Source organism: Brienomyrus brachyistius, chromosome 17 (assembly GCF_023856365.1).
Source record: "Brienomyrus brachyistius isolate T26 chromosome 17, BBRACH_0.4, whole genome shotgun sequence".
NCBI lineage: Eukaryota > Metazoa > Chordata > Actinopteri > Osteoglossiformes > Mormyridae > Brienomyrus > Brienomyrus brachyistius.
The window spans coordinates 5,705,426-5,777,514 of NC_064549.1; the positions used below are offsets into that span (position 1 = coordinate 5,705,426).

Sequence of the window (72,089 nt, forward strand, 5' to 3'; positions counted from 1 at the left end):
TCTAACTTCTGCTGGTGCAGAACTTGCAGTAGATTCCTAAGTAATTCCGACACGACGTTCTTATGCCAGAACGTCACAGGCGGTGGTACTGAGAATGCAAGGTGCCCGTTCCACACGGAGCGTGTGCCATTGTGTCCTCCCGTTGCTGTGTTACAGAGTTATGTGCGGACGCCAACAGCCCAGCTGAGGAGTACATCCTTGGTCCTGTGGCGATGTGGTAAAGCCACGTCAATGCGTCCCACATGTTCGCTGGTGCTGTGGTCAAAAGCGTACCATTCCTCGCATGCCTTCGCGATGACTCTGCGGATGTTCTGTCTCCGTTTGTGGATGAAGGAGGGCCAGATTAAAGGTGATCCTCGGAGAAGCATTTCTCCTTTGCTTGGTCTTCATCAGAGCCAATCCGGACACTTTGCTGGCTATCTGGCATTACCAGGATATGCAGAAAACATTCCGGCATAAGCCTTATGCACCAGTAAATTGACAGTAAAGAAAACCTCCCCCAAAGAACGGCTACCTTTGCTATTAGTGGGGGCTCTGGTATTCGGAACGTCACAGTGAATTACGGTATAGAAACCCCCGGCTCAGATCCGATTGCTTCTCCACTTAAGGCTCCGAGAGACTGAAATAAATGCGAAATACACTGATCTTCTGCTTGTGAAAAGAACAGGAATCGTTTCTGGGCTCCGAACTGCCCGGCAGATCCCAGAAAAATGAATGTTTTTGAAAGCATAAAATTTATGGAGACCAGGAGTACAGGATTCATTTCACACTCGGGAATCTCGCGCCGAGTCCGGCATCTCATTCAAAATTGCCCTTGAATTTCTGTCTTTGGATGTAGTTTTTACTCCCGTTATGCTGGACGCCTCATGTCATATCGCAGAATTTCAGATGGTCTTCCTGTGTCAATGCCGCCGTGCGAACGTGCTCTGTTCATTAATCCTTGGGATGCTGCTGAGAACGGAAAGCTAAAAATTGGGAGAGGAATTGCTATCCTATTGCGGCTCCAGTTACATGCTAACATTTACATTCTTGCACTAAACAGACCATAATAGTCGGGGGTGATAGGTATCTGCGCCTACATCTTGGTTGTGCATAGGCTGCGTGCTCCACCGTGAATCTCTGCCACTGACAGACGGACGCCTCGCTTTGCCCGAGAGGAAGCCCAGCCCTCTCCCACCGGTTCACCCAGTGGGCAAATGGCAGCTGGCAAAGGGACATAAAAATATAATAAGACCCATGGGAGGCGGAGGAGACAGGCTTCCCGTTCTCCTGGGAGGCCTTTAATAGGGGCGCAGAGCTGTGAGGGAGACCCACGTTTCCAGGGTGGGTGGAAATGAGGGACCGCCCGCAGAGAGCTACTCCGCCACCGGGGGCAGACATTTTGTTAGCGATGGCTGCCGTGCTTGGCCCCGCTATTCGCCGGGTCGGCATGTGGGCCTGAGCTAGGTGGCTGTTCATGCTGACGCCACCCCGCCAGAGGTGCCCACAGACATTGCCACATTTGCCGGGCTGGTTAATGTGGAAAGAGCAAAGGTGTGATGAGACCAGTGAGAGCGGCTCTCACTCACCCCATCTGCTCCTCATTGCCGAAATCCTCTTCGCACCATTTTCTCGTTCCGCGAGGAATAACGGCGCGGCTCGTTGCGAGAGGCCTGCCTCTTCCCTGGTGTCCTGCTGCGTACTGGCATTTCAGGAAGATGTCCGCTCCTTTGAAACGTGTGATGTGATGTGCAGCCAGGACAGCATGTGAATGTGCCGGGATTTCAGGAGGAAGGCGGCCCCGTAGGCGATCGTGTGTGTGGGAATTCTTCCTCCGATAGACTATCTTTGGTCTGGAATCTGCAGAAACACTTGCTTCGCTGCTGTCAGGAGGTAGCTGCTGACCCCCCTCCCGAACACCTCCACGCCTCGGAATAGACTCAGAGACAGGCTAGGGGTGGGGCATCGTGGACCTGCATGCATGTGTCATTGTCCGAATAGTCCCCTTGGGGGGGCCTTCGACAATCCCCGTAATTGGTGCTGGAAAAAAGCAAAGGGGATCTTTAGAGGCTGGCTGAGCGATTCTTGCAGGATCTAAAGGTGTCTCTACACCACAGTCATGCTAGCAAGACGGGGCTAAGAGACCTGCCTTTATGGGCCAGAGTGTGTTTATATAATCAGAGGTGCAGCTTCCCTTGTATATTATACCTCATTATTGCAATGAGTGTTTTTTAATCCGGTCCCTGAGGATCCACTGACAATCCACATTTTTGCTCCCTGCTGGGAGGGAGCAAAAACGTGGACTCTTTGAGGGTCCCTGAGGACCGGACTGGGAATCACTGCACTGAGTGAGTGTTCCCAGACTCTATTAAACAAACATGATTCTCATCCTGTGTACAGGTCTTGCAAGTTAGCTGTGTGGGAATGTGGCATATCATTGGAGGATAGGGGGCCTGTGCCCGCCCCCCCTTCAATCCACCTGCCAATGAGCCTGCTCTGTCGCATGGACCGTATTCCTGTCTGGTCGCAGATCCTATACCGCGTGCCCCATCTTCAGCTGGTGTGAGGCCATGACCTCGGCACACGGGGCGGGGTGGTGATGCTGGTGATGCTGGCTGCCCCAGGGGGACCTGTAGGAGCACGTGGGTGAACTGCAAATCGCATTAAGTGGAAAATGCGATTTAATATGTGTGATTTATGAAAGTCAAAGGTCCGGCTCGGCAGAGCGGCGATGCTCCCCACTGAAAATGCAATTAGTGTGGATTAGTATGGATTATCTCCCTTCATCTCCTGCCCATTTGCGGACAGGTACCCGGAGGTCAGAGGAGAAGGAAGGGAGTGGGAGCTGCCGTCTGAGGCTGCGGGCCCCTTGGGGCCCCTGTGTGAGTGCAGGGGCCGTGGGAGGCTTGAGAGTTACTCCATCTCATATTCGTCCCAAGAAGTTGGAGGTGTGGAGTCCAAAAAAAAGAGGATCTTGCTGGGTGCGGGGAGGGGGGTGGCTTTCTGTAAGCACCTTGGTTACGTAATTCCTGCTGTGTGCTGGCAGAAGGATAGTTAAATGTCTGTGGGACGACACACACATACACTTAAGTGAAGGAGTTACAGTAGGATTTGGCCTGACCATCGCGTGGGGACGATGCTGCAATCTACCTGATTTCTTGCCAATTCCTCATTCTGTATTTGTATCTTATTTTGGAGATCTTTGGGGTGTCTCCCCCCCACCCCCCAGGCCCATAACCCACTGTGAATAATATTTGACAGTTTTAGTTTCAGCAGGAAGACCATGGTGTTATTGATTACTCTGCATTTTTCTTTTTTTTCTCAGTGTAGAGCTTAAATCCCAGCTCAGGGGTGCCTTTCGATCCTGCAGCCAGGCATGCGACTGTTTTTTTGTCCTTTTGCGGTTCAGTGATCCAGAGCATGGGTGTCTCTTCCTGCTGGGCTCTAGGTCGAGCAGAGGGGTGCGTGGCAGGTTTGCAGCATGCGGCTTCAGAGCAGGGCCATCGCGGGTTTTCTCGGGTTTAAGCCTTCCTGAACGGCGAGGAGGTGAAGAACGAATGGAAGGGATGTGAGGGGTGGCAGTCGGGCATCCCCGCCTTGTGGGGTGGGAGGTAAGAGGCCATTGCTCAGCACCTCATCAGCTGTCGTGAAGGAAGCTGTTCCGAGGAGCTGCCCTTTTGTGGGCAGTGCGGATGCTGTGATTTCATGCCGGGTCAGTCGTAAAGATGCACGCAACCCTGGAGAGGGTATGCCCACATACAGCGCCCCCGCTTGCTCGACGGGATCTGAAATCCGAGGTGATTCCGTGGAGGCCGTTTGCGGGAGGAGTAGTCATCCTTTTTTTCAGACTGTATCGTGAAGAGTGCAAATCCCTTGCTAAACCCTTCATTTTGTCATTTCTTTGGTTGATTTTAAAGAACTTCTGAATCTAACGTGGAGGAGTGAATTCGACTGGGATCGCAGTGGGATGAAAAGGTCTCTCTAAGAGTTGATTTACCACTTAAAAGCACTTATTATGCGGGCCGCTCTGTGAAACTTTCATATTACACTTGCGTAAGCAGAGAAAGCGGCGTGCTACCTGCGTGCTACCTGCGTGCCACCTGCGTTCTACCTGCGTGCTACCTGTGTGCGGGCTGTGTGCCACCTGCGTGCTACCTGTGTGCGGGCTGCGTGCAACCTGTGTGCGTTCTACGTGCTACCTGCGTGCAACCTGTGTGCGTTCTACGTGCCACCTGCGTGCTACCTGTGTGCGGGCTGCGTGCAACCTGTGTGCGTTCTACGTGCTACCTGCGTGCAACCTGTGTGCGTTCTACGTGCTACCTGCGTGCAACCTGTGTGCGTTCTACCTGCTACCTGCGTGTGACCTGTGTGCGGGCCACGTGCTACCCGCATGCGACCTGTGTGTGGGCTACGTGCTACCTGCGTGCGACCTGTGTGGAGGCTGCATGCGACCTGTGTGTGGGCTGTATGTTAAACAGTGTAGCCTCTGTTTTCCATTTCGTTCTCACACTCGGCCTGTTTGTTTCATTTGCCTTCGCGTGTCTCCACGTACGATCCCGTGGCTATTATGGTGTCGGAAAGAGTGCCCAAGCACCCACGGTTTTGCCTGCGAGCCGCCCATTAATTAGGCTTGCCACCACAGTCCTGTAAAATTCCTGGACACCCACTCATTGACCAAAAATGACCACTCCAAAGGTTAGTTTGGATTTGTTTGATTGGGAAATTATGATGCTAAATGGCAGTGAAATCTCCAATATAATGTAATGTATGTGATGTAATGTTAGCCTGCTGTGGGGTTGGGCAGCTAGTTGACCTTGGACCCCGAGGAGGGGTCCAAGGTCAGTTTGAGAGTCTTTAGTTCCTCTCCTCCATTGCTTAATTTCTTTCTTTATTCCCTGTTTTTGAAGTATTCTGTGTAAATGATGCAGGAATGTAAAGTGCCTTGGTGTGATTCTGTTGTGAAATGCGTGGTATTTCATTACCTAAACAGACACAGTATAATCCCTTTTTATTAATGGCCTATAGCTCTGCCTGAATATGTGGATGTTATTCATGCATATATACGATTCAGGGACATTCAGTGTCACAAACAAAAAAAAATCTGGTGGCAACCAGCACACTCACACTTTCACTTTTGTGTCTCATGAGACACACGGCGTCTTTGACAGGGACGGGAACATTTCTCTGGGGGCCTGATGCTGACACGCCGTGGCCGGACGCACCATCTGATCTCTTTTTGGAGCCAACAGAGAAATAAGAGAGAATAAAAAAATAATGTCGTATCTATGATCTGCTAATCAGCATCAGCAGGTTGTAGGGAAAATTTATAAATTTGATTTCCGGTGAATCTTGTTGATCGAGCGGCCAGATTTAATACGTTCCTGCAGGCTATGAAGATAAATATGCATTTACTGTATATGTACTGGGTATATGGGCAGCCTGGTGGTGCAGTGGTTAGCAGTGTTGCCTCACAACACTGGGACCAAGGTTCCAGTCTGCACAGCATTCCATGTTTGTGGAGTTTGCACGTTCTTGCTGTGGCATTGTGGGATTTCTTCTGGGTACTCCAGCCCCCCACCCCCACAGTACAAAAACATGGTGAGGTTAATTGGAATGAATGGTGTGTGTGTGCGCCCTGCAATGGACCGTTCCCTACCTTACGTCTGTAGCCTCTTTACCCCACATAAGGCAAGCAGGTACAGGAAATGGGTGGATGTCTACTGTGTGTGTGTGTGTGTGTGTGTGTGTGTATATATATATATATATTTTGCCTGGATCTGGCCCGGCGCTTCCAAAGCAAACTTGCATAGGATTGTGGGAATTAGAAGAATCGCTTCCGGAGAAGTCAGAGACAGCCTCATATTATCATGGGACCGTGATGCGGGATTATTTTATGCTCCTGCTTATTTGTATGTTGCACCCTAGTTGAACAGACCATTCATGTGGTACGGCGCTCGTCGAAATTCACGGGGCTTGGGAATGTTTACAAACATGAGTTTCTTTTTAATCATCCGTGTAAATCTGCATATTTAGGGCCGTCTGAGTTGGCGCTCCGCCGAACGTGAAAAGCCGCCGAGGTGGTGAATAGGTGCCTTGAGTGCCGCCATTCACCTGAGAGCAGAGGGCTCTCGTGGAAATGCACGTCAACGCGGCGCCAACGGAGGCCTTGCCAGACACCCCGCTAAGGAGCCCTCAATTACCCCATGTGGCACGAGCACCCTGGAGGGCATCCAGGAGGATAACCAGTGGAGGAGAACCTGCGAGCCCCATTTTCTCCAAGACATTAAAGCCAGTAGCCATTTTGTCCACGTTCAGCAGGGGTGATCGCCGAGGTCTCTGGCTCACACCCGGCGATCAGTGGTGTCGTGACAGTGCTGAAATCGTTCAGCAGCTCACAGCTTCTTCTGACGTCTGCAAGACAATGAATGTGTTGAGCTGACAGGATAGGAATCTCTTGACTAAAAGCTGCTACGTTCTGACAGGGCGATTTTTGCTTCATGACTGGCTGTTAGTCTCCCTTGGCCTGCCTCAGTGACCCCGTATACATTCCATCTTTTGTTCTAGATGGTCTTCGGCGCCGAATCCAGACATCCGTCTCTCCAGCTAAGCAGGGTGCCCTTCTGTTCATCTGTAACTATCATCCCTTACTTTTCTTTTCCAACTTCGGCCGCTGTGTTATTATGTTATATTTGTGTTGTCAAAAAAACCCTTTTCGTAAGAGTCGAGTTCAAGCGGAGGGCCCTGAAGTGTTTCCCCGACAGACGGCACGGCGGAAAAGCAGGATTTCATGGCCTGTTCTCACATAGCTAATGCTTGGTAAGGGCACTTTTTTGTGGATTCCTTCCAGTCGCAAAACAGTCAAATGCCCAGATTCGTGCAGGACTGTGTGTGGCCGTGTTGGTAAACAGAGATGGATGGCAGATGCTGGCCCGTAGCCAGAAAAATATTTTGTGGGGTCTGGGAACCATCTATAATTTTTGCTGAGGGGGTGTTGGTCCCCCTCAGTAGATTTCTTTGGGGGGGGGAGTCCCTGGTGATGATTCATCGATCTGAGGGGATCCTTCCATGGATAAAATTTGGAGGGCTTCCCAAAATCAGAACTACCTGACCCTGTGCATGATTGGTAATAAAAAGTAGTGGCCATAGTGATGTATTTTGACGTATGTTGCAAAGTGCATGTGTACGTAAAGAGCCCAAGTGTGCAGGGATGTCTATAAATCAATGGGACACACTTGATATCTGAATAGGCAGACAAGACACACGGTGGACAACTATGTGGTCATTTATGTTGGTTGCGTTTGGGGTTTTCCTTCATTGCAGCCTAGGTTATGCAAACATTTGTTTGTGCACCAACATTGAAACTTCTTTGGAGCCGTGCTGGGCTCTGATTAGTCGGCAGATTTCCTGGTATTTGATGTCAACATTGGTGTTCAGTGATGTGGTACGTTGTGATATATATATACTTAGTCAAAGACCACTTCTGTGTAGTATTTGCCAAAGTGTGGATAAAGTGCACAACAAGCGCACTGCACTTGGCGTATTTGAGGAATGGGACGGCCTTGGATACTTGTGCTAAGTGCCTGCATGCCAGGTGTGGTAGTGTGTAAGTGGGGCAAATGGACAGAGCCAGTATTCCCACAAACTACAACTCCGACAGAAAAAGAGTTACCTGAGGTATTCAAGCATCAGCCTGTGGGGAGAAATTAAATGAATGGATTTGCACTATAGGAAACTGTGTTGAATTATTTATATATATTAGGAGAAAATGTCATGCTGACAAGGGGCATACTAAGAGGATCCCTGGGGGTCTAAATATACCACGGTGAAACTGCTTCTGTAATTTGTCTCATTCTGTAAATACTATCATTCACACGCTTTCTTCGATTGTAAACCAATTACGTGCAGAATTAACATGCACTTGTAAATTGTACCTGTTTCATGTTTCATCATTTTCTTTGTTTCTGGTTTTCAGAACAGACACGTTTGAAACACTGCAATGACTGTAGGAGTATCTCAAAAGTCATGATCCCATCCATCCATCCATCCATCCATCCATCCATCCATCCTCCTTTGGACTACTTATCCAGAACAAAATCACATGCACTTTCTAAACACAATGCATATATAATTTTAAGAGACCTATTACGTGATGCAGTGTCTTTAACCTGTGGAGAGCACAGAAGTCGGCCCCCCCACCCCGGAAGGTAGTGTCCGATTCTTTATCTTGCGAGATAAGATTCTTCAGCACCACCACGTGGACAATTTCAAGGCCTCCAGGTAAGCAGCTCCACACATTTGGACTAGGCTGCTGTGATCAGTTCAGTCTGTCTTTCAGTGTCCTTCAGGTTCCCTTGATCGACTTGTGTGGTCAGACCTCATGGTGTGACCTTCTCCACCACCTCCTGGGCTCCTCATGGAGATTTTCCTCCCACCATTCAGGTATCAAGGTTGATGGTCATGGTTTCCAAGGCTGGTGGTTGATGGTTTCCAATGTGTCAGAACACAAAAGAAACCAATTAACAAGTGGAATAGCAGACAGGTATATTTGATGGTGAGGTGCTCGTAGCTGCGTGCTCTGCGCTCTCACCTGACCAGTGAAATGTGGTACATCCCATAGTCTGAGGCTGGCATGAAGTCTTTCATCCTCCCTCAGCACATCCTTTGATCTGCCACATAGGTTAGTCGGGGCCTCACGGAGATCAGAGCTGTGCAAATGCCAGTCTGAAGGTAATCCCCTGAGCGGCCTGGCTCTGTGAGCCCAGCTTCCCACTCGTCTGGGTCTGCATGACGACGATGAAGATCTGGGCACAGTGCTGACCTTGTTAACACCACTTTACATTCAGAAACGTTTAACCCTGTTATTGACCTACCAAGAAGGGTGTCAGCAGCAGGTTTGGGCAATTCTAGGATTTTAAGGTAGGGGGCATAAGAAAGGCCATAATTCATACGGGGGGTGGGGCGGACTTTATCGTTAGCCATTGATTTGTTTTTAATTGGTGAGTGACAGGGGAGTGGCACTCTTGGGGCTAATCAAGTTTCAGCCGTGCTCCTGTGGCCCCGCCCCTGGATACCTCCTCTGGGTTTGGGACCTGAGAATCTAGAAGATAAAACTAATTTTAGGGAAAATTTACCCTGTAGGACTGGACTGGCCTGATTGTGATAGTCAGTAAGGCCAGAGAGACAGCAGAAGAGCAAAGAAAGAATCCTGGCCAGTGTGCATGTGACTGTGACTGTGTCTGAACAGAGCACGTGACTGTGACTGTGTTTGAATAGTGCATGTGACTGTGATTGAACAGAGCACGTGACTGTGACTGTGTTTGAACAGCGCTCGTGACTGTGACTGTGTTTGAACAGCGCTCATGACTGTGACTGTGTTTGAATAGCACATGTGACTGTGACTGTGTTTGAACAGTGCACATGACTGTGATTGAACAGAGCACGTGACTGTGACTGTTTGAACAGCGTTCGTGACTGTGACTGAACAGCGCAGGTGACTGTGACTGTGTTTGAACAGCGCATGTGACTGTGACTGTGTTTGAACAGCGCATGCCTTTTGGTTAGCAGGAAGGCTGCCTGTGTCGGTGTCCACTGCTGAGTCATACCTGTCTATACGGAGCATGTTCGACTTCCTGTTTCCTGCCTGTGCTGTTACCTGTCAGAACTTCTTCAGGAGGCCCGCAGACATGATATCTCACTCCTCCTTCCCATCATCCTGCTCTTCAGAAGCTTACTTCCATCCCAGCTTAGTGCTCCTACTCCTGCTAAATCCGCCACTGCAGCTGATGCGGCTTATCTGATTTTTCTGTTTTAATTAGCGTATTCGTTTCAGCCGATGTGTCCTTTCCTGTGCCCCCAATAGAGCAGACGAACATCTCAGCTACTAGCTGTTCTGGGTAACCTGACCGCTGACCTGCAGCTTGGAAGCCTGTTTTTATGCAACTGCTAATTAGTGATCCATGTTCCACTTTTACAGAGATCCAGAGAAGCCTCTCAGGGAGGGAGAGCGAGAAAGAGAGAGAGAGAGCGAGAACATGATGAAGAACAAGAGAGGGAGCGAGCAACAGAGTGAGAGAGCAAGAGTGAGCGAGAGATTGAGAGACAGATAGAGCAAGAGTGAGAGAAAGAGAACGAGAGCAAGCGAGAGTGAGAGAAAGAGTGAGAGAGCAAAGAGAGTGAGAGAAAGAGTGAGAGCAAAGAGAGTGAGAGAAAGAGAGAGATTTCTAACTTTCTGTTCACTGCTAGTAAATAGTGATAATATTTAATTTATGTATGCTGTTGACCTCCTGTTTGTTTACCTGAGCATGCCAGGAAATCGGCCTGTGTAAGTGCTCACTCGCGAGCACGTTCACGCCACTCCTGTTCCCTTTGTTTGTTTGATCTGGAAATTCACATCGAAACTAGAACAGGATAATAAAAATGCAGAGCAGAGGACAAAATTTTTTGTTGTTCTTTTTAAACATTTTTAATGAGGCATTTGCACATAGTAACTCACAGAACGTTAAAAACATCGACATTTAATCCATGTCACGTTAGAATGTCTCTATGCGTAAATTATAAAATATTCTTATATCACACGCATGTATTACAGGCCATGGCGGGCAGCACATGGCTCTACGGGCCCTCCAGCGAGGCCCCTAACCCCCAGGTCTGTGGACAACGCTGCAGGCGGCTGCCCTTCGCAGCCAAGCCTGTTCACACCTCTGTGTGTATCTGTGTGTCATGGAGAGCAGGACGGGGCAGGAAAAAAGACAATTTCCCCATGGGGATCAATAAAGTATCATCATGTCATGTTCATTTATATGGATTACAACATAAGCGCAGGCACCTGCCTCAATACACATAAGGGCTGTTGTGCTTTATACCTTGTTTATACCTTGTTTATACAGTGCTCTTTGCTGCCCTTACCAGATGCCATACTGAATGCAGGGTGGGTGCACACACACACACACACACACACACACTGCAGTACCCACAGGAAACCTATATGTCACAGGGAGAGGATGCAAACTCTGCATTAGAGTGGATTTGAACCCCTGACCCTGGAGGTAGGCGGCCACCTATTTGACTTCCCATTTGTTTAATTGGACTGTGAAACAACAGCCGAGGCACATTTACATAGAACTCTCCATCTTCCTCCACCCAAGTCTCCTTCTTCCCCCACCCGAGTGTCCATCTTACCCCATCCAAGTCTCTGCCTCCCTCTTTGCCATCTGATCCTCCACTGAAAACAGCTACTGGTAGAGTCAGGGGAAAAAAAAAAATTACGAACTCAAGTAATGGCCTCATATTTACACAATTACGGCCATTGTTATGTCGTTTGGCAGGAAACACAGTAGTTAAGACCCAACTTTTAGTCAAGGAATGTCTGCATTAATCCTTTATTTATTTATTTGTTGTTTTTAAACCCAATTTACATTCTGTCAAATAGCAGATGAGCTAAAATTATTTGTTTTGAGGGCCTTGGCACAGATAAGTGTTACAAAATGAAAGTGACATTCCCCCCCCCGCCTGTCTCATTTGTAGGTCATTATATTTCCGAGCCGTTGGCAAGCAAATTAGAATCCAGCGCAGATTCATTTTACTTCCAAGATAGAGGGGCTTTAGCAAACAAGGCTGCTTTTCAGCGCGCGGTTACATGCAAATGAGAGTGACACTCCAGTTCTGGCAGAAGCGTCCCGCGCCGGGCCGCCGGCCGCCCAGAGAATGCATTTTTATTAATCGCGTTTAACAGCATAAAGAATCAACACGTGAATAATTCATGAGGCCCCCTCGTTGACAAAAGCTTTCCGCCGTCACGGCGGGAGACGGAACGTGCTCATGCGCGGCGCGGCGGAGATGAACCGTGCCGACCCGCCGCGGCGCCGAGCGGACAGAAGTGCGCCGTGGGATGATATAACAGGTAAAGCGGGCGGAGGGACATCAGGTGTATGTGGCTAGAAGAGAGGAAGACAGGAGTCAATTAGGTCTGCCTCACACCTGTGATGGGGCCAGTCTCATTTCAACTTAACTAAAGAGCAAATGGAAAGAGCGTCAGGCCAATACTGCCGCGTGCCTCCGCCAGATGGGACAGGTCTAAAATAGCAACCAGGCAAAGGTGAAGAAAATTGCAAATCAGCGTATGACACTATGGAAATGTTTTCTGTAAAAAGCAGAAAGGCGAGCGGCTACGGCACTGCAGTGACGTTGATAAATTGTTATTGTGGCAGTCAAGAAGAGTGACGAGTGGGACGCAGTCAAACACAGCGTCAGATTAAAGTGGGACCCGTACAGGCAGCCGGGCCTGATGGATTTTCCATAATTCATATCGTATCATGGATTCACGTTGTCACAAGAAGCAAACAAAGGACGGCTGGTGGCTGTGCGCCCCACTGCTATAGCAGGCACTGCAGAGCAGGCTGGATGCGCCGACGTCCACGGATCTTAATGTGAGCTGCTTTGGTAAAAATCACTGTAATCTGTGGTGGCCAATTTAATGCATACGCACAGCAAATTAATCTTAATAATATGTATATTTATGCCTGAATACCCTGCAAAATGGGCACACTTATATTGTGGCATTTCGGGAGCTTTGCTTCAGAGGTTCTCGTGAACTTTGTTCCCTTCCGGAATACTCCCATTCTCATAATTGCGTATTTCACTGGATATGCAGTTTTAGAAATGACTGTGATTTTTGTAATTGGTATAATGGGTTTCTTAACAGTTCTTTATACCGCAGATGGAGAGTGAACCCAAATCCTTTTAACCACGATGAGTGCTTTGGACAACGCATTCCGCTCTGTGGCCTTGGTCATATTTCCAAACCCCGGTCTGTAGGTAGGTAATTAGCAAACCAGTATGACATAGTAAACATGTCACTGCACACAGGCTTACAGTTATGCTTCAGCATACAACAGATTGTTACGGGTTGGTCACTGTGTGGTCTAAGATCGGTTTACAGATTTGTTTATCCAGAGCTTCTATGAGTGTATACATTGTAATTAAGGAGACAGGCAGCATTTTAAAAAGGGACTGTGATATACAGTAGATTTTTCAAGAACAAAAAAATTTGAACGAGCAGATTATAGTTGTTTAAGCGGAAAGGCAGCCTTCAGATTGCAACGCAGTTACATGTATGCAGTAGTGAGTAATGATGATTAGCAGCACACAGTACAAATGTACATTTATTGTCTCTTAATCTATGGTGACACTGCAATTCAGCATGTATTTTTCTGTCTAAGACCATGGATGGCTTCCACTAATTAGCATTAGCATTGTAAATAGCCCCCTTGCTGCGTTATTATAAAGGTTTGTTGTGTTCCTGGTTGTTGTTTGTGCCCTTAGATGAGTCATGTGTGACTCCTGTCCAGTTCTCGCGTGTCTCTAGCTATCGTATAACTACCCACCGTGTGTCTACCTTACCGTCTGGCGTCTGTTTGGTGTGTCGGTTTAGTGAATGGTGTCTATGTTAGTCCTTTTAAGCTCTATAATAAAGGAGTTTTGTGTAAAACCGTCTCGGTTGGTCTAGTCTCTGCTGCAGCGATGCCTGGGTCCGCCAAGCGCTATAATACCATTAAACTAACTAGATATTTTTGTAGGGCATAGTTTCTGTTTTAAGGGCGATGCCGTGACTCAGAGGCGAGCACCCTCGCCTCACATCTCCAGGACTGCCGTTCAGTTCCTGCCCCCTGCTCTGTGCGTGTGGGATCTCTGTGTTATTTCCCTGTTTGTGCGAGTCACCTCTCACAGTCCAGGAGAGGAGGGATCAGCTGGTGTCTCTAATGTGTGCAGGCCTGTCTCTCAGGAGGGGCGGGGCCCAGGGCGAGCCAACGTATTTGGGGCCCCAGCTGAGGTCGACATAGACCGACATAGAGTGGGAATCACTGTGCCTGCTACTATGATACAGATGCAGCTATAACCAAGAATAATAACTCATCGATCACCGACAGTATGAACTATCTGGACTTCCTAGCGGCTAATGGTAACGTGGCCAGGCAAGTTGTTAGCCTAAACTGTGTGATCACATGTCCAACGCAGGGTTTAGGAAAACAGTATTTCCAGTGTATATTTGGCCAGAATCACATATTCAGGTGAAACATGGCTGAATACAAGCAATGAAATCGAAATAAAATTATGTAATGAGTTGTTACTGTTTAGCCTATGATTATCTGGGGGAATTTCCCTTTTGGGCGGGGCCCCTAGGGTGCGGGGTCCTGGGGCCTGCGGGCCTCTGGTTGTGTGCCCTGTGTCACACTGGAATCCTGCCCAAGGTGTCCACTGCCTAATACCCTGTGCTATGTGGGAAAACTCCATGCTGACTGTGACCCTGCCTTACAGAATCGGTTATGGACGGATATTTCCCGTTTCATGGCAGGAGATTTAACTGCAAATGAACATGTAACGGAATAGCGAGGCGCTTGTTGTGAGATGCACCCGTCGCCAGGCAGCACAGAGGGCAGCCATTCGATCTTTAAAGTTTTCTGCCGAAGCTGTGCAACTTTGCAAGTAAAATGTCCACACTGATTAGCGAATGGCTTTGCTCTGACCTCTCTGCTGGTTCATCAGAGAAGTCCCAGCGGGCTTCCCCAGTGGCTGGCTGTGTTTATCATCCTCCTCTCTTCGCATGCAGTGCTGTGACCTACTGCTCGGCACCTCCAGTGATGCACTCTGCAGTCAGAATGCCCACCCCAAATTTTCCAAGTTCATTTCGCAAACGATTTCCTCCCGCTGTCAGACAGGCACAAAATATGAGAATAGCCTCCTTGAATGAACTGTAACTTTGTCGCTGAATGGGGACTACAGCAAAGTCACAGGAAAAGCAGCTTCTGACACACTTTGAAATGTAAACCAGTAGGTGGATTTTTACTGATGCGACTCCGGGAAACATTACCCCCTCACTGTCACCCTCCCTCCCGAGCCGTGCCTGATGTGCGACATGCAGCATCGGCATGTAGACTGCGTCCGTCAAATGCAGTGAGGGGTCGCACACCTGATCGGGGAGGTGGGGGGGTGGGCCATTCACGGTGACACTGAGCCATGTAAGTTATCGTTTCTGAACTACTGGATTGCAACCCATTTCCAGTGCATTATGGATTGGCGCTCTTACGGTCGCCTCTCTCCCTTCTTGGTTGACAACTTATAGCCGCTGCCATGCCCCCCACGCCACACTACCCCCCTCAACCTTTGTGGGTCACGACCAAAGATAAATGTGGGTCCTCAGGTGAAGCCGTTTGAGAAACTCTGATGGAGGTGATCAGTATCGCATTTAGGCAGAATGTTTTGATACAGCATCAATATGCTGGTTCTGATTGGTTGCTGTAACTCAATGAGTGGGACCTTGCTCTACAAAAGCAAAGGTCGTGGGTTAAAATCCAGAGAAGACATGTGAATTGTAACCCTTCCCTGTACTGTAAGTTTCTTTGCATAAGGACGTAGGATAAATTAATAAAACGTCCCAGTTTGTCAGGTACGGTGAATGTCTGGGAATCCGTCATGCAGGTCCTTCTAGCTGGCCAATACAGACGTGCTGGAGTGTGCTGGGTCCTGCCAAAGCGTTGCTCCATTCATTCTTACAGCTGTCGTACAGCCATTTATGGCAGATTTATGGTTGCAATTATTGCACTGTAAATGACCAATGCAGCCTGGAACGCAATCCATCAACGCAGAAGAACAATGAATCCCGCTCCTCGCAAGACTCTCACCTCCTTGTAGTGGATCATAAAATATCCATTATTCTGTTTCACGTCATCTTGTAAAACTACAGGAGAATTGCCATTATGATTTTTATATTGTTATTGCTTTTGACCAGCCTATTTATTGTCTCTAACTGCCAGCTTTGAATATAAACACCATCCAGGTGCTTAGGAGCGTGTATTATGGGATTACCCAGGGCACTACTTTACAGTAATGGGAAGGTCTGTAGACATTTGAGGCTGAAATCTCACAATGCATGCTGGCGTTTTCCACAACCCCCCCCCCCCCCCCCCCCCACACACACACACACACACACACACACACACACATACACACATACCACATTCCAGCTGATGGTGTGGAGCACTGAGACTCCAAGCCAGGTGTCCACAGTCTCCGTGTTCATCTGCTGTTTCGGGGTGATGAAGACCATTCCCTGTACACTATATATCCCTGTTAAATATTTACCGTGCTGTTTCTAAACTGATCGATACTCCGTTCTGCTTGGCTTGCCATGTGCGCCCAGTCGCATGGTGCACGTTGCTCGTCCGAACAACAGAGGATCCACATTCGCTTCTCTCTGAGCTTAACGGCGGAATCGCACGCAATCGTTCCCCTGCCAGTTTCTCCACGAGCTGGAGATGGAAAATGAAATAACTTGCACCTGTACCCTGCCCCCCTCCCCCTGCCCTTCCCCATCCCTAGCTGAGGTGGGTGAAAGCTCGCTCTGGGCCTATGAGTAGATCAGAACAGCGAAGCGACGACCCACCTACACAAACATCCGGTGCTGAACCTCAAGAAGACTGGCACCACGCCATACATCCGACCTTCCTACACAGCTCTTCCACATCTTCTCAGCTCTGCTCAGCTCTTGGCTTCCTTCATACAGCACCAACTGACACTTCTATCTTTCTATTTCTCTATCTATACCGCTTCTGGGTTCCTGCATTCTGCACCCTTTGGAAAATTTTGGGACAATTTCACTTTGTCAGTGATTCCCAGTCTCTCTTTGCATTCCGTACCTTCATCAGGTTCTGATTCTTGGCCGCCCTGAGGGCTCACAGAGCCCTTCTCTGGGCTCCGACCCTATATTATATTGCTTGTTTCTCCCGCCCCAGTGCCCATCCCCAGGTCTCACTCGAGGAAGCAGAACTGAAGATGTATCTCATAAAGTTTTTAACGATCGTGAGCTTCTGATGGATGGTCGGCGGTCCCTCGACAAAGAGAGCTTTCCAGAGGTGATTGCACGGGGTGCGATTCTCAACCATGCAGAAAGTGAGTGGCACTCCTCACAGATTATAAGGCCCGGGGTTCAGCGAACAAGAGGCTGTGATTTACAGAAGCCATCTGGATCTCGGAGGGGCAGAGATGGGTGATTAAGTCCCAGGAGCCATGTGTGCTTTTTGGGGGGATTGAGGCCGGAACTCGTGTGACGCTTCCCAGAGGGAAGTAGCTGGAAGGATGCTGGCCAGGTGTGATGGCTCAAAGGGGAGATGTTCCACCAGGGTCCTCCTCCTGCCAGAGGAGGGGTTTTGACTCCTCACTGGCATCCCCTCTCCCTCGTTTCCCCAGTAGCCTTTTAAGCTTCTGGCTTCATTTTCTGTGTGAATGCTTGGGTGGTTTATCCGCCCGCCTGCAGACACGTTTCGCGCAGTGCCTCGCAAGCTGTCCTTCGCCCGCACACACGCCCACGCACGTCGATACGTGACCCCAGTGACACCTGCACTTGGATGACTTCACGCCTCGGATTTCTGCAACAGTTTCTGTCAGTTTTTATGTTCCGCGTGCACACACACACACACACACACACACACACATATACACGGACACACACAGACATCTGTATATCTGGTTCACATTTTTCCAGCCGATTTTCTCAACCGTTTATTAGGCTTCCTGTTATACGGAGGTGGGGGGGGGGCACATCTCATAGCTCTGGAGCTCTGAACTGTGAATAATTTGCTGGTTATTTCCAGCGTTCAAGGAACTCACCGCACAAGAGAAAGACACCAGAAAAGTATCAAAGGAGGTTTTAAAATAATCCCTTTCATGTGAGCGAGATACAGCTGTTGATTATGCGGCCATTGTTAACAGATGACATCAGGCACTTGATGCTGCATATAAAATATGGGCAGCTCGCTACTGCGCCGGGATGCTAATGAAGTCATAGGAGATGTAAATGGCAGCGTGTTCGAGCTTCTGCACTGAATTACCCATACTGCCCTGCTATAACCTGCTGCCCGTTCACTGGGCTAGAGCACGCTTGCAGAGCTGGGCAGGGGGCCGTAACGTGAGCAGATGCGGGGGGGTCTCCTGCTGGGGAAAGAGTCGCTGTGGTGAAGTGTTCTCGATTACACGGGGACCGGGACACAGGCAGATTGCCAGGAGGGGGGACTGTTGGATTAAATTAATTTTTTTTTGCGCTGTCCAGGGCTCACTGTCCAAAACAACCCCAAAAACATTCATCTTGTGTTGCTCTTGCGGAAAATGCAGGGCAAGAATTACTGTCTAAATCTAATGTTTCCAGCCAGAGGATTTCAGGGGACGTACATGGCCGTGCAAGCACTGCAGCTCAGCCAGCCGGGGGCGGGTGCACTAGGACCCTGGGGAATGCTCGAGTTAGAGTGCCTCCTGCTGAGTCAAAGGCAGCCAGCTGAACCTCGCCGGCTCTCTGCATTATGCATGCGGAGCGGTCGAGTATCACGTCGCGTTTACCCCTGTTGCCTCAGCCAGGTGCCTGTGTGATGCACGTGTGGTGTCGGGTTTCTGAAGGGTGCTTCTTACTTTGCCATGTTTCGCTGAAAGGGTGGGGGGTAAGGAAGGTGTGGGAGGGGCCTAATGAGGCCTAATGCAGCCCACAGATCTTCAGCCTGTGTTTAATTATAGAAGGCGTCATGTGAAAAATGTTGGCATATAATTTTACATCGCTGACATATTACTCTTATATCAACCCAAGTATCAACCTTGATCGAAGACCCCATTAAAAACCTATTGTTGACTAAAAAGTGCATGATGAGAGACATAAAGGCAGCCTGACCCTTTTAAAAAGGGGTGATCTGAGGTCTGTCTTACAGGGTTTTCTGAAATGCCAGTGGACGCGTGAGTGGAAAACAAAAGCGGCAGCCATTAGCGTTAGCATTAATGTTAGCGCGTGCCGAGACGTGGCTTACGTCGGAAACGTTGGCCAGGAGCAGCCGTCATGGTGAGAGACTCTCCCGGATCCTCTGAAGAATTCCCAGGGACTCGTCCTGTTAGAAAGACTCCATCCAGAGTCGGCGGGTGAAGGTGGAGGGACGGCCGTCTTCAGGCTGCTTAGCGTGTGGTTCATCTTGCTCGCTTAACACAGGTTGGTTTATGGGATTGGTTTGTGGGGTCTTTTCTGGGGGGCAAAAGCGACAAAGTTTTTTGTGAAATCAAACCATCACTTGACAGGAGGCTATTTGATCTTGGGTCTGTACCCCCCCCCCCATTGTTTATGACCCACCCTCCCCTAACGCTGGAGTCGCTAATCGGGAGAATTCCTGTTTGGCTACTTTGATTGTGAGTTGACGATGAAGGCCAGAAGAGGCAATACTCCCCCTCCCACCAGTCTGCCCTCCCCGTACGATCCTACTCAGTGGCGTAACATTCCTGGGCTGAGACCCTGGCTGTCCCTAATCCAGGTGGAGCCACTCACCTGCAGTCTGTTCGGCTCCTGGCGCAGTTTTCGCCTGCCGAGTATCGGTCAAACTGAGAAGACACCGGAAGCCCAAGCCGTGAGCAAATCACCGCTTTGTGCTTAGCAACATGACACGCACAAAATCCCTGACTGTCCTGCTCCGGGCAAATCTGGCACCGGTGCCTTCAGCAGGGGGTGACCCCGGCCGTCAATCTGTGAATTTTGCCTAGGGCCGCGGTGTCAGTAAGATGGATCTTGGCCCCGGTTCCTTGGTAGCTGCTCTGTGGCCTGTTATCTTCCAGAGCACAGAGGGCCACCTCCACACAGCTCAGGCACGGTAATATCTCCATGTCTACCATGCCGGCTCTTTTTTACTAAGAAATTCCTGGTTGAGGAATAAATCATGACGCAAATGCTTATTATGCCTAGTAATGTAATATACAGCTTAACGGGATAAGGGTAACTGGTGAACACCATAAAGCCTGTAAATATTCAGGAGATAGTATTATCAACTCTGCACCCATACATTAAAATGCCGAGATAGGCAAGATGAATTAAATAGGAGACAATCCATATTACCCATGCAGTCTGTAAATGGTAGAATGGTAATGTCCATTTTCATCATGCTGACATTTTGGTCAGAAGCATAATCTATGTATTTTGCTGGAAAAAAATTAAATACCAACAGCATTTAACTGCTTGTTACTAATGTATAAATGTTTTACGGCTGACTACAGCCTTAAAAACCTACAGCAGAAACCCTTCATTGGCATTACTGGATGATTTTTTAGCACAATTAATTCTTTCACTGCCAGTGGCTGATAATCAGTATGACAACATGAATGTCTGTCTAATTACTGCCATAAAACGTCCCATTTTTAGAGTCCAAGATTAATGCAAACAAATATTCTAAGTGCAAATGAACCTCAAGGGCTTTGGTGATCAGCTGATATACAGATTCATGTCTGATTGTGTACTATACTGAACTTAATTAAATTTCTTTAGACAAATGTTTTTATTGTTGTATAATTTAAAAGATATCCCACCTTCAACAGTTCCTTTATTTACTGTTCAATGGCAGCCTGAAGGATTATTCTATTAGAATAACCCCATCCTAATATTGATTTGTTCTTAGTTTGAAATCATTATAAAGTACACTAAAAAAACATTGTCGTTTTCAGTCTAAACTAACAACTTATTATTTGATTTCAATTTATAATGCTGGGCTGAGCGGACAGATCAGATATCCAGGCTCAATTTTCAGTTGTTTTGAATATTAAGCACCCAAAAGTGATCCAGTTAATGCTTTATTATCACCTGAAATTAGTATTTTAGCAGTTAGGTAAACAGAGCACCTTAATGAACATTAGGCTGAAGGTTCTAGTTCATTCATGCACAAATATAATAAAAGTATAATTAAAATATATTAGGGAGATGTAGGAAAACAGTGGTAACTTAGTCCAGAGGCACCTTTTTCTCAGTTCTCGACATTCTTAATACTGTATTAAAATGATCCTCAACTAATAGATCTGTGTGATTCATGTTTAGTGAGATTCGATTGTGAAATTCATTTAATCAAGAGTTGACACCCAAGTAACAAGCTGCTGTCTAGTCAGCACGGTGTGGACCTTTCTATCAAAAAACTCAACACAGGGCCCTGTGAATCTGTGCTGTGTCTGAGTCTGTAATGGATGAATCCTCGGCAAAGCCTGTGAGCATGTTGATGTATCTGGTGAGAATTTATGGATGCTGTTTCCCTAAGTCAGTGCTGTGCAATCCATTTGTTTAAAGAAAGTTCTAGAAAGGTCATAGCTATATATCTGCTTGACATAAGCACACTCACGCTTTTTCATGGGAAAACACTAACCTGACTCTGCTGAATGTATTGTCAGTGTCATATCAAAAGTGTGTCAGGTTAATATTCTTACTAAATACTAAACTGTAAAACTATTATTTTCAATATGTAACTGTTTTCAGACGTAATGCCCAAAGAATATTCTTACAGGAAAAATGGTTTTAAAAATTCGCTCATATCTTTGCAGCATAAGGTTATAGTGGCGACTATCTACAGCAGAAACACCAAAGATACCGAGGCTCTGGATAAAATATCACGTCGACAGGGTATGTGAGCTGTATGAGAAGAGGAAACACCTCTGAGCAACGCCAAACACAAAGGTTGCACTTCATCATTTTGTAAACCAACAGCGAGGTGACGGAGCAGCTGATCTCTGGCGGTCATTGACATTTCGGAGAGTGCCAGGTACACGGAGAAGGATCGGCTGAGAGCTAATCGCTATTCTCGCTAAGAAGTGTGTGTGAGAAGTTGTGCATCAAACAACGTATAAAACTTGGTTACTAAAGTCCGGATGGATATGATGTCATCATTATTCTCTTCTAATTATCGAAGGAAGTATTCAATAAGAAAGAAAATGCTGATGATGACTAGAAGGTAACGCATCCCATGTATCCTTGGAGTTATCGCCGTTTAGTCACACGGGTTCCTGTGAGAATTTCCTTACTTCTTCGTGCACTCATGATCATTAATTCCCCACGACTTGGAGTAGGAGGTGTATACTTGGGAAGCAGGGGGGCTTGTAGGGGGAACAGTGTGGTATGACCACATGTCCGCTGGTGACCTCTATATCCGCCTCAAAGCACATCAATTGGTAGCATGGACGTGCTGCCGCAGCCTTTGGTCAGGAAGGTCTCTCAGAATTTAGCTTAAACTGCCACTGTGGATATATTCTCAAACACTGAGTGCAGGGCAATTGCTCACGTCACCCTGTGATCCATTTAGTAGCTCCGTAACATCCTGATTGGTGTTAGGAGCATCTGTTAAGCCAGTGGGCATCACTATCAACTCCTATTGGCCTTGAGGCAACCAGAGCAGATGATGGATGCCTGTCCATGTCTAATTTGTATTTCTCCTCAAATTCCATTTTCTTCCATAAAACAGTGATGGATTTTGTTAGTCTATTCAAAAATAGACAAAGCAATATATTTTTGAAGATAAGGGCCACAGGACCGACTGGGAAAAATTGGAAACTTTATCAGTTTCTCGTAGTATTTGTTGGAAGTCTGATGGATACTCAGAGCCATTATCTCAAGGCTTGTATGTTAGCAGAGTGTGCTGTGTAGGCTATTATTGGCTTTTGTTGGGTACACATGGACTGGGATAACAATATGATTTATGAACTGCTGGAAATAAAATATCTATAGTGCCATTTAGGCGAGACTGATAAATTAGGAAATCCAAGAAGTACACGGCCTGGAAATTAAAGTCATTAGGTAAAGATGCTAAGGTGGGGAGGGCTGAGGGGGTGGGACACTGATGTTCTTAAATTATTCGCTCTATTGGCTTTGTGACGCAAATCCCTCTGAGAACCGGATATAAAGTACCAGACAAAAGTTTGGATAGGCCAAGTTTCCTACAAAGGAGAGAGAAGGAATGCCACATCACATGATTTGGCGACCTGATCTAAACCACCTGATGATAAATAAACAGCAGCCTCACACAGCTACCTAACCACCCTCATTAATAGGTGCATATGAGTTAATTTGTTCAATCATTAGCAACTTCCTAAAGTTCTTCCCACCCACATTCAGACCTCCGTTGTCTCTGATCTTCTGCAAACCCCTAGAGCCCAATTAACAGCCGAGAAGGAGCAGGAAGTGAAGGTGCTTCCTGGATTCAGTTGATGGAGACACACAAGCATAAGTGTCCTCGGAGCAGCTCTTTGTCTCCCAGGCAGGGCGGACGTGCTGTCCTGCCTTTATTGTCACGCTGCTCCTTCCAGACGGTGAACGTTTTTGATACTTTCCCAGCTTGTTTTGCTTTGTTTTTTCATGTCCTCTAGGTTTTAGTGTTGAATTAATAAATATCTACCAGCAGATACTTACACCCTCAGGATGTATAAGAGCAGGTAACTATGGAGTCAACTTGCCTGAAGAACCCCTTTATATTGGTGAAGATGATACTAGGCATACCGTCATTGCTTCAGACTTATGCATGTTTGCACTGTTCCCAGCCATGAAATATTGATGCAAACTCCCTTCTCGCTAATAACGGATCACTGTAAACAACAAGGACTGTGACACGAATGTGGTGCCAGAGTGACAGGTCACAGAACGCGTCAAGAGGCAGCAGGTATCAGATGGTGACAGAATTCTGTTCAGCTGTCCTCGGGAATATGTGTAAAAAGTGTCAAGGTGCAGGTGCCGTCGATGGGGATTCCCCTACATACGGGTGACGTGGTGCCCGTGACCAGGCAGCCGGGAGAAGGTGGCATTCCTCGGTTCTTGTTTTTGGCCATCGCGTCACCTCGAGTGGCAGTGTGGGAGGTGCTCCAGGTAATGTCAGACTGCGCCTGCTCCACAAAACTACCCCAACGTAAGCCCCATGGACCAATATAGAGCCATTGACAGAAGCCAAGCTGTGCTGAACACGCTGCCTCCAGCAGAGGCACCTGATTGGTAATGTGTGTTCTCGCCGCCTGTCAGACCATAATCCTCCCTGTGAAGTCCAGTCTTTGCTGTTCCCACAGACTTCTCCTATACTTCAGCGTAGCACTTCATTAGGGACAGCAACATGGATCAATTGTTCTTGATGAGAACGGCTGATATTTCATTTACATTCCTTTCAGCATAATTAATGTATGTAATTAAGATTTCCATTATAAGGCAGCAGATGTTGTTGGTGGCTTACTGATAATGGACTTAGCTCTGGCGGTGTTGATTAAACTTGGTCAGTTAGCCAGTCGGCTGGTAAGCCTCGCACTTACGGTTGGCTCGTGTGGGTGTGTCGTTGCCTTTTGACAGTGAGATCTCCGTTTGGGGCTGGACCGGGCTCCTCCATTCTCAGCCTTATCAGGGAATCGATACACAACAACAGCAACAACAGAAGCAGCAATAGATGCAATGTACCCTGGAATAAAGGACTTCATCCGCAGCGATGTTGCTTTAGCTGGTCTGTTGTAGCAATTCCTTTATTATTCCTGTGAATTTCAGGTTATTTGCCAAGATATATAGGAAAGTTAATGGGTCTGTAATGGATCCCCCACTGGGCGATTTGCGTGGGTGGAGGTCCCAGTTTTCTATTTCCACTCTTGTTTTTTTTTTTTTATTACTGTCCAAACTATTATTAATCGATCCTTTACTTCAGAAAAAAAACACTGCATTTGTCTTTTCAATTGCACTGCAATATATTTCCGGGAAAGCCTATGGGATTTAAAAATAATGACCTAATCTTTTAATTTGCTGTCACTCGATTGAATCGAATTTAAGCACGCAGATGACCCGTTAGTCCCATGAACTGTTTCACTGGCATTTTGTTTGAGTATATAAAGGAAAATAAAGGCAGCCCAAGGGGTAGGAAAGGTAAAGCTAAGGCATTACAGTGTAGCGAAATTATGTCACAGAAATGCAAGTTGAATGTACGTATTTCAATGACCTTTCGTAATTAAATGCTGAGAAACTTTTAATAGCTTTACGTTGCAGACGACATTTTCCTCTCTCCGTCCTGACATTAAGAATACAAAGGCTCCTCCAGGCCCAGAATTGAACTCAGTAAGATCATCAAGGCTCTGCCTCCTTGCCGTGCTATTCCCATTTTCCCAGAATCCTCCTCACTTGCGTGTTACTGTTCATTCTTAGGCATCCCCACTTAATGCAATTAACAATCTTTACAAATTGTGAGTCTGTAGTTTGTGATGTAGATGGATCACAGGCTCCAGGAGTGATCCTGGGAGAAGATTTATGGGGGCTAATTGGTCAGTGACTCCTAAGCAGACACTGAATAATGCCAAACAACTGGAAAACACGGATCTGTGCGAATTTGACATCCCAATTATCCATTTGCTGTAGGATTGAAAGCAAGCAGCACTGTGTAATTCACAGGTTAGTATCTGCATGGGCTAAAATGTGACTCTATATTACAGTTTATACGTACATTGTAGACTGGAGGAAGTGGCTCTGGCTAACAAGTGCCCCTATATTACAGTTAATACATACGTGGTAGACTGGATGAAGGTGCTCCAGCTAATTGGCTAGACCTAAACATAACGGGACTAATTCTGGTGATAGGTAGAAGAACTAGTTAAGGTAGTTTGTGAGGCAACAGGCATTGCAGCTGTTATGGAAAGCCTGGACTAACCAGGGAGGGTTTCCAGCACGAATGCCTGGGAAGTGACTGGGAAGTGACTCAGAATCTCAAGTAGGTAACAGATGGCCTGTTCTCCTGCTTCTTCTTCTTACACTCATGCTGTACTTTGTTTAAAAAGCTCCTTTGTGGGATAATGTCTGTGGAACTGGCAACTAGACTACGCCAGCATCCATCACAGCTTCCACCTTGATGGGATGCATTCAGGATGACAAGGTCACTAATGGCCAAACAAATGACCCCCCCCCCCCCACTGCAGGCCTGCTTCACTATTGCTGTGAGCTACACAAAGAAACATTCACCACCTGTTTGACTTACATTTGCTCCTGTTTACATCCATAATGCGTAAAGCAGCATAATGCATAAAACACCGTTCGATAGTAAGGTTCAGTAAATTTCTCCTGTTGGCGTAATCCCAACAATATCTAGTGAGCTTCTGTTAATTTTATCCTGTACTTATGCAAAGCTGTCAGTGTTTTAGAGTGTTGTGATGCACACTGAAGCTCATCGAGGGAACTCGCCGTGCAGTAAATCATGTGAGTTTGCAGCGAGAGCCAGGCAAAAACACATATTTCCACTGCAATGACACACTTTATGCTGCCACATTAAAGTACAAACCACCAAACAGAAGGGAGGACATCAGGCTGATATAAAATGTAAGAGCTGTGTACTGAAGGATTACTGATGCGTTCCCAGTTCTCAGTTACATATTATTTCAGAGGGATGGCTCAGAAAATCGGATGTGAATCATCCAAAATGGATCCAGTGTGATGTGCCTTTCATGTCAGTTAGGATCTTTGCAATTCTGCAACCTCTAGTTCAGTAACAAGGTCATGATAAGTTATCCAGTGGATCAAAAATGTATTGGCCTGTCTACGAAAAACACAAAGTCGGCAGCCAGTTTGAGTAACGCCGCAAGACCACCAAACTGCCTCACTGCAGGGTCTCCAGTGATGATCAGACCGGGGAGTGTTGGCCAAATGACTGCTCGGTGATTTGGAAAGTGTCCGGTTTGCTGGGTACCTTAACTACATTAGGCTCTGTCTGTCAGACTTTGCCCCTGCACCACGTAATCCAATCCTGGCCTTTGTCAAGCCTTCTTGAAGCTTGCGGAGCGAGGCTATAATCACGGGAACAGAAGTACGTACAGGTGTCTGTGTGAATAAATGCAGGATTCTGTGAGGAAGAATGCCAGAGCATCCGCAGCAAGCTGAAATAAAGAGGGGACAATTAGGGGATTATCTTTCTTATTCATGGCTTTCACAGTACAGTGCCTCTCCGCTCCGTGCAAATGTTTATCCTTGACAACGAGAGCTTGCTCATCCCATGTTATCATGCCATAAACTAAAGAGAGAATGAGCCCTGGTCAGATTTTTCATAAGACTATCATCCGCCATTTTCTCAGGGGAAAAAATCCTTTCTTTGTAACGAAAATTAGAGAGAATGTTCAGTTCTTTGGGTTTCTAGTGTCAGGAATCCTGCATTTGCGCCACAGGTTGGGGAATAGACCGGGTTTGCATTGTGAACTGTAGGCAGGAAAGCCAGTCTTCAAGAAGTAACTGGCTGAGCAAACTCCATATGGATTAGGACATGTTATCTGAGCCCATAATGAGGTACCGTGACTGTTGGGGGGTGATTTTACCTGCTTTGTGCATTTAGGGTGCAAGTTTATTCCAAGACGCTCCTCGGCGCTCTCCGCCAGCAAAACATTTTCCTTCTTTTAAATTTTTCATCTCCTTTATTTTGTTCAGCTCCTCCAGTGACCTTGAGCAGAAAAAAAGGCATAGCGGACAGAGCGATTGAATACAGACCCAGCCCCCCTATTGTGTCTCTGGTCCCAAATCAGTTTTGGGCAGAAATAAGACATATAATACCGGTGAAAATGCATGGAGCGAGCGGGAGGCGAATTCCATTCAACAGGTACGTCTGGAGAGCGATGGTGGTCTGTGACCTTCTGACTGTGCTAGGCGTTCTCACACTGTGGTCCAGGCAGTCTGTCTAATTTGGTATTGGAATTGGCTCGATATTGACTTCCTCACTTGAGATGGGTTTCACAGGGGGGGGGGCACTGGTCTTTATCTACTTCCTTTGGGTAGCTGACCACTGCTGTCCAGGTTTGAACTTGACCATCTCTCAGACCTTCTTTCATTCTGAAACATTTGATGACCGAGTTAACTAGTGTGTTGTAACTCTAAGTATGCTTAATGCAGTAAATGAGTGTAAGGATTGTATCTTTCCTGGATGCACATCTCCAGTTCATGACCGTCAACCATCTCTGCTCCCTGCGCCATTAGGGGGCAGGCCGGTCCCTCTTAGACAGCCTCTAATCAGTCAGCTGACGGCCATTAGCTTGGCTGAGGCTCCAGAAAAGCAGGAGACAGCCCAGCTATGAATAACCAGCTGAACAACTACTCCCAAGACGTCTATCGAGCCAGGCTGAAAAACCTCTAAATTGGACTGAGGGGCATGTTAGAAGCGACGGAGAAGCTGCCTCAGCTTTACTTCCGGGGTCTTGCGCTTCACACCTCTGCAATATTAATACTTTTAAGGGTGGATTCCCAGTGCACTGGGGACATGAAAATACCTGCATGGCAGCAATGCTGAAATCCCATGGGGGCCGAAGGAAGTCAAGGGTCAAATGTTTTTCCTTTGAGCGTACCTCCACACACCCTTCCCCATCTGCCCGCATCCCCAAGATGGGAGGCCCTGTTAAACTGGACACAATCACAGGTCAGAAGTCGTCATCAGGCCCTATGGTATCCAAAATGTAGCAAGGGTATGAACCTACATTGGCTATGCTGCTTATGTTGACTGCACCTTTCCAGTATTCTCGCATGCCCATATTTATCCCAGCACTCTTATTGGGAATCGTGTTTGTGATTTGAATGCAGTCGTTGGCGTTTTGCTCTGCATCATGTCATGAATTCACATTGTATTCATGTTATTAATCCTGGTACCCTTCCAGAGAGTGCAAGTCTGCGTGAATCACAGCGAGCCCGTTGCTGCTCTGAGTTTATCCAGTAGTTGCCAAAGTTCACTTGGACATGGCATAGCAGTGGTCGTCTTGATAAAAGCTTTGACACCCGTCGCTTACGTAGGTCTGGGAAACGCAGAATATCAGGGCTGTTCCCCTCGTCCCGCGAATTTAATCAGTGCTGTATTTATACTGATTACCAAATCACATGGGGTGCCGTGAGAGCCGCTGTAAGAAGGAGAAAAATCGGAATGGACTCATTACTGCCTCAGATGAGAGCAGTGAACGCGTCAGCGATAATGAGGACTCTTTGATCTAGAGAATTATTATTAGACACGTTGATCTTTCTGTCAGGATGGGGACTGGTTCACAATGAATGTCTGGCCAACTCAGTCCTACATCATTGAGTGAATCTGCTTCCTATTTCAGAGATTGGGGGACCATCACATGTCGTGCCTGGGATCGCCAGGACTTAACGAGTAACTAAGTAACATGCATGTTGACATTTTGCTTTCATGCATCTTTAGTTTCATTCTGAACAAGTCCCAGTGCTGCAGTACCAAATAAGATGCACTTAGAGGGGCTTCTTCAGAGGTCGACCGGTTGGTTTAAACAAAGTCTTGGTCTGGATTTGTAGTTCCTGAGCCCGAACTTTCCACCTCTGGGTTACCTGGACAGAACTTTTATCTATGGGTTGATCCGTGAACTGCTGAAACGAGCATTTGTGTGACGATGGCCTATCTTGAGGCTACACTGATTTAGCTCAAACTCAGTGCCAGCGTTTTGTAAGAGAGAGGAGTGATGACCATTGGACCTAATGGACTGTCAGAGCTCCCAGGAGGCCTTTGTTTTGCTGGAACTGGTCACACATCACCTCCCTGAAATATTGATCACCGTCATATGTCTGATTACCAAGGCCTGGCTGGGTTCCAGTGCTACACAGCAAGCCGAGAGGTGAGGACCAGCGTGAGGATGAAAGGAACGAGTATAACTTACAGGACTTTCAGAAGCAGTCAGTCTAGCGAACAGGGAGTCATTAACATTCCTAACCATATGCACACGAGGAATTAAAGGTGATCTGAAGGTAAGGTGGGTCCCAGAGTCCCACACATTTCCTAGGTTTGAAAATTCCAGGACATCAGAGAGAGAGAGCAGAAAGGGCTTAACAGAGCTGCTAGTTACGACATCACTGCCAGAGAGCACAAAAGGATTAACAGAGCTGCTAGTTATGACATCAGAGTCAGGGAACACAAAGGGATTAACAGAGCTGCTAGTTATGACACCAGAGTCAGGGAGCACAAAAGGATTAACAGAGCTGCTAGTTATGACACCAGAGTCAGGGAGCACAAAAGGATTAACAGGGCTGCTAGTTATGACATCGGAGTCAGGGAACACAAAGGGATTAACAGAGCTGCTAGTTATGACATCAGAGTCAGGGAGCACAAAGGGATTAACAGGGCTGCTAGTTATGACATCGGAGTCAGGGAGCACAAAGGGATTAACAGGGCTGCTAGTTATGACATCGGAGTCAGGGAGCACAAAGGGATTAACAGAGCTGCTAGTTATGACATCACTGTCAGAGAGCAGAAAGGGCTTAACAGAGCTGCTAGTTATGATATCAGAGTCAGGGAGCACAAAGGGCTTAACAGAGCTGCTAGTTATGACATCACTGTCAGAGAGCAGAAAGGGCTTAACAGAGCTGCTAGTTATGACATCAGAGTCAGGGAGCACAAAGGGATTAACAGGGCTGCTAGTTATGACATCACTGTCAGAGAGCAGAAAGGGCTTAACAGAGCTGCTAGTTATAACATCGGAGTCAGGGAGCACAAAGGGATTAACAGAGCTGCTAGTTATGACATCAGAGTCAGGGAGCACAAAGGGATTAACAGAGCTGCTAGTTATGACATCGGAGTCAGGGAGCACAAAGGGATTAACAGAGCTGCTAGTTATGACATCACTGTCAGAGAGCAGAAAGGGCTTAACAGAGCTGCTAGTTATGACATCAGAGTCAGGGAACACAAAGGGATTAACAGGGCTGCTAGTTATGACATCAGAGTCAGGGAGCAGAAAGGGCTTAACAGAGCTGCTAGTTATGACATCAGAGTCAGGGAGCACAAAGGGATTAACAGGGCTGCTAGTTATGACATCACTGTCAGAGAGCAGAAAGGGCTTAACAGAGCTGCTAGTTACGACATCACTGCCAGAGAGCACAAAAGGATTAACAGAGCTGCTAGTTATGACATCAGAGTCAGGGAACACAAAGGGATTAACAGAGCTGCTAGTTATGACACCAGAGTCAGGGAGCACAAAAGGATTAACAGAGCTGCTAGTTATGACACCAGAGTCAGGGAGCACAAAAGGATTAACAGGGCTGCTAGTTATGACATCGGAGTCAGGGAGCACAAAGGGATTAACAGAGCTGCTAGTTATGACATCACTGTCAGAGAGCAGAAAGGGCTTAACAGAGCTGCTAGTTATGACATCAGAGTCAGGGAACACAAAGGGATTAACAGAGCTGCTAGTTATGACATCAGAGTCAGGGAGCAGAAAGGGCTTAACAGAGCTGCTAGTTATGACATCAGAGTCAGGGAGCACAAAGGGATTAACAGAGCTGCTAGTTATGACATCGGAGTCAGGGAGCACAAAGGGATTAACAGAGCTGCTAGTTATGACATCACTGTCAGAGAGCAGAAAGGGCTTAACAGAGCTGCTAGTTATGACATCAGAGTCAGGGAACACAAAGGGATTAACAGAGCTGCTAGTTATGACATCAGAGTCAGGGAGCAGAAAGGGCTTAACAGAGCTGCTAGTTATGACATCAGAGTCAGGGAGCACAAAGGGATTAACAGGGCTGCTAGTTATGACATCACTGTCAGAGAGCAGAAAGGGCTTAACAGAGCTGCTAGTTACGACATCACTGCCAGAGAGCACAAAAGGATTAACAGAGCTGCTAGTTATGACATCAGAGTCAGGGAACACAAAGGGATTAACAGAGCTGCTAGTTATGACACCAGAGTCAGGGAGCACAAAAGGATTAACAGAGCTGCTAGTTATGACACCAGAGTCAGGGAGCACAAAAGGATTAACAGGGCTGCTAGTTATGACATCGGAGTCAGGGAGCACAAAGGGATTAACAGAGCTGCTAGTTATGACATCACTGTCAGAGAGCAGAAAGGGCTTAACAGAGCTGCTAGTTATGACATCAGAGTCAGGGAACACAAAGGGATTAACAGAGCTGCTAGTTATGACATCAGAGTCAGGGAGCAGAAAGGGCTTAACAGAGCTGCTAGTTATGACATCAGAGTCAGGGAGCACAAAGGGATTAACAGGGCTGCTAGTTATGACATCACTGTCAGAGAGCAGAAAGGGCTTAACAGAGCTGCTAGTTATAACATCAGTCAGGAAGCACAAAGGGATTAACAGAGCTGCTAGTTATGACATCAGAGTCAGGGAGCAGAAAGGGCTTAACAGAGCTGCTAGTTATGACATCAGAGTCAGGGAGCACAAAGGGATTAACAGAGCTGCTAGTTATGACATCATTGTCAGAGAGCAGAAAGGGCTTAACAGAGCTGCTAGTTATGACATCAGAGTCAGGGAACACAAAGGGATTAACAGAGCTGCTAGTTATGACATCAGAGTCAGGGAACACAAAGGGATTTCAATTTAATTTGAGAAGTAGAGTAAGAAAATCGAGATAATTACAAACTTTTAAAGCTTTGATCAATTATTATGATCAAAAGATTCATGAAAACAGTTTAAAACTGTCCATTTGCCTCAGGTGCTGGGTGTGACTACAGGGGATGTCTGAGACCCACGGACGGAAACCAAGGTCGAAGTGGGTATCACACCCGTGCCCCCCCCCAAAGCCAAAAATGGCGATTAGAATCACAGAGCACTTCCACAGTACAGGCAGACTGTGGACCTGCTCTTTAACGCTCTATTTCACCAGCATCCATATCTTGTGTTGTGAGCGACGGCACTCGTGTGATCACACGCGTATTACACGTCGGATTATGTAATGAATGCAGGAGCACCCAGGGGATGCATTATGAAACAAGCACATAGAGCTAAAATAAATATTGGAGCTAATTAGGACACTGCAGGGATAGGAACTAACATGACATGTAAACAGCAAGTTAACTCTGCACTGTGCTTTGGATGGATGCTCACTGCGCTTGTGTTACATCACACGTGACAAACATGTTGCTTACTGCCCAGTATGTACGAGTGACGGACGTCGGCAAACTGTGTCCGTCTTTGGTTGTCTGTGCTGCATGTTTGCACTGAGCATCGCCATTCCAGAAATCCCACAAGTGAATTAGACAGCTGGTAATAAACTAATCATCGTTAATTATTGTTGAGACACAAGAGGCTGTTGCTAATTGCGCTGGAAAAATAGGATGGAGCAGCCTGAATGTGCTCTCTTCTGCCAGTCCTCGAGGTGAAGTACAGGGGGGTTAAACTCGGCCCGAATGTTTATTTCAGGCTTCTGCGTCTCCAGACATTGAGGTTTCATTTATCAGACCAGCGCAGCGCCCTGGCTTTGGAGGAATAATTATTTCCTAATTTATAGTGACTAAGAGCAGCACTGAGATACAGGGCCGTGTCTGTTTGGCTTCTGCTGTTCTGGTGGGGGCTTCAGGGATTTCGTTTGTTCTTATTGACCTGACCCCCCCCCCCCCCCCCCAGCCCACGTGGTTAAACTCTAATACCAGGAAAACTCATCAGAGAACCAGAGAGCCTCGATTCAGCTTCACTTACTGTTAGCACTCCTGTCACGCTTCCCACACTCAGTGTTGTGGTCCTACTCTGTGAAAATAGCTCAGCCTAGTCTTAAAATGTCATTAAATGTCATCAAATTAAATTGGCAAGTCCCTGTTCTGTCAAACACACAAAACAAAACATGTTTCTGCATACGGTAATCCTTTCCTCTCCAGTTTTAAGAGGAAAGACGAAATATACACCTCTATCAGTTGAAAGGGGTGTATACGGGCGGGCGGGACCACTGGTCCCCTCTCCTGTCACTCACCAATTCAAAATATATCATTGCCTAATGACGAGGTTGACCACTCTTATGCTCCCCTCCTTAGAAAAATCTATGAATCGCCTCTGTAAGTTCTGTTCGTTAATACTTTGTATTCCCTGTCCACGCCACGCTTACGGTCTTCCCATAACCGCCGTTCAGGTGCCGTATCTTACGGTAATGTGACTTTAATAGGAAGTCAATGTTCTGGCAGATGGAAACTGTTATACTGCTGCAAGAATGGCTGTTTAACTTTGCGTGGCATTGAGATGTGGGTAAAATCCCCACCGAACAGGTCATCAGTTGCCTAGCTGACATCTGCTAAAAGCAGCTCATTTGGGTTTTTCAGCTCTCGTCGTCACGACCGCTGCTCTTGGCCTTTTCCGTCGTTCTAACTGTAGGATATTGGCAGAAGGTGCGGCTGACGCACAGAGAGGAGGGGGGGGGCGCCTCGCAGCCACCGTGACAGCGGGGCCGCACGTAAGACGTCCCAATTTGCGTACAGTTGGCAGAGCTTTGAAACCGTGGCTGCCTAAAGTAGATGGTTAAGGCTCTGACTCAGATCGGTGCAGAAACCCGGAGGCCTGTCTTCCTTCTGTGGAGGAGATGCCGCGTTCCCGGAGAGGCCATCAGCCTCTTGTTTGAGAAGCTGTGTGATAACTTTAAAAGAGTTCGCCGCGACTTAACTTTGAAACTCCAGCAAACGGCGGCACCGTGCGAGAGACTCGCCGCGCATGACAATGTGTAACAGCGCCCCCCGCTGACCCCTCTAGCCCCACCCGGCTCCAGAGTGTCGCAGATTCATTACCCGCTTTGCAATCATCAACACTTAATTAAGACTGATTTAGAGAAGATCGTTAGTGGCTGTATGTCCTGTCAGTAGCGATTAGGCTGACGGACGTGCTCCGGACCGGCCGGCCCGCATGAGAAGGCGGGGTGTCTGGGGGAATCCTGCGCCTTCGCTCCTCTGCTGTGGATGTGGGGGCCTCCTTCATCCAGCCATCAATAAACCCAATCATGGCCACGGATGGTGGGATTGGCTCCTATAAAACTGGCCTGGACTGGGGGTGTGGCTACAGGTGGGGCCAAATTTAACTAATCATGGGGCATTTAATAGCTTCATCCTGAGGTGTTCCCCCCTCACCTGCTCAACAACTGGTACACATCAGTAGACCCTCCGAAGACCTCTGAAAACTCGAACACTGGTGGCCACCCAACACACCCACATACCCTCCCCAAAATGGCATCCTGGTAACGCTACTGGACAAAAAGCATCAACAATTCCGTTGTCATGCATATTGTCACAATCACTGGCGGGTACAGCAGCGATCGCGCGGGTAGGCAGGTATGAACAGGCAGAGATCAGGGCAAACTGGGGTTTATTTGGGGTACGAAGCAGAAACATAGAATCACACCACCAAACCACAATGATGGACAAGGGGAACAGGTAAGACCAGGACTTAAATAGGACAGGACTAATCAAAGTAAGCAGACACAGCTGGAGACGATCAGGGAAGCACACGTGGGTAATCAGGGGACGTGGCATACATGAGGAGCGGACGAGCCAGGCATGACAGAACCCCCCCCCCCCAAAGGCGCACTTCTCCAGGCGCGCCTGGGAGGAGGCGACGGACGGGACACAGGAACCGGGACCTGGAAATGAAGAACAAATTTAACGAAGGACGGGAAACAGGACTGAAGCACAAAACAGAGCAAGCGACAGGACATAAGACAGGACTTGGCAAAGGACTGGGAAGGCAGAAAGACAGATAAAGGGCGGAACGGAAGGGACAGACGGAATAAACGGATTGGGAGTGCTGGGCGGGAACACCGGAAAACCAGGAGTAGCACAGGGCGGAATGACGGGAGGGACGAAGACAGGAGAATAGGGAGCGAAGGAGGGGGAACTAAGAGGCGGCTGAGGAAGCCACAGCGGGCTTCGGGAGGCAGCCGGAGGGGCTGCAGGTGGCCAGGAGGCCAGAGCCGGAGGGGACCTTGGAGCGGCCGGGGAGGCAGGGCGAGGGACCGACAAAGGGACTGAGGAGGGATTTGGAGGGGAGACCAGGGAAGGGGACGAGGGAGCTGGAAGGGACCCTGGCGAGGGCAAGGAGAGGGGGGGAGACGCAACAGGCGGCGACGTCTTCTGAGCGGGCGGAACTGCAGGCGACCGAGGAGCCGCCGTCGGGGGACTTGCAGGCGACCGCCGAGGGACTGGCGGAGGGAGCGAGGCAGGGTGATGAGGTTGTAGAGGGGGACCTGCAGGCAATAGCCGACCCGGGGGGCCAGGACCAGCAGGCGCCAACCGCGCCTTAGCGCCGGTGAGGGAGGACGCGCCAGGGGGCAGGGCGGGAGGAACCCCCGTCCTACGTCTGTGTCCCCTCCCTTTGCGGGACACAGACATAACGACCCTCAATCGGGGTCGAGGTCGTCGGTGTGAGGGCGAAGGAGTTCTCAGAGAGAGCGCCTCAGGTGTGGGCGGGGGATCTGAAGACAGAGGGAGCGCCTCAGGTGTGGGAGCGGGAGCTGAAGGCAGAGGGAGCGCCTGCTCGTGAGCCGGGTCTGCAGGCACAGGGACCGCCTGCTCGGGAGCTAGAGCCGCAGACAATGGTGGCGGCTGCTCTGGGAGCTCAGGCGGTGGCGGCTGCTGCTCAGGCTGGGCAGACAGCGGCGACGGCTCCTGTGTGGGAGCCGTAGGCAGAGGCGGCTACCCCAGCGCTGGAGCCGCCTGCAGAGGTGGCTGCCCGGGCGTTGGAGCCGTATGCAGAGGTGGCTGCGTGGGCGTTGGAGCCACCGGCAGGGGCGGCTGTTCGCTCACGGGGGCCCCCTCCCTAAGGCCCGCCTCTCCGAGCGCGTTCAGCAGGGAAAGCGGTTGCGGAGGTAGCTGCTCAGGAGCGGGGTCCGCACCGGCGCTGGAGTCGCAGCTGGGGCTCTCCGGAGCGTGATCAGCCTCCGGATACTATCCGCCAGTACCTCCAGCTCACTCTCCGGAGAGGTGGGAGTGATCACGGCGAAGTCCCTTAGTAGCTGGGCGGAGAGCTGTTCCGCCTCGGGATCCTCCCTTTCCGCCGGTTCCCCCATCACCCTCCAGTACAACCCCTGGAGGGTGAAGAGCCTGGAGGCGAATGCAATGGTGGCGGCCGGTAGAGGTGTTGAAATCGCCTCAGGTCCGGCGGTCACCGCGTGTCGCGGAGGCGGCTGCACAGGCGGTTTCCTGGCCTCGTGGGGTCTCCGGACTAGAGACGCTGCTCTGGGAAGCAGCTTAGCCGAACTGGGGGTCTTCGGAGCAATCAGGATGACCTCCCGATCCTCCACCGGGGAAGAAGTTGGGGCGAGGGTGCACACCCCCAGGGTGATCGTCGGGGCGATCTTCGAACCCTTGCTCTTCCTCCTCCGGTCTCTGGCAGTGGCGGGAGGCAGAGCTCCTTCCGCATACACCCACGGCGGAAAAATGAGCTCCGGCTCTGGGTACGGGAAGGGGATGGGTTCCTCTTCCTCGCCGTCCAAAGGGAGACAGATCCTGGAGAGCGCGCAAGCGCCCATCCCGTGTCATTCTGTCACGATCACTGGCGGGTACAGCAGCGATCGTGCGGGTAGGCAGGTATGAACAGGCAGACAAACCGAAATCAGGCCAAATTGGGGTTTATTCGGGGTACGAAGCTAAAACATAGAATCACACCACCAAACCACAATGACGGACAAGGGGAACAGGTAAGACCAGGACTTAAATAGGACGGGACTAATCAAAGTAAGCGGACACAGCTGGAGACGATCAGGGAAGTACACGTGGGTAATCAGGGGGCGTGGCACACATGAGGAGCGGACGAGCCAGGCATGACACATACAATATACAGAATATTTATCCTTTCAGTCATAAATAATAAATAAATAGACGCATCAGCGTCTTCTGTTTTCACCTTTGCAGGTATTTCCATGACAGACACAAATTCAATTAATCACAAGAAATAAATAAAATGCTGCGACTCCTGAGATATGTACAGTTTAACGAGATTTAAACAGTGTGATTCGTTCAATCAACAGCTCCTCCAAGGTTAATTAATTAAGAGCTTGGCTGCAACTAAAAACCAACGTTGCACTGCCGGGTGGCGGGCCGAGATGTAGGAGATCCAGCTGTGGGCTAAGCCAATTAGACGGCGTGTAGCACAGGACCCCACCAATGCTGCTCCCTGTTTGCAGCAAAAACGCCACTAAAGCAGGAAATTCAAAGCCACAGAGGAAGACCCGTCTGGCGAGTGGCAGATAAACGCCGGATCCAGGTGGCGACACGTGCCAGTCATACCAACAGGGTGTTTCGATTTCTGACGTTTTTAATAAGGAAAGGTAATCTCCTTCTGTCTGAAGTAGCTCTTGCACGTCTCTACAAGTAAACCTTTCTGTTCCTGTTAATTAATGTAAAATCATTGTAACGTTATCATTGCCAAGAGCTCTCACACTGAACCTCCATTAAAATGGTAACTTTTATGGAAAAAATGCATTAATAATAGGCATAAAAATTCATCCCTTTTCCATGACTACTTGTCCAAAGCGGGGCGCGGCGAGCTGGGAGCATGTCCCAGGAAACCCGGGGCAAGAGGATGGGAATTCCATCCTCTGCATGCTGGACGGTGCATGTTTTTGGACTATAGGAGGAACCGAGGTACCTGGAGGGAAGTCGCACAGACACAGGGAGGACATGCAAACTCAACACAGAGGGGGGGAGGGACTCAAACCCACAACCATGTGGTAAGGCCACCACACCGCTTTACATTAATAATGACACAAAATTCAAAACTGAGTCACAGAGTACTCAACTGGTTGGTTGAAACAAAATCATAGTCTGGATTTTTACCTTCTGGACCAGAAATTTCCATCTCTGCTTATCACTGTCAAAGTATATCTGTAGGCAGTCGAGCATGCATTTCTGTGTGGCCGTAACCACAAGCAAATCTTCAGTCTAAGAGTTTTGCAGAGATGCAGACCAAAGGGCATCCGGGTAGGACACATGTGAAGGGTCATGTAGGGGTATCGCGGAGTGCCACTGGCACATGTTAATCACATGTCTCATGTTCTGCGACAGAATTATGTCACTCGCAGCTTGTATCAGAGCCACAAAACGAGGACCACAGAGTCGACCTATGAGACAGAGACCCAGAGCATTCTGGGAGCATGATGGGGACGGTCAGTAGTGCTCAGAGAGTGATAATATCACACCGGTATCCGTATGTGTATACAGTAGCTTCTTTCTGTCATTAGCAGAACTAACTGAAGTGGTCATGATTAACTGGGTAGAATCTCAGAACTAGTTAAGACTTTAACCAGTACTGTCCTTGGTTGTGTATGTCACTTTATGGGGCTAGAACAGTGTAATTGGTATGTACTAAAAGTGTAATTAATTTTTGAAATCGTAATTAGTGGCCATTGAGTGGAAGGAATAGATTTAGCAGACAATGAGCAATGGGATCAAAAATCATTACGACCAAGGCTTGACAGTTTCCTCGTTAAGCAGGGGGCGCTATAAACCGACACACTATTTATCCGAGCGGCCCACACTGCCATGTGTTTTATTGGTAATCAGATAAAGTGGCCCCCCCGTCGCACTCTGCGTATTTCCGAACTTGGCCTCCCCACCTCGGCTTGACAGATACCAGCCGATTAAGAAGTACCTGCTGAAGCGGATCGAGTTTGTGGAGCGAAAGTCCATTTTAAATGCAAACGAAAAGGCCGATCAATTGCCTGTCGTCTGCGTCCGTTAGCCCGTGCACGTTCCGGCATCCCGGGCCGTCATTAAATCTAATTTGGGGGACATGGCTGACAGCGACGAGGAAATAAGAGAAAATATCAGTTTCCCCGGCAATGCCTGGCTCACATGGAACCAGCCTTATGTTTGCAGAGCAAGCATGGATTATAGCGGTAGGTGTGAGCAGGCGGTACGTGGTGAATGGGAGACGAGCGGGGGGGGAATGAAAACCTGCAGGGACAGCCATGCGGGCTGGGCTGCTCATCGCCAAGGCAGTTATCTAACAGGACAGCTGTGCATTTTCACAGAGCTAATTCAGTTCCAGCACTTTGTTCAAGGGTACAACGAAAGGAGCCCGCGGGGAAGCTGAAACTGGTCCAAGAGCTGAGCCGCCGGCGTCTGAAAGCAGCTGAAGGGGGGGAGCACCGCTGTGACGTCAACCCCTGCAGGAAACAGCTGCGGGATGCGAATCTCACCCTCGTGTATATTTGTGTAATCTGTTTGTGCATCAGATTATTCTGCTGAGTCCTCTGTAGTGTCACCATGCATAAAATATTGTGTTTCATCGTAAAATGCAGGTCATTTTTTTGGTCTTTCCGTACTGCTTTCTAGGCACAATACAGCCTGACACAGGGAGGCCTAATTACATGCACACTTTACATTTATAAAATGTAAAAATCAGCCATATAGGTCTAGTTAAATAACAGACTTCTCATAAAAATTCAGCAGATAAGTCACGGCATCCTTACAGGGCTAAGATACAAATTGGTTTAGCAAAAACACATTTAAATTGCTTATGGTGTGTGTGACCTTGTGTGTGTGTGTATTTGTGCCTTGCAATGCACCGGCCCCCCTGTCTAGGGTGGACCCCAGGCCTGTGCTGCCAGGGATAAACTCCAAGCCCCCTGTGACCCCCGACCAGAATTACTAGATAGAAGACGGACAGACAGAAATTGCCGGTAATGTGTGAGTGCACCCTGTGATGGACTGGCATCCCAAACCCATGCCTTGTTCCATGCGTAACAGATAAGCAGCTGAAAGATAGGCAGTATAATCGAAGTTTTCCTGCTGTGATTCCCTAATGGCAGTAAAAGCCGTCAAAAAGACGGGCAGATGCAAGGCCTCAGATGGACTTTAGTTCTAAGGTGATGTTGGTATCTACCCCTTCAACGAGCCTCTCTTGAGTAATGGAGGCTAGGAGTGGTTCATATGTGCTCTGCAGGTAATTACAGAGAAGTCAGTGTAGGCATCACCTCCCAGTTCTGAGCCCCATTCACTTTAACTCTTTTACTTTTCTCTCATTCCATTCCACAAATTGCTTAAATGTTTTGACATGAAATGTCACACGAGCATTTAATACCGAGAGACGAGGGCGTCTTTGCACCATCCTGCTCCGTCACCGGCAATTAGACATGCAATTAAATTCCAATTACATTTTCAATTACATCGTCTGGCTCTATTGTCAGAAATAAGAAGTGTCACGAAATGCATAAAAGCAAAAAGAAATGAAGAAGGAGAAATTAGCAGAAATGTGGGCTTTGAGGCGCGCTGGCGCTGTTAGTGGAGCCCGATGGATCGCTCTTTCTGAATGAATGTTTGATGAGTGTGTTTGGTGTGCAGCAGCACTCCGTGTCTCTTCAAACTGTGCCAACACCAAGAATGTCTGCAGCCTCACCGGCACCGGGCCTGTCTGCGAAATGCTCACGTTGTCCATAAACGCAGCCTGCCGCTCACCAAGCCCCACTGATTAAGGCAGATCCATTTGCCTAAGGTTGTTTCTCTACCTAGTCCACGGAGACCCGCAGGCAGTTGACATTTTTGCTCCCTCCCAACTCCCAGCCAGTCAGGAATACAGAATACCTGGTGCAGGTGTTTTGTGAGCTGAGAGGGAGCAAAAATGTGGACTGGCTGGGGGCCCCTGAGGACTGGGCTGGAAAACACTGATCTCGGGGGATTGTGGGGCACAGACCGGTCAGGCATGTGAAAGCAGGGAGTCACGACTTGGGATCGGAAGAGCTGTGGAATCTCAAATCGGGGAAACACACATAGGTCTCTGGGCGGAACTCACAGATGGCCCCTTCGTTTCCGTGTCTACAGTTACCATGTCAACAGCACTCATGCTTAAGGGCTGGATAATCTTTTCCAGTATTTACGTGCTCATTAAAATTCAGCAGAGCTCATTCAAAAGCAGAATACTCCCTTTTAATGCTGCAGAGAATGGGCTAAATAATGCAGGAGCCTTTTAAAGCAGAGTAAATTCGTCTCATATTAAAGTAAACAGGGTGAAATTAAGAAGCTCGTCATGCTGTACATCAGGATGGGCAACTTAAATGGGGGCTATGGGGAGGAAAGGCGTGTCACACTTTGGGGGCTGCATTCTTATCAAATACGAATGATCCTCCTTTGCTGTGGTCTGAGGCCTCAAACATCGAGAGTGACGCAGGAAATGAGAGATCACAGAGCAGGGGGTCCAGACGCCATGGGACGATGGAATAGGGGAGGAGCTAAAGCATGTCTGCCGAAGCCAATGGGAAGGCTCACGCGCTGGTGGGGGAGGGAGGGGAGGGCGTATGCAGGAGCTGGCCACAGCCATGGCAGAAGATTGAAAGCTACAGCTCATTTTTTACATCCTCAGACATATTGAGCTTAATAGGCAATTATTCCATTTGCCAATTAACCTTGTGGGCAGCCCTCATTGGCTCACGCGCCGTGATTAAGCCTGCCGATTTGCCTTCACCCATCACTGGCTGTCTCTGCATTAAAACTGACAGACCAGCCAAGGGTGTCAGAGCAGGGGGTACCTGGGGGACATGATTCATTCACAGGTTTGCCCCGAATATGTAAATGATCTGATTGAGTTATAAAAAGCAAAAAAAAATAAAAAATGGATGCCACTCCTGCTTCTCGGTGTCACATGTATGTTTGGGCTGAGAGAGTCCAAAAGCAGGGAGAGGCTGAAGTAATCAAAGGCCGTGAAGCATATTGAGAGCAGGTGCGGATCCTGAGCCGTTTAGGTAATTAACAGGCAGCCGTGTGCAGAGTGCTGCTTAAAATTCCGGGTGTGGGCTGCTTGGTGTTCTTCTGAAAAAGCTGAGCTGGATCTTTGGGAGTGGGGGGGACTGTATTTGTGAGGAGTGAGGTCTGTGTCAGAGGATTTGTTAGGGAACAAGATCTGGGTGACTGAGAGGAATGATGGTCGAGGAAGAAGATGATCTGAGTGAATGAGAGAGGAGTGATTTTCATTTATTTATTTATTTATTTATTTGGGCATTTTTGGTTTGAGCTCCAGCAAGGTGCTTTCAGACTCTCCTGCTCACGCAAGAAATCTTATGGCAAATCTGCATTATTCCATTACAAACCCAAAATTATAACATCAAACGCACTGGGTAGTTTGCAAACCCGAGACTGCTTACAAGGTAATAAGACTGTTACACGGATATGCGTTTGGCTGTCTGTGCGGCCTTGTCTCAAACTAAAAACCTCACGCCAGCCAGCTGACCAAAGTTAGCAGCCCTGGTGCAGTGATGGATAGCTCAGCCTGCTCACTGATGGCTGAAATGTTGGCCTGGCAGTCTATATGGATATAAGAGCAGCCAGATGAGGGTGTGTACAGCTGACCGTTATCTAGTCAGGTGCCCGGAAATCCCAGGGCAGAGCAGGCACTCTCAAGCAGCTCGCCTCAAATGTCAAGGGCTCGATGCCCTTTATTGCACTTTGTGTGCTTCTTTTAGTGTCTTGCGGTTGCGCAAACACCCCTCAGGGAGCTGTTCTCCAGTTTTACTGTCACCCTTTTGCTCGCAGTTATAAAACACAGGTTTATATGCACCTGATTTGTGTAAAATCCTAGTATATGTCATGAACGTTAGTGACCTGTCACGCATTGTCTGCACGGGCTGATGCATGATGCATAAACTGGTTTACCCTCCTTTTCCTATATGTCGTGACTCCGCCCACATGCTATCCTGCCTACTCCTACAAAACCGTGTGTTTACTTTTGTTTAAAGTGTCGTTTTCTTTATCTTCCCCGGCATCAGATACCGATGTGATTATTATTTAATGTTTGTTAATGTGTTGTCTCTTAGACTTGTGTCTCCTCTTCAGTCTGGAGCTAGGCAACCATGTACGGTATTCCACTGTGGTTTAGTTGTGTATGACGAATAAAAGTTGAAACGCCAACTGTTCTTTGCCCCTCGCTGTTCCACTTAACGGCGTGTGTGAAAAACCGTCTGTCGTAGCTGGGGCTGTAAAGGCACACCATAGAAATGCGCCTGTGTCATGAGAGTGTGATGCAGTGCTTCAACTCCATGTGTCAGTGTGGTTGGCACCCAATGGCGCGACACGGTGGCCCCCTGGCAAGTCTCAACCAGCCTTCAGCTCGATCAAATTACCTTCTGACCTCAGAATCCACGACACTCCTCTGTTCTGAGCATAACGCAGGTCTGCTGGAAATCCAAAAAGCCATTTACTTTTCAAAGGATATATTTTGTTCTGGCAACACAGCAGGGAGCTGTAATTAAACTTAATACGGAGATTTAAAGCAGAAGAATGAATCTAATCTAATCAGGCACTGGGCACTGATCAGTCATTTTGTCTGGACTCGCTAAAAAGGTCTCAAGGAACTGAACTGAAAAGATGCTGCTTCCCGCGAGGGCGAGCAGCTGCGTCCGCTTACGAGGTGACATGGCGAAGCCCCGCTTTCCGTCCGGCCGGGTAAACTCATTATATCAAACCGTCAGTTTGATAAAAAGAGATTTGTCAAATTCAATTTAACAATGGAGGCAGACAAGCGTGTAGCCGATGCATGTAACTGATAGCATCATGATATTGCCATGCGATAAGCTGATGAGAAATCGTAAGGCCGAGTGACACGAACAGAGAGGAAAGCATGGAGGAGATACGCTAAACTAAACATGATAATCCTGTAAACATTTGATTGCGTTTCAAGATGGGTGTTTCCTTATAATTTAAATCCACTTCCTGGTCTCTGCGGCCCCACCTTGATCAAATTAATGCTGATGATTGTACTGTAAAGGAGGGTCGTATCAGGGATTTCTCATGCAGAAGTAGGAAGTTCAGTTTACATGTACAATATACTAAGTTTATCTTGAGTGTGGACAGTGTCCCCTGAGGGTGGCATTAATCTTATACAGACAAAGCAGTGAAACTAATCAAAAGTTTTAACTGTTTCTAACAGCACCAGCAATCCAAGTTGGTTGTTTCTGTTGGCTGCCATTCTTTTCCAGACTTGGAAGCCTGTGTTCACTACAGCTCAACATACTGGTGTAATCCCTCACTAACGGTCCAACAAACTCGCCCACCTGAGACCTGATTCACAGCCATTACATTATATACTGGTACCTAAACCATCACACCACCTGTTGCCCAGAGAGGGCATTCTTAAAATCTATAAAACAAAGGTGTCAGACTCCAATCCTGGGGGGTCGGAGCCCTGTGTAGCTTAGTTCTTTCCCTGTTCCCCCACAAATGATTCAGCTCAAGAGCCATGTAGTAATTAACACCAGGACCTGAATCAGGTGTGTTATGTGAAGGGAATCCAAAAAATGTGCAGGGCTCCAGCCCCCAAGGATTGGATTTTGAGACCCCTGCCGTAAAAGATTCTTCATAAATTTATCAATGCCTTGCATAAGAGAAGAATTTTATCATTGTGATATAGAGTGTGAATATCATCAACGGGGATTATTTATCACCCAAGGCAACATGTATGAACTCAAGAGTTTCGCTCACACTTATCTGTCCAAATGCCAGAGATTTTAATCCAGACCCAGAGTGCTACTCGGAAACGCAGCCCGAGATGCGAAGAGGGCGGAGCTCGTAGGCAGCTCGCATCAGTCCGCGGGCATCAGTGGAAAATACAATAGTGCATGTTTAATGAAGCTATATAACCCAAATAAATCTGACACTCTTTGTTGTGCCTCTAAACGTATATGGACCTGATTAAGCTTGTAGTATGTATCTCATGGTCCTCTAACTGGAAATGTCATTGAAGGATGGATGGATGGATGATTTGTCCCTGTATGTAACATTGAGGAGTAGCATGACAGCAGTAATGCCACAAAACTGTACCCCAGTTTTTAAATCAATCATCTCAAATGGACTTTTATTACAAATAGATGTCTCTTCCAGGTATTGAGCGTTGGCCAGTCTGTTGATTATCTTCTCCCCCATTGTCCCCCCCTCCAGGCTAGTGCCCCCCTTTGGCCATGCGTGTGTACGTGCCCCCACTCTCCTCCTCACTTGTCGCCTGCCTCTAGGTATTTCAGAGGCATGGTTGGGCAGGGGCACATTTTTAAAACGCATTGTGGTTTTCTTCCTCTCCTTTCGGCTGGACTGTGTCTGCAATCAGCATCACACAGCACTACACAGTCACACATCGTCACGCTGTCAAGGAACAAATCTAAAGCTTAAACTGCCCCTTGTATTACCCTGGTTCTAACACCTCTCACAATATACAGACTCACTTTTCCATTTGCACTCAATATGTCTTTACATAATGCTCTGAACTCTCACATTACAGTCTTTCCTGTCTCGTACCTTCATGGTACAATAAATTACCTGTCTTACCATTTTAAACTAACAGTGAACCATTTCCAAAAATGCTTTAAGCAAACCAGTGCTAATCTTCACATCCTGTAGCTTTTGCCGGCTGCACTTTCCTCTGGGCATTGTGTGGGATACAGGCCTCTCTCGGGACGTAAACAGAGTGTCCTATTTGACCCCCCTAGGCCCTAACATACAGATCCTAAGACCTGGATTTCAGCTTCACGCCACAATGGCGTTAATGTGCTTTATGGACCTGAGGTATTATTTCGTTTATAATATCCCAGGATCCCGGAAGAATTATTCCAGTGCATGAAATTGCTTACTTCAGGGACATCGTTTAGTTTTACAGCAAGTGAAGTAAAATGGAGTTCTGGATAAACTGAATTCCTATAGCGTATGTGTGTCACTATGCAAAATGTCCTCTGTGGAAAAACTTGCTGGGTGATTCCCGCGCTGAGGGTGGGAGGGTGCTGAACTTACCCCTGGTTCAATATCACCGAAACAACACGTTTGTGGTTTGAGTAAAACCTAGGGTAACCGCTGGGGCCAAAGTAATTTGTGTTGTATTACGGTTACATGCTTGGTCCTTGATTCCAGAATGGCAGGGCAATTTTAGCAAGTCACCAGAGCTGCTCCTTGTGTCCGTGTTGGGCCCTCACCTTGACACGGCCATTAAGAAGCATTACAGCGTAATGACTCTGGTTTAAAAGCTTGCCCTGCCTCCTCTGTCTCTGACGGCCAAATGAAAAGCTCCTTCTTAACTGCTTCTCCTACAAAGAGGAAGAGAAGCTGAGTGGACATCTGATAAGAGGTTTGGGGGGGGGGGGGATATCGATGCTATCGGCCCAGTCTCGAGGGCAGCAAAATTGAAGGGTGTGCAAGATCTACATGCAAACTCGTGCCAGCCAGTGCAGACTCCTCCAAAGCAAACCCCATATCGCACCTCTAGGTCCTGCGATCAATGAGTTAATCGATAACACCATTACATACCCTCAACGCATTATAACCAGAATCAAAAAATTACTCCTGCTAAAATGCTGCTCATTAAACCATGTCTGAGGGATTAAGCCAAGCCCGCGGTCATTCCCGAAGCCTGGAGGTCTGCTGTTGGAGTACTGCTCAGATTAGACCAACATCACAGAAGCAGAGAATCCATATTTTCAGTTTGTAATTTGAGTTCCCTACTGGTTTACACACTGCTGTCTTTCACATAACCTTTCTGTCCAATGATGCACAGGTCTGACCTGCATAAAAGTGAGCTGGAAACTAGGTGTACCCCAAGGCTCAGTCCTTGGATCCCATAGTCCTATCTGCTTGGCCTACCCATGACTGAGGCTAGAGACACATCTCCATGCTGGCTGTGGTCTCTTCCTTGAGTTCCCCAAGCCCTAAGAGGAAACTCTCAGAGAGCAGACACAGAGAAAATGTAAAATAATGAATGTACCCATATCCCATGGGTATGGGGGTGTCCGGCATAGAGGGGAAACTCAGCGTTCATAATTACTGCGGAAAATGTGGGTATAATACAATAATTAGTCATGCTCGCTAAATTATCTGAGTCCGGTTCTTAAACATGATCGCTTTTCAGTGTTCCATAAAGAAAAAATGATAGTAATTACAAAGTAAAAGCCCATGTCCCTCTAACTGGTATTAAATAAGAAATGAATCAGTTAACCTTAACATTTTTGTGAGAGTATTGTCTGTGTATGAGCAATCGCTGAATATAATGTAAACTTTAATCATTTGTTCTTTGGTTTTCACTGTATGTTTAGGTCAGTTGTATGAACTAGAAAATAAACTTTATCTGATTCTTATACCGACAGCACTGCAAGTGATGTCACACATAGCAGCTGGATGAAGAGATGTCGCGCTTGGAGCGATTTATGTGTGGCGTGTTTGCAAAGGTGATTCCGATTGGCTGGCACGGGATACCATGTGACAGAGAATCAGTAATTCCTAAAGAAAAGTGGGAGCTACAAAGAAGTGGATTTGAAGAATCCGTACAAATTCGTATTTGTACTGTAGGAATGTCAACTAAATTCCTGGCTCCTGGAGTGCCACTAATGATTTTGGGCCCCATGAAAGCATATAATACTGATTACAACTAACCCACCCCCCCCCCCCCACCCCAACACACACACACACACACACACACACACACACACACACACACACACTATCCAGCGCCCACGCCTGGCCTAACCCATAACTTCTGGATTGCATTTCTAATAGCAGTTCAATTTTAGCAGTAATTTTTGGGGGAAAGTCCCCAGCACACGGGCTGGATAAGTGAGGAATGCAAGTGTGATGGGTTTGCTGCATTGGAGATCCATTCAGGCTCGCCGGCTCTGTCCTCTTTGGCGACAGCCTGAATGCTTTCGTCCGTGGCCACTTGATTAAAACATTAACCGCCGAATATCTCCGCACTGCAATCAGGAGGGAAATTGATTTCTTACAATCTCTGAAAGTAAATGGAACAAAAATGTAACTTTCATTTAAGGGCCAGCTGCAATTAATTAAAGCGACCTCGTCGTGTCTGACTTAATGAAATGCGGCTGAAGTTACCTATCCTCATATTTGAGACGTTTTCTGTAAATGTGCTCGCTGTTGAATATTAATGCCGGTTTGGAGTCACATGATTAATAGAGTGACGCGGGTGTGTGTAGCTCCAGTGTACAATAATAAATTATTCTGAATTGAGTGACCTTTCACTGAGAACAGCGGGGGGCATCATGGCTCAGATACTGGAATTTTTTGTCGTAATTACCATGTTTAAAAACCTGCTTTTTAATCCAAAATGGAAAAATAAATAGAAATTAATCAGACGTACATGAGCATATCCAAATGTACTTACATCACCATAATAACAGAAGCAAATATATTTTATGTCTTTATCTCCAAATTCAGACCGGGCACAGAGGAACAGTGAAATGTCACAGAATCATTTCTGTTCTTCCAATAGATATAAATTTTAATAGCGGCGTGCAGTAAGTAAATGTGAATCAGACGCAGACACAAAGGGGTGTATTCAAGTGTGTAAAGGTCACATTGTTTTAGAGACACTGGTCAGTTTCCATCTGCCCACTGGACTGTGCCATAATGCATAAGTGACTTGGGCAATTTACTGGCCTGTCAGAAAGAGGAGACAGACAGGGACACTGACCGGTAACAGCCATGCCGTGGCCCTCCAGCCGACCTGATAGGTACGTCTGCGCACACGCTAGCCTGCATGCTAATGGCTAATACAATAACAGCTACTCCATTTTAGCGTGAAGCAGGCAAAGTGATTGCAAGTGATTACAAAAATGCATGTAACATGTTGGACTCTCAGTTGTTGAATAAAACGTTTGCGCTTTTTTTTTGTGTATCTCTTGGTCTTTGATTTTGTTCCAGCGAAAATTTTTGGAAAAAATAAGCTTTTATTAAACAAAGCTACAGGTAGTAATTATTCAGCATAGTTGATGTCACTTATAGTGCAGACTGTTTATCTGTGTTCCTTGGAAGATCAATGTTCAATGTTAGCTCACTGACCAGTTTTAGCAAAATTCTACCAATAACAATCATAAAACTGTGAATAATAATTCTGGTTAAATAACCAAAGCTCAGAAAAGAAGTAAGCTAAAAAACCTGCCCTGAATGTGCATAAATAACATCCATATTAAGACCATCTGTCCCACTGAAACCTCAACACTCCATAAGAGTCTCTAGTGAATCTCAATCTTCATGGGCTTCTAGGGAATGGGCGGCAAAGTCAATGAGCTTTGTGTATGTGCATAGTAACAGAATTAAATTAATTTAGAAAAAATTGTCCCTTTTCATGCTGATTTAACTTTCAATGAATCAGAGCAACAAATGATAAGAATAATTTCATATCCTGATTCAGATGCATGTTTTCTTTTGTGAGGACAAGGCCGTACATGACAGCGTTAATGAGGGAGACGGAACCGGCTTTATCACGCCTTGTTTACCCGATAAGTCAAACACAGCTAACAGCCATTTGCACACACTGCATGATAAATGTTTGCTGAACCCGGTAAACGTGACAAGTCCGACTGCTGAGTCTGGGCTTTTTCGGATTCCTCTTCGAACCTGCTGAAATTGGGAACTGCTTCCCAATGTACACCCTCAGCCTGGCATGGCGGATACCATCGGCCCTACTGGCCCCGGCTGGTTCCGACCAGCTCTGCCTGGAGCTGACTGCTTCATCAGCAAATTCCTATCAGCTTCTCTTCCCCGAGGTTCTCAGAAGTCAAAAGCTATTTTGAAAAATCCTGCACTCTGCAGAATAAATCCTATCATCTCAGTGGGCTTGTTTTAGTCATTTGTTTTGTCTCAGGAAAATATACAGTAACAGTTAAAATCTGGACACACCAACTTACAGAAAGATTTGTTTGTACTACTCTCGACATTTTTGAAGAATTATAAAGACATCAAAGCTATAAACTGACACATATGGAATTAAGCACTGGCTAAAAAAGTATGTGAAAAAAAACTAATTTAATCAGGGGGACGAAGCTCTCTGGGTTGGGACTCAGAAGGTTGCTGGGTCAAGTCCCTGGCTCGGCAGAGTGATCCCACCACTGGGCCCTAGAGCAAGGCCCTTAACTCCAGTGGCTGACCCTACTGTCTCCTCCATGCCAGTTTCATGAGGTGGCCTCCTGGGATGCTTTTCCAGCTGTCCTAAAGGAGGTCCCACATATATGCTGAGCAGTCACTGCCTGCTTTTCCTTCACTCTCTGGTCAGACTCCTCTCAAACCCATTTCTACAGTGTTTAGGTCAGGTGGCCAGGTCATGTGATGTGACACCATCGCTCTCCTTTGTAGGCAGCTCGGTGTGTCCAAACTTTTGACTGTTACCATATTTGCTTGAGATCTCTGCTTCTGTATGAAGCTCAGCAGCGTGACACAGGGGGGGATATTTCACTGCTTGGAATTGCGTCCATAGTTCAGATGGCCTTCTTGATGCAGTATTTATCTCTAATGAAATAGGCATATTCCACACTAGCGTCTCCTGAGTCGCAGATTAGCGACAGTGAACTATTCCCCATCCTGACAGAGGAAGGGAGCTCCTCTGTCTTTTAACACTCAGGCTGCCTCAAATCACAATCCTCTCCTTTTCCTATCATACATCTGCAAATTTAAATATTTCAATAAAAAAAATAAATATAAAAATTAAAATTTGTTTATTTTATTTGAGGCCTTTTAATATGATATCTTGTACATATGTTCTCTGATCAGAAATGATATTCCAGAGAGTGAGTGTTCCTGTGATTTAGAGAATATGTCCTAATTAGCGCCTGATTTCTCTCCAGACGAGTCTGCTGAATGACTCGGCGTACCAATAATGACGTCAATAAAGCAATTAAGCTTTGCGGGAGAGAAAAACATAACATGTCTATTGTATTTCGAAAGAGCAGAGCTGGTCAGCGCTGGTCACCCTGGCGACTGCGTTTTGATACATAGTAGCCAGTCGTAGACAACGCTTTGACCTGCTGATTTAATGATCGGCCTCAAATAATTACGAAGGTAGTGAGCCAACATTGACGATGAATGAATTTCCGTCATGGGAAAACCCGAAAGCAGGAGTGTAATTTATTGCGCAGGGGGGAGGTATATATGGTCATTGGGTTTTTAATGAAATTCTCGATTTCAGTACCGTTTCTGACTGGTTTGTTTAGGGGAGCGGTGAATGCAGCTGCTTACGAAATCACATCCTGGACAATCGATGTGTGAGTGCACACGTGCGGGGAGGGCCTTCACGGCTTCTATTGACGTGCACGAGGCATGGTGAAAGGGAGGGGGCTCACCGAGACACCATGTGGTAGCGAAACCTGCAGAGCAGATTTTGGTACGTTCCGCAGAGTGAGCGACATCATTCTGCAGCTGACATGTTGAATGTTTTGTTGATCAGGAACCCAGAACATAATAAGTCTCCCAGGAGACCACGTCACGTTCAGAACTAAAGGTCAGCTAAAGGCAGGAACGCTGAGACATGGCACCAGAATTCTCAGTCCTGTCTGGTCACCGGACCCTCGTTTGGCTATTTCCTGCCGTCCGACACCGGGAAACCTAGAAACTTTCATTCAGCCAAGTCCTCCTTCATGAAGTGAAGTTCTGCTAAATATTTATGAAACATCATCCCTCGCAGCCATCCCGTCTTTCGTTACTATCGTCGCTTACCACAAACTCGCAACTCGAAAGATTAAACGACAGAAAAGCTGCGTTCTGAATAGCGATTATTGTTGCCACAAACTGCACATAACCAGCTCTGATTTATAAGATGTCATATACATTATCCGTTTGACTGGATTAAAGTGCTTTTTTTTTTGGAGCTTGAGATGCGGAATTAATAATTTTTTTTCCTCCAATCAAAGATAAATTCACCCTTGGGAGTCTGGAACAAATGTTGCCACGGTAACCATATTTTTGGTAAAATCTAGGAGAGAAATACAAAAGTAAAAGTACAGTTTCTTTTGAGCCTTAAGCTCTTCTACAGTGACTCACAGAGCAGCGGCTGTATTCATTTTGATATATATGGTTTGAACAGGATGACACAGCAGAGAAAGTTAAGGCATTAATCTCCTGGTTTTTTTAACCAGAATGATTTTACTGTTCAGGCCTGTCGAGATTCAGAAAGTGACTGGCAGAGAGAGCCTGTACTATCCATCTGGAACATCTCTGCTTACTACGCGTATGCTTAGATGTATTCCAATTTTGTACAGAAGAAAATTTACCTGCTAACCATTCTCTGTTATGAACTTATCAGTGATTAAATGATTACATTGTCCTTGGAATACAGTTTTCCTAATAGTACTGAGGCCATAATGCATTTTTCTTAAGGATAATGAATATCTTGGTTAAATGTATAGAACAGTAAGGATGAAATGGATTATCTTTAAATTAGCTGTTAATCTTCATCTTCGTTGCACTAGCAAATGCACCTTGTTTTGCATTTATAAACTGGCTTAATTTTTTGCTCAAAGGCAGCATTACCCTAATTGTACAAATCAATACAGTAAGTAACTCCAGCAGGAAGGTAAATGAATGTGTAATGCGATTTTCCTCCATAACTTCTGTAAGTGGATTGCAAAGCTTCAGATGGGTTTCCCGTATTTTTGAAAGGCAAACGCAATGTGGATGCTTTACACTGAATATACCAGCACCCAGATCCAAAATATACACTCAAATCAGTCGCTCATAGATTCCCCGTTCCAAGGTTTGATGCAAGATAGAAGTCAATTTTATGTTACAGACCCTGATGACAAAAACTAACCCTTACTTGCCATTCTTCCTCACAATGTGAGGGATAGAGATGGAGAGATGTTGTTTAGTTGCTATTTTGATGTGGATCTTTCATCTTTTGTGGACAGAGCTACTGAATGGAGATGTATTTTTGAGTCTGTAAAGTATTCATTCTCACTCATAACATGATTGACTTGTACTGAACAGGTATACCGTACTACGGTAAATGTGTCAAATCTTATTTAATTCTGCCTTGAAGGTGTTTTGTGCCTCATTGTACATAGTATTCAAAGACTCAAAGATTACATGTACATTTCTCCTGGCTTATACAAAAAATATTGAGAATCTTGTTAAAGTTTCTCAAGTGTTTCAGAATCAGATATGTAGCTCAGCATGTGTTTAAGAGATGCTATAATTTAGAGTTGGCTGGGTAATTAACCATCCCATGCTGGACCTCAAAGTAAATAAAAACTATGTTTATGCCCCCAGCTTCATCTATACGGGGGGGACATTTCCATGAACGTCTTGAGAGGACGGTAACGTACTCACTGGAATGCTGAAAACATCTAAACGATAAAAAATTTGGCCATGTCGCCCTCCCATCTGTGATGTGAAGTGCCTCATTATTTTAAATCTGACCTCAACATGTCTGACAACCTTCCAAACGATTCTTCTCCCATTCCAGCCTGAATCGAACTTAAAATTGTCCATATTTCACTCGTGCAACCAGACCATATATGCTGCAGTTTTTCTCGTATATGCTGACTCCATTATAGTTGTGTGTTGCTATATTTTCTGTTCACAGTTGGCTACTTTGTGTCACATCCAGAATAACAGAGCTAACTCTGAGTGCTGTCAGACAATAAATGTGTTGACTTCATGACAATATAAGAACAAGAATAATGTTGCTCACAGGACAGGGGAAGAATATAAAGTGTTTCTGAAGGTTTTTCGGTCATTCCGAACACAAACGCGGTAGCACAGGGTTGGTAATACCTGTAAATATTCACTACAGACATCAGGGGCTACAGAGAACAGCGACTCTGAATGAAATCTGTCACCAAAACCCTTAAGTACACAGAGGCAGAATTTGTGTGTGTGTGTGTGTGTGTGTGTGTGTGTGTGTGTGTGTATATATATATATATACACACACAAATATATATTTATTTTTTTTATCTCATCTTCCAGTTAGCCAAAAAACTAGATTACAGCTGAGGAATATCTTAAAACCAGCGAACCCTTCTGATTCTGAAACAAACCATTTAACACACCAGTCAAAACAGGAAAGAAATATCAATTAAAGGCAAATAAGACTAATATTTTCTCTGCCTAATTCCATATAGTAGTTAAGCAATTACCCAGAGTGAGGAGTGTAATATAGCTTCCTCTCTCCGGCGCTATCCTGGCAGTATCACACAATTACTGTATGCCTGAACCGTTTCTTAAATGTCAGAGATAATTTGAAATGTGAGCTGTCAGAAGTGAAACTGTGTAATTTTAAATGCCGTCATCTCAGTCTGGGGTCTGCCACTAATCTGGGTTTTTTCAGATAAATTCCTAAAGGTAGTAATTTGACACAGGCAAGATGTCTGAAATGCATTTTTGAGGTAAATAAGATTCTATTAACTTGTCAGAAGTATATAGACGCTTCTGAAAGAAGAAAAAGGGAAAAAGCCACTTTTCAAACCGAGTTAAAGTCCAGTGTGGTGGGGACCCTTGACAAAGTTGACATCTTCAATTCTGAAACTCGTTTTTTTTTTTTTTTTTTAAAGATGTATTTCTGAAAACAAAATCACCAGTCAATGGACATAAGTGCCGTAAGAACTTGTGAGCTACTGAAGACGGAACCAGGCTTTTCGATAGGGCCTGACATTTTTTAAAGGATTTCCAGTCATGACAGGACCTCAGATCATACAGCTGTGAAGCACTCTCTCGCACACTGGGCCCTCAGCACATCTACTGGAGTCTCTGTCATGGATTTGTAAATTTTATTTCCCCGTTTGCTAATGTGCCATGGATGAGATGAAATTTTTTTACCTCTTCTGGTATTTCGGCTAAAATGGTTCCCCGTTTTGTTCCCGCCCAGCTCTCAGCAAACCTGAACCAAACAACCAAGCAATCAAGAACATCGAATACCTGCTACAGGTGTGTTGGGAGCAGGGAGGGAGCGGAAATGCAGACTGTCTGGGGGTCCCGGAGGATTGGGTTCAGAAACTGGCTGGAAGATAAAGATACTCGCAGGTGATGCCCTTCCATGTCAGCCGGAAAGACTGTGACCTGTTTGAATAACAAGCCGGCCACGCTTGACGGACGCCCTTTGGACGTGCTTTTAATGAGTCCTGCCTCCAGCTCTCCTGGCCATGTTGCCCTCCTCCTGTGTGAAATGGATTATCTGGTTCACATATGACTGCCGCTCTAGACAAGCTTTTAAGCCCTTGGGTGGGGCTGCTATGTGATGCCAATCACCATCCAGCTTAACCCATGAGAAAATGTCATTGACAGGCCATAATAATCCCATCCGCTGCAGGTGTCACACAGCCCACATACATTACGTGGCCACACATGCATGGAGAATCCCTCAGCTTCATGGACGATGCCTGAAAATGGGATCTAGTGTACAGGCCATTTAGCTTAGCATCCTGCCGTCTAAGGCCATCTTGCTGACAGTGCAACAATCTATCCATTTTGTGAAACCACATGTCCTATTCATGGTCATGGGGAGGGGCGTGGGGTCTGGACCCCATCTTGGAGGCATCTGGTACAAGGCCCGGAACAATCCAGAATGGCCACCAACCCATCATAGCTATGGACACTTTGGTAACTGCTTGGAGCACCCAGAGGAAACCCTACACTGATATGAGGAGAGCATGCAAACTCCACACAGATGGCACACAGACTCGAACCCGGGTCCCAGTGTGAGGTAACGGGGCTAACCACTGCGCCACAACAATGCAAGCCTTGCTTCACAAAATATGATGCTTACATACTATCACAATGCTTATCCTGTGCAGTGTTATGCAGTGCTGTACATGGCAGTGAATATCTCTCTGTTGTCTGTTGTGGACTATGCCTCTAAAAAAAAGAACCAAAAGAGGTCAAAGAGAAGAAACCTCTGAAGGATCCTCTACAGAATCTGGAGAAGCTCATCCCTCATATTGTTTCGAGAATTTGCTGTGAATATTATACACAGACGAATGACACTGCTTACTTTCACTGCTAATGCGCTTGATTTATATTTTGGAGAATTTGACTTGAGTCCTCATGTCTCCAGAAAACAAGGCAACTGGATACAGTATCACGCAGCCCGATTATGAGCCGTGATATGTTACATTAAAACTGTAACAAATTGAGTGGGAGTCTTTTTGGTGTTCAGTTGAATATTAATTAAGTCGATTAACGGAGTGAAATTGCAATTTAAAGTGTAATTGGCACTGAGATGACATTGAAAGTTCGCGGGTAACTGGGGAACATGCCGTAACCTTGAACCTTCTGCTAATGAGCATCAGTGGCCCCCACCTACTGAAGAAAATCAACTGTCTTATGAATCGCTCACAACTGTGTGCAATATGAAGGCATCACTTAGCAATTACGCTCAGAGTCTAGGCAGTGGAACAGTACAGAATATCTAAATAAGGTCTGAACTTCATACGGAAGAATATCTGCGTTATGATTGCAATTTCCCTTGGATACAATGGTCTGCCCTTGAAGCTTTACCTTCACTGGAAGTTCATTAGACGGCTAATTGGTCTTTTTAAAATGAAATAGATCCTTTTAAAAATAAAAATAAAAGTCTTCCAGTCCCTACAACAGCACGTAGCTACAAAGAAATCTCTCCAAGAAATTTTGACTGGCCATCAAGCTTAAATAAAATTGACAGCGAAATAAGGTTTTAGGAAAGTGCTTGAAACGTTGAATGAAAGCAATTAATAATTGCTTCCTTAGATATTTCGCGTAAACACCAAATATCTCAAAAGGGAGCAGCGGAACATCCAGAGCTGAGACCATCTTAAAAGGGAGTATAATTATGTCGGAGTCAGTGGAAAGAGGGAACGGTGATACTCATCCTTTTTAACATAATACTCCCATTTTGTATTCCAAGGTCTTGCTGGGAACAGAGAATTAGCTTACAGCCCTTGAATGCTGATAAAACCTCACACTGTTTTTTGCTAAGAACCATGGGATTGGAAACCGTTGCATTAGTGTGAAAGCTCTGGTTAATGGCGGGCCTGTCATACCGCGGCAAAGACCAGTAATGGCATCTCCTCCAGCAAGCTCTTCTAATAAGTGTCAGCCTTCTCCTCTCCCAGTTGCCCTCCAGCAAAGATACTGTGTTCTGGTGGCAAGAGAGATTAGCATACAAAAAGCCACTGTTAACATTGGATGCTTTTTAACAGCCATAGACATTATATGTTGATATGTTTTTACTTTAGGCTACGCAGGTACAACCAATAATGTGAGAGATTATTTAAGAGACTGAGTCTACATTTGACTACGCTCTACCGTGATTGTATGGTTGCCCATACAGAATATTTAATATCATAGCCCTTCACTGTTGGGCCACATAAATTTCAAGCAGTGGCTGCATACACAGGTCACACACGGAAGGAGGTTACACGTTTGTCATCAAGATTGAGAGGAAGTGTAGCATGGCCGAGTGACATCTGATTGGGCCCTCTGTGTTGATGCTGTCCTCCTCCATCTCTGATTCGACACTTGAAAAGATGTCATAGCAGCATGCAGCCTATCAGAGCGTAGGACAGCCCACTGAAGAGAGGTGGGAATGGTCTATCTGGCTAGTCCCCAGACTGCCCTGATCCGTACCCCACGGGATAATGGCAAATACATTCGTTGGTGTGGATGCTGAGGGTCATTTCGGTTTAAAGTGTTGGCTCAGCAAAGAACAGACACTATTCATAAAAATGATTTTATGCTTGTACTCCCACAGAGTAGAGGTAGCACATGCTATTTCTTGAGTCTTGATTTGATTTCCTTCTTCTCTGCCAGCATCCCTCTTTTCTCTAAACTACCCGGGCCACTTTTTTGTTATTTCTTCATGCCCCCCGGCGCTACCTGCCTGCAGCGGGGGCGACGAAATGGGACAAATCCTGGTGAAATAATCCTCCTTAGTGCCGTGCCGACATTGTGCTAATGGTAATATTGATTTAGGCGGAAAGGGCGAATATGCAGCAGAGCGTTAAATAGGCACGTCTGGGCTGAGGATTCTGGAGACAAAGGTGGTGGGAGGGGTGCATGTAACCCTAAATGATTTCCTGCAGTGTGGCCTGTCTCCTCTGTCCTATACCCCTGTCTGTGTTAATGTTGCTGCTGGGTATTAGTCTGGGTACCCGGCACATGCCCAGGGTGTCGGAGATCTGTGTAGGCGGAGAGTGGCATGCAGGTGGCATGGTACCTCATGATGACACCACAATGGTCTCTCATTCAGGGCACAACTGCATTACAAGGAAAACTCAGGCCCGAGACACTGTCGGATAGTAGAAATTTCTGCATAGTCAGATGTTTCTCTTGAAAACCCTTGACTTAAATTTTTTACACTTTAATCCTTTTATACACACAAACTAAGATATGATCACGAGGTAAACGATGGTGGAACAAGCAGAAAAAATTCGGCCCCACTTGACAGGAACTGACATTTGTACTGAGCAATGCTTTTGTTTGTTTGTTTTTTTGAGTTGGATGTAAATTTTTAGTAGAATAGTGTTATTACTTATTATGAATATTTAATTGTTCTGGTTACTTGAGCAAGCAACTTGCTGGTTACCTGAATGCCGGATACCAGAGCTGCCACTGTACTGTACACACATTTTTCTATATTTTATTGGAATAATTTGTATTGGAAAGGAATTTTATTTTGGTGTATTTTTGAGCAGTTCGATGCGCTGTTCGGCGTCGCAGTTGAAAGTGGACTAAGCATCAGCTTCTGGGTGACATTTAAGGGGACTGGGCACGATGACAGTGAGCGCAGTGAGTGGGCTCGTCACCTGACTCTGCTCTGCCCCAGGACGTCCCCTCCCTCCCTCCCTCAAACTGCTGGATCTCCAGTGAAGTACCTCTGAACTCCTTCAAACGCTGCGTGTGTCTGGGCCTGCTGCCCACAAACAAAACTTGTAATTACTACCGAGCACCTTAATATTCATGTAATCCGCACATTGTCATTAATTAACCAAATGCACGGGCAGAGTGCTTCCAGTGGCACGTGTATCCCCGTCTCTGCATACATTAGGCCGGCGCTGAAGTCGGTGAACGCTTTGAGAGCTGCACGGGGCTGGGGAACAGGGCCCCCGTCGTGTGCTGCCTCCCCGCAGACGTTTGTCATCAACATATTGATTACTTACAAATGAACACGACGCCGCTCGCTTCCTCGACTCAGCGTGTCGTATCGAAAACAGCGAGACCCCGAATAATTACTGCTGATGGAAAGGTCTCCGAAGCGCGTCTTCACGGTAAGAGGAGGGTAAACATGCACGCGGCGGTAATACTGCTGTTTAGTGCATCTGAACAGGGGCGGCTCTCGCACGTCATGCTGCTCGCCGCTCCCTGATGGCAAGCAGTATGGATCATTGGCGTGAACTCCGACGCCACGCATAGACTCCACGAAGAGGCCCAAAGGGCGCTTCGAAGGGTGCTTTGAGCACACAGGCAGTGATATCTTCACCAGGAAAAAGTGTGGGAGCGTGCGAACCTTAGGCACTGTGATATTGTGGCTCATTAGCATGTGCAAACACATTAGCATTCCCCTGAAAATGACGGCCTCCTTGCCAACAAGAACTCCTGCTTTGGAGGTTCGACTCCCAGTTTACATGCTTGTACCATGTCGTACGGACCTTCTCTCGAAAACGGGCTCCATCAGACCGACTGCTTAATGAGGGTGCTACGCAGCCAACCTCGCCCCAAGCATGTCCTCTAACGCAAATATTGCTGAGCTGAACGAGTGGTCATGGAGGTCAAAGAGGGCCGGAACCTCCCGGAACCTGCGCACGGCCATTCCCGATCTCGTCTCTACGCGGATCACCGACTGTGGCAATAACTCTCTGTCACAGAGCCGCGCCCCAGAATCCTGCCCAGAGCCACTCGAAATGCCAGCCCCCACCTTCATCAGCCCCACATGCTTCTCTACACCCCCCGCAGGTATTATTCTGCATAATGCCTGTCATACATTACGATATGATATTTTGTATATTAGCTGCCTGCATGTATGAGTACAGTGTGTCCCCGTGTGTATCTACAGTCAGCCACAATCAGATCCTGCAGATCACAGGAGAGACCGAACACGCAGCCATAGTGTCAGGAAAGTGGTCTCGCTGGGAACCTTCCGGCGGAGAAACGAGATGAGCGATTCCGATTGGGATACAATAAAAAATGGGAAAATGAGCCTGTGACAGACAATAAAAGAGAGAATGACCCCCTCACTGTCTTACAGAATCACCGTGATTTAGGCATTTCTGAGACAATGAGGGCAGCAGCGGTGAGATGGAGGCACTTTCAGGCACACTGGGGGGGGTCCCGCCTGCCAGCCCGCCCGCCTTCTGCCTGATGACGTTCAACAGTGGGAGCTCACCCCCCCCCACTCCAATCCTACCTGCGTTCCGGCAGCTCGCAAAACTGAAATATTTAAAATACAAAGTAAAATATTTTCCGGAGACTTGTTGAAAATTGGCTCGTAGAAGGTAATGGATGTCCCGCGAAAGTGCAGCGACGTGGACCCATAAAGCTGATAAATATTTGCAGAGCCGGGCCGCTGTCCCGTGAAAAGCGCGGACCAATTAGGAGAACAACGGAATGTTAACTCGCTCATTAGAAGACGGGAGGATGAACAAATGTCACATTTCCATATTAGGACCTGTTCCAGCGGGTTGGGGCATGGGAGGGTGCCGCCGTGGACACCCCTCCCCCGGTCTATCGGCCTTCAGAGAGTCTCGCGCGCGTCGGCGCTGAGCTGTACGTGCCCTTTGTGTCTGAAGCTGTTTTCGTCGCCGATATCTTCCACCGCTACAATGCAGACTCTGCTGAGCAATCATTCAGGCCCGACAGGCCGGGACCACAATGCAGCCATAACCACATATTTAATAAGACTCCCGTCCCACTGTACGTGCAAATGTGCAGAGCAGCCTTTTCTCCTTAGATGGACTGTTTTATCGGCGTTGCATGAAACTAGGAATCAAATTTGTATGGACTGAACTGAGGCCTCCAGAGTACGAATCTCATCTTGGTGTGTCTGTCTCCTTGTCCCTCTGACCCTTCGTCTGCCGCAAACCCCCCACCCCCCAGACTGCCTGGGACTGTTACCTCTGAGTCCCTGAAGTTCTTTCTTGTGTTCACACCATTAAACCTTCAAACATTCGAAAAAACATTCGAAAACACGACCCCCCCCCAAGTTCCTGCCGGGCTCAACCCCTCACGTTCTCCTCCATGAAAAACCGTCTGAGTTCTGTTCAAGCCCTGGCTCACCGTGCCCCACCTGTGGGATACCGTGGCGTAATGATCCAGAGAGCTGTTTTCTATGCAGACTATCAACCTACCTCTGCTGTATCACTCAGGGCACTTCTTAGTCTGTGTGCATCGCTGCGGCTTTTCTCCAGGCACCGGTCGTTCTGTCGGAGCCTCGAGGCCGGCTCTGTGTAACACAAGTTATCCGCCTGGGATGAAGGCTCCAGGTAAATGAAGCAGTAATCACACGTAGGTGCTGCTCCTGTTGTTTCGCTGCCTGGGCTCCTGCCATGCTCTCCAGTGCTACTCAAAAGATAACAAGGGGATTTTCTGCAGCTTCTCACTTTATTTTCTTAGCTCTGCGTCGTCACGGTCCTAATGCCATGAAACAATGCTGTGAAATGCTGAATACTGACTGGAAAGAATCGAGGGGGGTGTCTCTGTATGTACCTGCTGCTGTGATTTATTCATTTAAGTACTCCTCTCTTTGTTTTTCCACCATTTAAGCCAGTGATCCTAATTTAATGTACTCCTCTGTCTCTGCATTGAGTAAACGGAAAAGCCGGTTGTATCCGGAAATGAAAAAAAAAAAATCTCCCTAGTTTCCTTTGGCACTGGGCCCTCTGTCACCCTTATCTCTTTTTAAAAAGTCTAACGCCGTTCAGTGACATTCTTCCAGCACTCTTACTCACCCTGAGCATCTTCGTGTCTCATGGAACAGAGGCGATTTTGTGTCCAACGGTGTGATAAACTCGCAGCAAACAAACTCGCAGCAAACAAACTCGCAGCAAACAAACTCACTGTCGGGCCGTGTTTACACAGTCAGGTGCTCCGGTAACCTTCCGCCTTTTGGGGGCGCTGCAGAAAAGCCGCGTGGACCTGGACGGTGCCCAGAAACGGCCACCTGCGGAGTCCTTACTGACTGATAGAAAAATGCTACAATGCCTGTCTGGAGAGAAAGGAAACCGCAAAGTTATACAACTCTGTAAAGACCTAAATCTCCTTCTTAAGGAAGAAAAAAATGTAATTGTACAAGAAAGAGAATTTACATAATGCAGCAACGAGCAAGGCTCTAGAGGCTTAGTGCCATGGAACTGCGAGGCTCGCCGATTAAGATGATAACATCGCTTCATTCTCTTGCTGAGAGCGACAGTGTAAATTTGGGTCCCCACAATCACCGTTAGTCAGAAAGATTACTCCAAGACACTCGCACCTAATCCAAGCCAAATGACCACCTCCCCCGGGCACATTTGGGCAGTGGGATGGCAAATCATTGTTATAGTGTAATAGTGTTAACTAGGGTGTGTTGGTGGGGTGCGAAATGACACACGAAGCAGCATTAGCTGTGTCCGAGTAGCTCGTCTGCAGCGTGTTAAGGGTTCCACGGCGATATCGCACCCATGTCACCTCACACGGGAGGCAAAGGCAACCCACGACACTGAGGGTCACCTTAGTGAATTGAGCACAAACAGAGCAAATACGACACAAAGACGATCGAGGCAGAGAATGAAGGATCGCCCTTCCTTATGGGGAAGCCAGTGACATCAAATGACCCTTTTATCTCCGTCTCCAATCTCTAGAGGAAAGCACTGCAGCAAATACTACTTATCAACTTCGGCGAGGAGCGGCGCAGGGTGGGCTCTGGCACGGCTGGGAGGCCGTAGACCAAAGCGGGAACACTGTGAGTCGCATCACGGCCGTCTGTCTGACTAATGAATTAAAAGCGTGCTGTTTGTCGATCACTCATGTCCTGCTATGGGTTCAGCACTCGCTGAGGGGAATTAAATTGTTTTTTAAAGCCAGCCTCGAGTAAATGCACCACAGACCGGTGTTAGATTGATGAGTACGACGGGAATCGCCTCCCGTAAATTATCCCCGAAGACGGCCCATTTATAAACACCGCTGATATTTGTCCTGGGATCGTTTTTGCTGGCAGGAATAACGGCGGTCAATGAAATTTATCAACCAGGACCACCAGGGGTCGTGTTCCAGGGCTTCTGTCGTTCCATCTACCTTCGCTGGATGCGAGGCAGACCATGGGCTGGGGTGTGAGGGCCAGGGGCTTTGCAGCAGATTGCTGTTATTATTTTTAAGCTACGAGGAAACAATTAAAGGACATTTCAGCTGTTTGGTGCTAGAAGGTGTTGAGAACGATAGTGTGGAAAACGCATCCTGAGGCTGTGAGGAACAGAGAGGAAGGGGGGGGGGGGACAGGAGATTGAATTATATCTCCTGCTCATCCATCTTTCTCCAGTAGCCCCCTTGGCTGGGGGCTGAAGTGTTTTCCTTCTGGCAAATGTAACAGGGATTTGGTAATAAATCACACCGCCAGCGGATCCTGCTCAGCCACCTTGCTGAGAAACTCCCTTTGCAAAGCCACTCGTCTAGTCCCGGCATCGTCGGCCAGGGGGAGAGCTGCACGCTCCGGCCAGATCCGCTGTCCCTGTGAAGACAGACGGCGCCCCCCGCAGGCCTCCTCTGTGCCCATCATCGCTAAGCGGAGAGCCACGCACTCCGTCTGTCTTTGTGAGCTGTGCCGCTCGGAATGCTTGACGGGAGACAACATTTGATTGTCATGCTTAGATGAATCGCTTCATTTGCGGCTCATTTATAAATAAAGTATGGATTCCTGCAGAAAATGAATCAGACTTGCGTTGGCCCCAGGCCAAATCAATCTCTTTTTTTCAAATTCGCTGTTAAATATTGCACAGAGGGCAATTAACCTGAGCAGAAGGGTTATATATGGAAGGAATGAAACCGATAGTTGTCCAATAGCCTGGGCTAGATTTACAAAAAATAGAAAATATTCCAATGTTTTATAGAAAACACTGGAATATATTTTCTTTTCTCAGAAAATACCTTTATTCTGTATCATCTTCAGTATCAATGTGACTTTTTAAGAGCAGGTGGGAAACGGACCACTGTGGGGACTGGGTCCATGTTTGCTGAGGCACTGGCTTGGATACACACAGTAGGTGGGGCTACCACATGCTGCCCCCATTCCCATTGGTCCCCGCTGAGCCCCGGGCAATGATTGGTCACATGTGTTGATCCCACCCATCGTGTTCTGTGCAGCCTTATCCATTGCATCGCTGCCTGCCGCCTTCAGCCAGGAGCATCCTCCGAGAACTACAGGCATCCGGGGATGTTCCCAATCTGAGAATGCTCAGGGGAACGAGTCACAAAAACATGTCCTCTCAACAGCACCTGAAATGAATAATTCACGAGTTTCCAGTTTGCTGGAGATGTGTGCTTGGGCTTGCATGTCACTCTTCAAAAGTTTTTCGCATTATAAATTTAAATCCAGCTACAAAACAAAAGCAGTTGTTCCAGGATGGTTACCTGCCTCTGTGGTTTCTCTCGTCTTCAGTTGGCATAGTCCTGCAAAATGGGCAACATATTCGATTTTCGAATGACTAGTCTGCTCTGTTATACACTGAGGCGTTGAAACTCCTAATTTATACTAGAATTCCTGAAGTCCGTGAGAATTCTCGTTTTCTCCAAGCGTGGAGCTCCCCTGGTTTTCAAATGAAAAAGGCTGCCGGTAAGTCTGAACAGCGTTAAAAAAAACACACACACACACACACACACACACACATACACACACACATATATAGACCAGACAGTTCAGTCTTTAAATAAAACAGTGATAACATACGGATGGAAACGGCGAACGCGTCGACAGAATTCAGGGGTTTGTTGTGCTGTGAACTGTGAACAGATGCTCCACTATTCAGGCACAGATGCGTCTCTGCAGCGGTCGTGTTTAAAGGTATGCTAATTCCGACGCCGTTCGCATACTCTAACTTACGCAGTCGCCCTTTGTGAACATAGCAACCGAAACTCTGCTAAGTATCCACTGCGCCTAACAGGAAGGTCGAACCCTTTGGGACGTGCTCACTGTCACTCCCCCCCCCCCCCCCCCCCTCCCCGACATCACTGCGGGAATGGTGTAAATATATGTACAAAACAAAGGCTAAAGATTATGTGCTGAAAAAGTATTTATGCTAAACAGGAAGTCTCTCAAGCAAGAGACTAAAAGCAAGTGGCTTCTGCACGGCCTGCTGTCAGCTTTTTACGGCGTTTGGCAATATGGCTGATCTCTGGATATACACTTAGCCGCACTGCAGAAATCCGTGCCATGGGTGACGGAAGTTTGAAATACAGAGATTAGTCACAGACCTGTAATATACGGATTTAGAACCCGGCACGAAACTTCGACTTTCTACCATAAATCGATTAGAGGAAAGCTTGAAATTGCAGCGTGTCCCACAGACTCGGGCGTAAATTCTGACAGGTGTATCCTCATAGGCCAGTCCTGCAGCCCGACATCTGCTAGAGCGGTGTTTCCCAATCCAAACCTGGGAGATCTACATACGGTCCACATGTTGGTCCCTGCCAGCTGGGAGGGAGCAAAAACATGGACTGTCCGAGGGTCCCTGAGAACCGCATTAGGTTCTAGAGAAGAATCTTAGATGGGAAAACTGGGAATCAACAGCCCACAGCGCCTGTCTCATCCATGCGGAAACAAGGTGTGAAACTGACACACAACGGGTCAGATGAGCACCTTTGCTCAGTCAGTCTGCTAATGACGGCATATCCCATCCGCAGGTAGGGGGCGCAATGAGGCCACAATTCATACAGAAGGGCCAACCTTATCGGCCAATAATATGTTTTGAATCAGTGAGTGACAAGGGAGGGGCACTCCGGGGGCCAATCAGCTTTCAGTTTGCTTTTGTGGCCCTGTCCACGTATGCACCCCTGTCTTTCACGTGGGCCTGTGGGGCTCCTCATATCATCAAAATAACTCTCAACATGTGACGATATCGAGGCAGCCAGAGAGGGTTTCCCTAAAAAACACCACCGGCATATACTGTATACCACACTCACATTTCAGTACCATGGACAGCTCGCCGTCAAGCTCGCCACGGTGACCGCAGTGAGACTGCAGCCTAGCAACCAGCGATAGAGAGGAACCATGATCCCTAGTTGGGGATTAAGGGCCGCTCTAGTGGTGCAGATGAGTCACGCCCAAACGCGTTAAGTAATATTAATAGCAGGACATTCCTAAGGCTATTTGCCGGGGGACAGTAAGAGAACTAAAACACAGCACAGGCACGAATGACAAAATGAAGTAATGCTTTGGCGTTTGCGGTCAGCATGCGTTCTGATTAAGTTTAAGCATTATGACTACATAAATATGCCAAAAAGGGTTCTGCAAGTGAACGTCTGTGTGACTGTTACCTTTTAGATAAAGAGAAATGGAGTTTGAATAGGCTAACTGTGGAAAAAGGCAGTTTATAGCGTACAGCAATAAGCGTAAACTGTGTTACTTACTGATAAAACTATAAAGCTGAAACCGAATGTATAATTAAATGATCATTTAAGCCGAGTCTTGCGTCCACAGGTTCCTCATGTATATATTTTCTTGCCCGCAGAGCAATTGTCTAATTTGGACTTCAGTAGGATGGCTGTGATATGACCTCAGTCTCATTAGTCTTAATCTCAATTGGCATCTCGGACACTTCTTACTTTATTTCACAAGTGGCCTTCATAAGTAATGCTTAATGTCTCGGAGAAGCCAGATGACCTGCGACGCGTTAAAGAAGAGAGGGATTTCTTCCCATTTGCCCGAAAACAAAGACTAGTAGAAACGGACTAATTACTCTTCGTTTAGTAATTGCAGATATCTGCGATACCTTCAGTTAACCAATAAGGTAGTTTGTAAATGTAGGGAGGCTCCTGCCTGCTGAAACCTAGACATTCGAACAAAAATAAATGACTGGGCTGTAATTGCCTTACCCGTTTTTTTTCTGTAAAATGTCAAAAGGACTGCGCGTACCCTCCATCAACGGAAAGTGGCCTCGTTTCATACGTATGCGCTGCTTTCTTCAGAATGCGTGAAAACACTTAAAAATGTCATTTAGAACCTCGATAATCCAATATTCCAAAGAACAACAGCCGAACCTCATTTCGAGGCCCTCGTCCCCTTGAGGAATTTCGTCTCATTTATGAAGCCAAGGGAAGTTATTATGTTTGTTTGTGCGTTTGAACCTGAGAGTAGACGCCTACTGCCGTATGTATGGGAGCATTAGCTGAGATATGCAGACGACGTTGTCCCTTCTTGTGTCAAGCTATAGACAGGGGAGACAGCACACTTATGAAACATTAATGAGCGACCCACCTCGCCACTGGAGATTTCACTTTGAATATTTCACTAACTGTTTTGGTAAGTGAGAGCAGTGACAGTGATTCCATTGTAGGAGTAGGGGGCACTCGACCTGGCCGATGACTTGAGCATCGCTTGGATGATTCTGCTCTCAGTCTTCGGGGGGTGGGGGGGGGCTGTGTCGTCACTCCGGAGGGACATAGATGGTGGGACACACAAGGTTAACATTACCATGGCTTTTTATTATTATTTTTTTTTTTACAAAACATATCACTTGCCCTTTAGAAGTGCAAACAGACCCTGACCAAGCCTCACCTGAAAACAGGTGTCAGATGCATGTACGGCATATTTATGCTTCAGACGGGCCGTCGGGGCAAGTTCTGTGTCATTTATTAATTGGCTGGTGCTGTCAGACTGTGACATTAAGCAGGAGCAGATTCATTCCACTGCAGTTCATCTCTCACCTTGTTTGCTCGCGCCACTTTCTGTCGCAAACATGCACCTTACATGCATTTATACAACTGCCTGTATGCCGGGAATAAGGTGGGTGGTGCGCTCTGACAAAGACACGATGGCGTTAGGGGTTGGAGATCGTCCCACACCAGGTTCTCATCCTGTGAAGAACATGAGAACAGGCAGATCGTATCTTAAATTCTTAAAAACAATCAGTGAGGAGAAAGTGTCTAAATATATGCATGTATGACTAATGACTAGCTGTGATACTTGACGTGATTTATGCTACCAATGACTGTTAGGTGATTTCCCATGAAAATGTGACATTGGGGCATCATCAGTCCTGTGAGGAAAATGAAGTTGTTTGTTACGGCTCTCTTTACGCATGCCTCTAAAATTACCACCTGTCATGTCCATCGGCAGAACCTCTTACGGAGAAGGCATTAGGCCCAGTGTCTCTGCAGCCTACTAATTCTCCTGCCCCAGGGAGGGCTCCTTTCGGAAGTCGGAGCAGGAAAGCGGCTCGGCCGCCGGCGAAGATGCCCTTAATGACCAGGAATCAGCCTTATCATCGGCCACTGTGGTGGGACACCGTTCTCAGCCAGAGCCGTGAAGGTGACTGCAAACACTCACTCTCTTCAGCTTATTTGTTCCGTACATGGTGCATAAATAACAGAAATTAAACGTCTTAGACCGAAAATAGCGATTTGTCAGCAAGAAAACAGCATACATATTTATTAATAATAAGAGAGGAGCTTCTGAATGTTTCTTTACCCCAAAGGGTATCCGGGTCATCATGGACATCAGCCCCTCTTTATGGATCCTGTACCCTTTATGGATCCTGTAGTCTTTATGGATCTCTCTGCTTTGCGTTTGAAGAAAGTTCGTATTGGCAGGGCCGACTGTGTTGAACCCCCCAGTGACCAAAACGACGAAGAGGAGCCTCTGTTCACGCATGCGGTGTCTCCCCAGCCTGAAACGCACCAGGCAGCAAGAGAACAAGTGGAATTATTTATAGGGGTGAAATATTTATCTGGCCGGAACCGTGTCGCGTCCCATTGACACGCGGCTTGGACCACGATGCTCCTTGAATACTAAAGACAGACTGTTTGGTCCTCCAGGCTGCTATTATCCATTTATTTAGTAGATTGGACAGGTACTCTGAGCCAGCTGGGCAGAAAGACAGAGACAGGGAGGAGTACAGGGGACCGGGGGAGTCTGTGCTTCTATTGGGAGGCCCTCAAGGCCTTTCCCCCCTATGTTCTTCATGTGGTATGGCCCCAAGGCCATATACCCCCTGTGTTCCTTATGTGGAGAGACCACACCAAAAGAGGAACGTGGGGGGGAAGATAGGGCCTCAAGGACTCTCCTGAAAAAAGGCCAAGTTGCTTCAAGTGGTGTTGCTGTGAGTGTGTGTGCGTGGGGTGATGATGTCGCTGTCCCACCCGCGCTTCACCAACCTGCGTCAACAACTGAGACGCACGTGTTTCTCTAACGCCTGTCACTGGCTCCACACACAGCAGATACAGAGAGAGCTGATCAACACTCCTGAAGTGAAATGGAGAAATATAGCAGAATTTAAATAAAAAATAGACGTGCACAATTATGACAACTAAAAAGGGGAACAATGCAGTCGGTAATATTATACTGTATGGAATGTAAATGGATGCATTCAGGGCCAGTTTAACGGATCACACTCGTTTTAGTCCTGAGTAAAAGGCTTACTTGCTCCGGTGAAGACTGATACTCACTGTTTAAATATTTATCTCTATTCTTACTGTAGCTTTTTTTTCTTTCGGTCTACAGAGTGGAACCGGCAATCTGCGAGCTCCGGACCTTAAAGAACTGCTTTTGTGCCCTGAGTGAACCGGCAGTTAACGGGAAATGGATCTCTCCGAGAACGAGAGGCCACCCTTAGGCGCCTGAGTGCCAGCCAGGCATGATGAGAGAGACGCTCATCCTCTCCAGCACGCGTGTGGCCTGCAACTGCACGTGCATCCGTGCTTTGTTGGACGTTGCATTCATTTCAAAGTCAACTTTATTGACAACAAAATGATGCTGTAGGCTCACCTAGTGCAAGCATCAGACATAGTAATAGAATAGAATGAATGACAGAAAATAGTGCAACAATTTGTAGCCTCCATGATGTTTAGTACATGTCTCTTTAACTCACTCCCTTTTAGATTAATCCCGCTAATTGCATTTCGTTTGTCTGCTTATGTGCTATTTGCATATGTCGAGAGGTTTGATGGGGCCAAGCCTACCTGAATTATCGAGGAATAAATGGATGTTTCTTCCAGTTAATTCTCTGAGCTGTATGCGGGCGCGTGTTTAAATCACCACTACTTCAGATTGTTGCCCAGTTTGTCATGAAATGTAATATATCTGTAAAATGAAAACAGATAAAAAAATATCTGTCTTCTTGGCATTTCCAGTTCCTGTGCGGTACACGGCGTGCTCATCCCTCTGCTTCCTGACTGATCCTCTCTACCTTCCCGTTAATGGAGAGACCCGGGTCCAAAACGCGGCCCACACGTCAGCAGAAAAACACGCATTATCATTCTTCGCAGATGTTTCTGCTGTGGAAAATGACATCAGAAAAAGAAAACAAACTGGCAATTCGGCTCGTACTATGAAATGATTTCCACAATGTGCCGTGCGTGACAAGCGTGACTGACAGGTAAAATCTCCAAACATGCGCCCGTGCTCTCAATTTTGCAACGTAAATCTTTTTTGAGGTTTCAGAGAAACAGGATGCAGAGGGAACTGCTCCTATTTTGGCCTTTTCAGTCATCATCGCTCCATTTGCATCATGATTTCCATATTCATTCCATTTGGCTTTTTTTCTCCATGTGTGTCTTGATGAGCATTAAGGCAAATTCACCAAAGCAGAACATTGCTCAGTGATGTTTGACATTATTAGCTCCGCAAACGCCAATGGGTTATAACCAATTACCACAGGCTACAAAAAAGTCTAAAAATAATGACTGAAACTTTGTGTTATATAGTTACTTTCTCAATAATCCCCACACAAGGGAAGTCTTTGCAAACTCCCAGAAAGTGCTGTTGAAATCTGCAGAACTTAATTAATGACGCAGGAATCCAGAACTCTCTGGTATTCTGTAGTGCAATTATCCTAATGCATACACAATTTTAATATGCACAAAATCTTAATTACACGCTTTTAAAATGGAACTGTATTGAAACATAGCGAGTGATTTAAACCTCAAAAACATGTTTATCAGGCTGCCTCAACTAGCAGCAGTCGGGGCACCAAGGAAGAACCTAGAAACAAACAGAAATCATAGTTACATCACTCTTATTGTTCCGAGCCCTCGTATGATTGGCCACTCAGTGGGTGATAAGCAGTAGTTCTGTGCCGTGGGGGGGAATTAAACCCGTTTAGCAGAAACAGGGCTGGTTACAGGACTAGGATTCGCTGTGATCATCATCAGTAATCTCCTCGGGCACGTGAGACAGCATGCTGAGAAGGGAGAGGAGGGGCAGGCTGGCTGGGCCTCTTCCATACAGGAAACCTGTGTTTATAACAGCCATCCCCCCCCCTCCCCCCGCCCCCGCCACCTCTCCGGCATCTACAGGCATTACGATCTTAATGCCGTCCTCATCGTCAGTCCACCAAGGACAACTCCCATGGCTGACTGTTTGCTCTCTCCTCATCCCCTTTACCTCTCTCTCCCCCCCCCCCCCCCCTCTCTCTCTCTTTCATCAGCCTCTCCGGTGCATCAGCTTGCTATGCTAAACTGGCATCCTCCCAAGGCCTCGGGACGCGTAAATGAAAGATGACATGCAGCGATGGACCCCTGATAATGCCGACTAACCTGTTCATTAGCAGCGTTGTCTACCTGCGTGCTTTTTTTAAATTTTTTGCTGACTTTCTGACCTTCTTCCGAAAAGAAAAAAAGAGAAAGAAGAATCCGCGTCTGCGGGTGTCCTGGCCGACGGAGCGTTCCTTTAAACAGCGGCGAGATAAAAAGCGGAGAGGGTTAAACGTATTTGTCAGTCA

General features: G+C 47.0%; 1 long non-coding RNA gene across 1 annotated transcript; it reads left to right on the forward strand.

Moving 5' to 3' along the window:
• Positions 1-12,317: 12,317 nt before the first annotated feature.
• Positions 12,318-54,946, forward strand: LOC125711866 (uncharacterized). The gene is made up of 3 exons (XR_007383127.1): positions 12,318-12,404; positions 12,695-12,792; positions 54,771-54,946. It is a non-coding gene; the product is annotated as an uncharacterized LOC125711866 (long non-coding RNA).
• Positions 54,947-72,089: the final 17,143 nt, after the last annotated feature.